Source organism: Lepidochelys kempii, chromosome 4 (assembly GCF_965140265.1).
Source record: "Lepidochelys kempii isolate rLepKem1 chromosome 4, rLepKem1.hap2, whole genome shotgun sequence".
NCBI lineage: Eukaryota > Metazoa > Chordata > Testudines > Cheloniidae > Lepidochelys > Lepidochelys kempii.
The window spans coordinates 90,503,709-90,575,797 of NC_133259.1; the positions used below are offsets into that span (position 1 = coordinate 90,503,709).

The 72,089-nt window shown below is 41.7% G+C and overlaps 1 protein-coding gene across 6 annotated transcripts; it reads right to left on the reverse strand.

The window, feature by feature from the left end:
• Nucleotides 1-11,969: 11,969 nt before the first annotated feature.
• SPATA18 (spermatogenesis associated 18) lies at nucleotides 11,970-55,047 on the reverse strand. Of its 6 annotated transcripts, XM_073342066.1 has the most exons (14): nucleotides 54,681-55,047; nucleotides 46,370-46,475; nucleotides 46,136-46,251; nucleotides 44,258-44,376; nucleotides 35,173-35,268; nucleotides 25,188-25,322; nucleotides 24,198-24,435; nucleotides 22,889-23,047; nucleotides 22,134-22,309; nucleotides 19,606-19,729; nucleotides 19,159-19,248; nucleotides 16,713-16,758; nucleotides 14,351-14,392; nucleotides 11,970-12,521 (listed from the first exon to the last, which is right to left on the reverse strand). In XM_073342066.1, exons 1-14 carry the CDS (start codon nucleotides 54,765-54,767, stop codon nucleotides 12,466-12,468), a joined length of 1,590 nt encoding a protein of 529 aa, XP_073198167.1. In that variant the 5' UTR covers nucleotides 54,768-55,047; the 3' UTR covers nucleotides 11,970-12,465. The 6 variants fall into 6 exon arrangements, with proteins under 6 accessions (XP_073198167.1, XP_073198168.1, XP_073198166.1 ...); XM_073342067.1 differs by lacking the exon at nucleotides 14,351-14,392; XM_073342065.1 differs by having other exon boundaries at nucleotides 11,970-14,392.
• Nucleotides 55,048-72,089: the final 17,042 nt, after the last annotated feature.

Sequence of the window (72,089 nt, forward strand, 5' to 3'; positions counted from 1 at the left end):
CATCACCCTCTGAGGGGTCAACACAAGAGGCATATTCTCCTCAGTGTTAAGACTAGAAACACCACATAACAGATGTGAGGCATCTTCTAGCGAGAACCCTTCTTTACTTGGCCCCCAAACATTTTAACTTTCCTTGTACAATGGAGGGAAGTCAAAAGCAAATTTGCTGATTCTAAATCTGAGCGTGCTAAATAACAGTGACTCTGACTGCTGCTATGCTAGTGGCTCATTGTTTACTACATTAAACCTAGTCCTTTGTAGCTCCATCAATATTTATTCGTCTGCTTCATAGAAGAATACATCTGGTTTTTATTAGACTTGTACTGAACTGTCTGAGAGTCAGACTCTAGCAAACAAGCCCTGTAGGTTCACTTGAAAAAGCCCATAAATTGTCTGCTGTTCATTTAAATTAGGTTCAGAAAGAAATGTAAACCTGAAATCTGCCTGTGTTTATAAATTTGATTAGAGTTTTGTTTTGTTTTGTTTGGGGAGGTTGTCCTGAGATTGTTCTCAATCAGAGAGGGGTATAGGGCCAAATCCTCACTCCTCCACACAAAGCTGAGACAAACAGAATTTGTACAACGGACATAAATCATTGGTTGGGTGGGTTTGTTCCACCCCACCCTGAGCCAGAGTATGGAGTAGCTGCCCAGGCACTCTGCACTCTCCAGGCTGCAGTACCACCTACAACTCCATTCCATGCATGTTTTGACACAATTCACGAGCTCATTTAACTGTGATTTCTCCACTGACTTAAGCAAGTCCTCTGCAGGTGAACAGAGGTGCAGAAACTTTAATAAAGAGAGAATTTACTCACCAAGCAGGGTTTCCTGAATCTCACAGCTTTAGTTACTAAACTTAAAAGGAACTAAAATCTAGGAGGAACTAGTGTATTTAGAGCAGTAGGGGAATGGTTTCCTAGTTGCACAATGGGTGGGCTGAAAGCAGAGCACTGTGATGTAATCAAATTCCAAATATCAATAGGACCTCAGGGTCTATGTGGGTGTGAGAAATCATTTTAAAGAGAGGACTACAGCATTCCCATAAGATATGGAGATAGTTCCATGTGACTGTAATCGTTCTATTTATTTCAGTACCACAGGCTGGTCCCTGATCATTGGTAGTCAGTAGCAAAGCTCCCCTGGACTTCATTGGGCTCAAGATCAGATGTTATTCTTGCAAAACAGTTAGCCAGACTGAAGGGAAATAAAAAGATTGACTCCCTGTGTTAAGTTAATCACTGAATTAATTGAGAAATGATGGAATAAGTGGGAGAAAGTGATTGAAACACAGGTTCCAACTATTATCATCAGAATCCCTTGATCCTTGTTCTTACTGATGGGATCACTGAAATACACTAATGTCCTGAGGTGATTTTTCACACATGACTGGAAATGATACTGAAATATTTGCTTTCACTTGTGTTACAACTTCAGTGTTTCATCCACATGCCAAAATGTACATTTTTCAATATTTTACATTTTTAAAAATGCCTAAGACTCTACTCTGGAAAATGGTGCCTTCCAACTAGACGGCTCCATGTGCTTTACAAATATTCACCAATAGAAGTGTATGTATATAGCGATCATACTAAAAAGTAAAGAGGAGGGATGGTCTTACAGTCAAGGCTCAGGACTGGTAGTCAAGACCTGAGTTCATGTTCCCAGCATCTGGGCACTGGACTTCAATTGGATGTGTATTGAAGGCTCAGATACTTCAGTGATGAAGGCCATACAAATACCTGGCTAGATAGATAGATTCTCCATCCTCTTCAGTTTTCTCCTCTGTAAATTAGTACTAAAATAGGACTACCTATCTGACAGGGATGTTGAGAAGCTAAATTAATGAGACCTGCCAAATGTCTGAGTTTGACTAGGTCAGTCCTGGCATTTTAACCCCTGGTTTAGGTGCTCACAGTCCCAGAAAGCTGAATCATACCATGGTATGTCCTTTATGAAAAACCAATTTGGGCTGCCTGCCAATAAGTGTTATTGTAGAGAGCAGGCAGTGGGTCACATTGTGGTGGCACAGAGTGGAATGATGGAGGAGCACACTGGGACACAGACCTGGAGAGGGGGACACAATGGAGATGGGGAATGCACAGTGAAACAAATAGAAGAACGAGAGAGAGACAAACAAGAGAAACCCAGGGGCCCACCTTTCTCATGCGGAGAGTGAATGGGTGAGATGGCCCTGAATGTATGTGTGGGAGAGGGGGTTGAAACAGACGAGCCATTCTTCCCTGTAGATGTCAAAGAGAGGGTTTCAAAGCAGTGTTGCCAACTCTTGCAATTTTATTGCGAGTCTCACAATATTCAATGGTTTTCTTTAAGCTCCAACTCCTGAATTAAGAGATTTCATTGAAAGCTCAGGTTTTTTTTTAAAGCACGTTTCTAGCCTTCATGCTAGAAGAGAAAAGCTTGAAAACAGACCCAAAAGCACCTTGAAGGTTCAGAAACCAGAAGACAAATAGAAAGAAACTAATATTTATTAGCTTTTTTTTTAAGTCAATGTTGTAAGTCATTCTCCTTATTTTTGATGCATGACTCATGATTTTTGAACACTGGAGGTTGACAATTCTGTAATGAGTGTGGTTTTTAACATTGCTTCACTGAAAAACATAATTATTGACTCTGAGATTGAATGTACGGTAAGGAAAAATTTTCACTATTATCCGCCAACAGACTTGATTGTCTGAAACTTAGTCTGCATAACTTTCCAACCTGGCATCAGTTTTATAGTTCCTCTTATTTATCTGTCTTAACTGAGCAGGATTTGTTTGCTGTGTGAGTGTTTTCATTTTTGCAACTGGGCATGGCTTTGGGTTTTTAATGTTTTATTTACTAATTATTATTATTACTCTAAAGTTTTAAAGAACCAGTCTATTCAATAAGGCAAGCAACAGGTGCTACATTACTTTTAATCCCAAAATCGTCCTTCATACCAGAAAACAGTCAGGCTTAGCTTGGCTGAACCCACATTTCCTAATTGTGAAGAGCAGTTAATGGACACAAAGCATTATCTGTACCTTATCTAGTGCTGGCATTTTGTTCAATATTCCCAAAGACTGAGGCTTTTCAGACATACATTTTAATTAGAAGGAACAGTTGCCAACAGCTATTTCTCTCATGCAACTTTTGCCATTCATTGAAGCCTTCATTTATATAATTGGGTTTGGCTTGTAGGGGGAATAGGTTGTTTTGTTTTTTAAGATGAGAACAACTCATTTATTCAAGCTCCAAAAAGTGTATTAGGCAGCAGCTGGGGGGGAAGCTTGTCCTATGAAGATGCTCATTCAGCTGTCCCAAACAGCTTCATTTGCTAAATGTGTTATATGTTTCACTGATATTGGGGGGGGGGGGCGGGTTGCCTCCAAGACTATTCAAGAATAAAGGCTGATGGGTATGTATATGATTATATGCAAGAATGCTTAAAGGTCACCAAGGCTTAACGGAAATCTTAGTCTCTCAATAGAATGCTTTCCTATCTCTTCAGTGTCGTATATCTCCCTCCTTGTATTTTATTGCTAGGAACACATGTATTGAAACGTTGATTTAACGGCCCATGTTATGATCATTATTATTAATCATAAAATCAGGGGTCACCATGGTACTGTACAAATAAGAGACAGTCCTGCTCTGAACATCTCACAATCTAAATGAAGAAAAGATGCAATGAATGGATGTAAGAAATACACAGAGGGAGAGTGGGCAAGGAGAGAATGAAGGCAACAGTAATAGGAACAAGTGGTTGCACAGAGATATAAATTAACAAGAGATAATAATGACACCAGCTATCCTTTCTGGTCGCTTGACTTGCCATTATCAATTGCATATTTCTCACTTGCAGTCACAGGGTCAAATCATCCCTAATCTGGGAAACCCCACAGAAGGGCTTTGAAACTCCAGAATTTTACCATCAGTTTCCTTTGAATTACTCCATCAGGTGGGATGCGGAGGCATGGTATGTCCTTCACAGAATAGGCAGGGAACATTGCTCTGAAAGTCTAGGGTGTCCTGAGAGCCACAGTGAGGTCCCACAGATCTCTAGACTTACTGAAGGCATTTGCATGGAGGCCTTTTTGTTTGTGACATCAGTCTTATATGTGTGTCGTGGAGATGATTATGATCTCACACAACTGATGAGTTTAAGGCATGAATAAGGAGCAGGAACAGATACTTTTGAGAAAAAACTATCAAGTGCTCATGCAATCAGTCCCAGCGAGAGCTGAAGGTCATACCATAAGTCATACAAAAGGTAAAATTTTTAGATTTGCAATAAGATATTTGATTTGACCTCTGACCCCTGCAACAAAGTATTACCAGCACACAGGTAACATATAGGCAAGCATACTTTTTTTGATGTAGCTTGGCTAGTATTTTTGTTAACTCTAATAGACAAATCATAAAGTAGCCTTATACAAACTCGCTAAAAATGCCGAGTCCACTGTTTTCTGGCCAGAAGTTTGGCCCGTGCTATATGCCATATTTTCAGTGTACCATGGCTTGTATTTCAAGTTTTATGATCATTCTTAGTCAGGCTTACTTCCTTTACTGGCAAAGGCTAGTCTGCATGTAAAATAGAAATGTTGTCAAAGAGAACATTGTTCTGCATGATTTCAAACATCCTGGATTTACTTTTACTGCTACTGAGCTGCCGTTGAGTAGGGTTGTTCTATGCACTTCATACAAGATGCCATCTCATGGTATTTGTTAATACACCAGGACCCTGATAACATGTATTTCTGTGCAGATGGCATTGTCATTTGCTTCTGCAGAAACTGAGGTAATTATTAACAATTAATTATGGTTGCTATGCTTCCATGTACCAGCTCCTCCCCTCTAAACATCGGAGGGAAGAGGGCCATAGGGTTCCCCTGATACCCATGAGATCCATAATAAAAAGAAGTTTAGAGAGGCAACCAATGTTCCCAAACAAACGATCAACCCAGAAAAACAGTTGTAAATGAATGAAGATCCCTATTGTACACAGCAGCAGCAGAAGACATCCTTAGACAAAAAGAAGTTAAATCACTCAAAATGCGTATTTGCCCTGGTCCATGAGGTAGAAATCAGCAGAAGGTGAAAAACAGAGATTGCTCCATAACAGGCTGCACTATTGAGGTTCATGCGGGGTAAAGGCAAGCAAAGAGCCTTGGCATATTTTTTAGGGAAAATACCTCTGTAAATCATAGGAGAAGGAAAAGACATGGCAAACAGATCATCCAGCTCTTAATCACAGTTAGGCAAGCAGCTGAAATAGATCAATACTGCAAGTTGCCACTTTCTTATCCTAGAAACTGACAAAAGACCTGACAGGCATTATAGCAAATCTCGGTGTTTTCCTTAGGCAGCTGTGATAGTATCTTTAATGATGAAAAGGAGAGCTGGTTGAAAATGCAAGTTTTAAAAATTTCCAACAAATTTTTTTTAGATTTTTCAACAAAAACAGTCATCCAAAATCTAAAAAAAGTTCAGTTTTCAGAAAAACATTTTGGTTTTCAAAACTGAACATTTTACCAAAAGCTTAAAAAAAAATGGTGTTTTTTCATTAAACTCCATAAATGATGGCCAAAACTAAATTTTCAACCAATTGCCTTTTGATCATTGGGAAAAAAAGCTTTGACAAAATAATTTTGACCAGCTTTAATGAAAAGGCAATAGGAACATTACTCAGAACCTAATGTCAATGACAACTTGCTATCGATTTTCTCTTTCCAGCTTTTTAATAATCATCTGGTTTGTTGCTGCTGTTGTACCTAAACGTTCCTCAGGTTTTATCTTGTTCCTCATGGTCTATGTTTAACACATCAGTCAGCTGTCTGATTTTATATGTGTTGGTTAAACTCAGATATGAATATACACCTGTTTTTACTGCTTTCGTTTGTAACATTTAAAACTTTATTTGCAAACATTTATTGGTGGGGTTTTTTCCACTGAAGTTTTACTTACATACACACACACACACACACACACACCACAAATTCCATTTATACAGCAACAGTGCCATCTTGTGGGAAACAGTATGTCTATCTCTTGACAAGTTTTTCCAAAGTACAGTTATCTAACCTCACAGCCCCAAACCTTCTACCATGCTCTAGAATTTCCTTTAAAATGTATATTTGTCATGTTGACTGGAGGACAGTGTTCAAACAAAATCCAAGAGGAAAGTTGTGAGGGATTATTGCCTTCAATGCTCCTCTTCTCCCATACTTCCTATCTCTCAAAAAAAAACCTGGTTCCCTCTGGTTAGCACATGAACTACTCACATCTCTACAGACAAATATTGATTTAGCTGCCACATATGCAACATAAATTATGCAGATACAATTTTCCAGGGTGCTGTAGTAAGATTTCTCAGCGGCACTGGGGTATGGGCAGACACCCTTCTCTCCTTCAAACCAACCTACTTGAGTGGGACCCCAGGAAATGCAATCTGCATTCACCTCCCCATCCCTGCAGAAGCCTACACACCTGTGGAAGACCTAGAAAGCAGATGATTTTCTGAAATCTGATAATCAGGTCTTTTCCATCCTCTCCATGTCCACACTTCCCAATATTTCTCTTTGGATTATATCTCTTTGACTCGTTTGCTGCTGCACCCCTAGGTGCCACCTACCTTTTGCCATTTCCTCACTTTCCCCTTTTGGGGGATTTTCATCCTTTTGCCTGTTTTTGCATGTTTTGTATATTTTCCTCTTTTCCCCTGTTTAGTACCTCTTGGCTACCTTTTTCGTGTCTACAGAGGCAGAACAATAATGGCACTTTACACAGAGGAGAGCTCTGGAATCCTTTGCAATCTAAAATGTCATGCATTGTACACAGGGAAATGACTCAAATGAATTTGTTTCCTTCATCGCTGTCTGAAGAACTGAGGTGCCAGGGCTATGAACTGCCAACCATAGAGGTGCTAGGGCTCAGCTCTGGTAAGCCCTGGCAAAAATTAAGCATTTTGACTGTATGTGTAAAGCCCTTGATGTAGAAGGTAACTGATTGTTCTGAGTAAGTTTTCCTTTATGCTATTCAGATATTACACAGGAGCCTGCTGTGTGCATAAAGAGCTGGAGGAGCAATGCTTCTGCTGCTACTACCATGCTGTACAGGCAAGGCCAAAATTAAAGCAGGCCACAATCCAGATTTGGGCTGCAGTCCAGCATATTATACTATAATTCAGTGGAGTCATTCACAGCACAGCTAAGCAGTTTTTCTTCTTGGTCCTCAGATGAAGACTGTGTTTTGAGTTAGCTGTAAATAGAAACTGAATAGGAGCCCATGTTCTTAGCTAGTTTGCTTTTGCTGCCTAAGGACAGCCAAGTTCAGGGAGGAAGCTTAGCCCGATATTTATGTTGTGTTATTGTTTGAGTTACCAGTAAAGCAACAGGTCCATGCCAGGAAAGGGGTCAGACTGGACCTTAATTTGGGGTCTGTGTACTCTTGCATCAGTGAGATCAGCCTATTCACAGCTTCACCAAGAGGAAGCATAGATGTTGTCATCTGCTCTTCATAAACCTCTTTCTTGAGGGGTCACAATCACTTGTCCATTTAAAATAACAATAGATTGAAATGTGTTTTAGATTTGCATTTTAATCTAGATGCATTATTCTTTTACAAAGTTTAATTTAGATCAGACCTTGGTAATGTAAGATAGAAGGACTGTTTTGGGTGGGTGGTCAGTAATTCCATAACAAAATAATCTAGTGTTTTTCATGACAATTTTAGAGGTACTAGTGAAAACATGGAAATCTTGGTGTTTTGCCAAGAACAATTGGAATTGATATGTTATTTAGACTATAGTCAGTCATCTGTAAAATTCCAGTCTGAATGAGACAAACATATGGTCCTAAGTGGTATTAATCAACAAAGACAGATAGCGTTTCATTACAGGCACACACACAGAAAGTGAGCGCAACTGATTTGAAATTTTGAAGAATTTGAAATCAGAGGCTGATTTAAACTGTAAGGTCTTTCGAGCAGTAACTCTGGCTGCACTCAGAACACTGGTCATACTCCTATAATAAGATAGGAGTGGTTACAGCACAACCTTAAAGAAAGAGGATTTAACATGACACAATCTGATGGTTTTGAATTTAGAGAGGTCCATGACTGACCTACATTAGCACAGAGGAAGAATAAACTTTCCTTTCTGACAAAGGCAAGGTATTCTTGCTGGAATTGAAGGCTTTGACAGCGCACCTTTGAGAACTTTATATTATACCTGATAGTATCTCTCATTGCCTGACCTAGTTGCTTCCAAGGCTCAATGGAAGCCATGAATTTATTTTACTTCCGGGGGAATTCTGTCCCAAAAAATTAAAAATTCTGCTCAAAATAATTTAAAATTCTGCAAATTTTATTTGTCAAAATAACATTATATAATCAGGCCAATTTCAATTATTTTGATAATTTATTTCAAAATACCTATCAGCAGGTATGTCTGTAAAAATAGAGAGACACAAAAAATTTCCTCCAGGGTAGAGTCAAAGAAATCCCTATGACATGGGTGGGCAAACTACGGCCTGTGGGCTGGATCCGGCCTATCAGGGCTTTGGATCCAGCCCATGAGACTGCCACCCCCATGGTTCCGTGGATCCCGTGCTGCTGCGGGAAACGGACGGCACTACGTCCCTGTGGCCCCCTGGGGAAGGGGAGGGCAGAGGGCTCCATGTGCTGCCCTTGCCTGCAGGCACCACCTCCCCCCCTCCCCCCCCCCCCGCAGCTCCCATTGGCCGGGAATGGGAAACCGCAGCCAATCAGAGCTTCGGGGGAGGTACCCGCAGGTGAGGGCAGCACACAGAGCCCTCTACCCTCCCTCCCCCAGAGGCCACAGGGACGTGGTGCCAGCCACTTCTGGGAGTGGCACAGGGCCATGGAGGTGGCAGGGAGCCTGCCTTAGCCTGGCTGTGTGCCGCTGCCACCCTGGAGCTGCGCCAGGGAATCAGTGTCGGGCTGGAACCCGCACCCCGAACTTCTCCTGCACCCCACACCCCAACCCCCTTCCCTGAGCCCCTTGTTGCACCCTCCTGCACCCCAACCCTCTGACCTGAGCCCCGCCGCACCCCTCCTGCATGTCAAACCTATGCCGAGCCCCCTCCCGCACTCTGTACCCCCTGCCCTTCCTGCACACTGCACTCCCTCCCACACCCTGCACTCTCTCCTGCACCCCAACCCCTGCCCCAGTCCTACATTCATGGCCCTGCATGCAAATTCCCCACCCAGATGTGGCCTTCAGGCCAAGAAGTTTGCCAACCCCTGCCCTACAACAACCCAATTCTAGTTTCTCTGCCCTCTCCAGCCAGAACCCAGCTAGGGGGCCAGACACTCCTCCTCAGCGCCCCTCCTCCTCAGCCCAGACACTCACATCCCCTACCCTCCTAGATCCTAGGGATCCAGAGGAAAAAACAGCCTGATCATGGGTTCCAGGCTTGCACAGAGTTTCCTGTGAACTGCCTCCTTCCCTCAGGTCATGCTGGGAACTGCAGCTGCTGGGAACCCTCCAGTTCCCTCCCCCTCCCTGCAGCCCTGTCTTCTATTTGTGAGCTGGGTTCTGCCAAGTCTAGCAGCCCCTAGTGGTAGCCAACACCTCTACAGCCCATTTTGGGGGGTGGAAGGAAATTCTGCACACACACAAAGTTAATGTCTGCAAAATTCTGCATTGCGCCATGGTGCAGAATTCCCCCAGAAGTATTATTTATTTGGAAACTGCATTTAAGTTTGGTTTTGTACAATACATGAATCTTGAGAAATTAAATTTATAATTGAAATGTAAAGCCAATAACGAATTACACATAAAACTTAAGGGAAAGGAAACTGTCCACCCCCCAACCCTGCTAAATTGCAACATGTTCATGCCACCATGAGTGATGTCATAAAGCCAAGGCCTAACAAATGCAAATGAATCTGCTACTACTGCAAATCTCTTTGATTGGTAAACATTTTTAGTTTCTGATCATTTGTTGTTACGATCTTACCAAACTACGTGGCAAGTCATTTCTTATGCGTGTTGCAAACTTTTAAAATAAATATTTCCAGAAAGTAAATAAAGTTCCATTCAACATCTCAGTGCTAACTAATTGGATACAGTTGAGTCATTCCCTTTTGTGACAAGTATCAGGGGGCAGCCGTGTTAGTGTGTACCCACAAAAGCAACAAGGAGTCCAGTGGCACCTTACAGACTAACAGATTTAATAGATCAATAGAAACAGACTGAGGAACAAAGAAAATTGAAAACCATAGAAGATAAACACAAATGGGAATAACAAGGAGTCCGGTGGCACCTTAAAGACTAACAGATTTATTTGAGCATAAGCTTTTGTGGGTAAAAACCCCACTTCTTCAGACGCATGGAGTGAAGCTTATGCTCAAATAAATCTGTTAGTCTTTAAGGTGCCACCGGACTCCTTGTTATTCCCATTTGTGTTTATCTTCCATGGTTTTCAATTTTCTTTGTTCCTCAGTCGGTTTCTATTGATAGAAAAAAACCCACAGTGATGCAGACATTTTGCCTTCTTTTCCAGAAAACAGATTTTCAGTAATAAAAGAGAAAATATTCTTCACCTAATATTTTTTTCAGCATCATAGAAATCTCCAGATATTTTGATCATCTAACCTATAATCCTTTACCCAAAGCCTTCAAAGCATTTTACAAAGGTAAATTATCCTCATCTTAGAAGTGTGGAAACTGAATATTTTCCTCTAAGATATAATGCTGTGAAAAGGAAGAACTAGCTGTAGTTTCAAATTAGCTTTAAAATTATCTTTCCTTATAAAGTGTTTATTTTTAAACAAAGAAGTCAGTATATAGGTTATTGGGAATGAGGCCCTGTAAGATGGTCTATTTCACAGAAAGTGACACAAAGTTAAATAACATCTGCAAACTGACTTTTTTATTTAAAATCAGTTCTAATTTTCGTAGAGAATTTTGTTATAGCATTTCTTGCTTGCACAATCAGCTCTCTTAAAAGTCAATAGCCAGTTTTCAGATGTACCTTATTTGTGTTTCTACTTTGACTTCAAAAAGCAGAGTGCCAAGAACTGGTATAACAATGTGCTGAGTAGAATGTGTATTTCCTGAATAAACAACACATGCTGTGTCAGCAAAAAGGTGACAGATTTCCTCACATCATTTTCCAGTATCAGGAAATTTGAGTTCAACTGTGAATGCAGATATTTCTGTTTAAATGTAATTGCTCCATACTGCATGAACAAGAGATACAGTACAATCCAGAAACACAGAAAGCGCATTCAGCCTGAATGTACTGTGACAGGGTCGGGCCAGATGGCTACAGGAGAGTAATAGAAGGCAGATATATTAGCCCCAGGCTAAGTAGGTCCCTTTTCCCTGGGTAAGATAACAGGGAAGGTTCCAGAACAATCAGGAACCTTCTGGAGATAATTAAGACAGGCTGATTAGAATACCTGCAGCCAATCAAGAAGCTGCTAGAATCAATTAAGGCAGGCTAATCAGGACACCTGGGGGTTTTAAAAAGGCGCTCACTTCAGTTTGTGGTGTGCGTGTGAGGAGCTGGGAGCAAGAGGCACTAGGAGCTGAGAGTGAGAATGCAGACTGTTGGAGGACTGAGGTGTACAAGCATTATCAGACACCAGGAGGAAGGTCCTATGGTGAGAATAGAGAAGGTGTTAGGAGGAGGCCACGGGGAAGTAGCCCAGGGAGTTGGAGCTGTTGCACAGCTGTTCCAGGAGGCACTCTAGACAGCTGCATTCCACAGGGCCCTGGGCTGGAACCCGGAGTAGAGGGCGGGCCCGGGTTCCCCCCAAAACCTCCCAACTCCTGGTCAGACACAGGAGGAGTCGACCTGGACTGTGAATTCAGAAAAACGGCCAAGCTGAGGGCTGCTGTGAAGCTCCAAGGCGAGCAAATCTGCCAATAAGCGCAAGACCCACCAAGGCAGAGCAGGAACTTTGTCACAATACCATATGCTAAAACACTTGCACACAAAATAAATTCCTTTTTCAAGTTTCTTTAATGTAAAGCCAGGCTATTTCAAATCAAACTAAGAACATAATTCTCTTGACAACTGCAATCAAAGATGAGTAAGTTATGACAAAGTTATATTATCTAAGGCTAAAGAAGAGAATTAATTGCTGATGGCACTTGTATATAAAGACATTCTTTGCAATACATTTAAAACAGACTGGCAAAAATGCAAAAGAAGGATTAAAGGGCACCAGCTGGTCCAGGAAGATGGAAGGGTGTTTACCACTTTGGGTAATTGGATAGCTTTTGCCTCCTCTGCAAAGTACTTCCTCTCCAGGTCCTCCTAGAGTGATGTATACTACCCTGGCCCAGCATCACCATCGCAAACTCCCACCCCAAGATAGGTGGAAAAGCAGCACAAGATTGCTTCTGAACTTGGATCTCCCACTGCATGATAGTAAACTGAGCCATCCATCTTGGTAATTCTTGATTGTATATAGTGATATTCTGGGATATATTAAAATCATTTGCTCATAGAGAAGAAGGGAAAGTGAAGGAGAATCCATATGTTGATGCCACAGTATCTCCTCAAAAATAGGTAATAAAAAAAGATATCAGATTTAGATTGGACTGTGGGGTGATCTTTTCTTCAGCCATTCAAAATCAGCTTTGACAGCGCTGATATACAGGGGAAACTCTTCAGCTATTACAACGTTTATATAAAACATACATTATGTCCACACAAATGCACTGGTCCATATTAAGTGCTGATTTACATCCCAGGCAATCTCATTTATCTGAGTGGGATTATATAGGGCTTGGATCAGCTCTGAATTTGGCCCAACACTTCAGGATTATCACTGACATCATGAATAACACTGTATTGGAACAATCGTGTAGCATAAACCCCACTGATCACATTCATTTTGCAGCTTACAAAAATCATGTCAGCAAACATTTCTGTATTTATGCCACCTGTATTATTTTGTTACGACTACCGGTGTGGCATTTACACTGATTTGTTATAAGACATTTGCTCTCCTTGGAGGTTTTTAATCCTTTATTAACATGTATGTGTGCTATACAATTCCTGTACGGTGATTCTTCCACTTAGCACTTGAGAGAAATTACAGAGCTCCCTTTTTATAAGGCCACTGTGCTTTATTGCACATGTAAGTCAATCATAGAGGATCATACACAGACATTGATCAGCATGTACAAATTGCACTGTTGTCAGGAGGAGTTGTGCATGTAGATAAAGGGCAGTATATAGCCTGTTAATGTCTGACTCATCACTAAAAAAAAAATCCCTTGTCTGACCTACTCACTAATTTAAATGACTATAAATGACCTGAAATGAAGCCCAATAAAAAAACATCATTCTCTTAATGGCATCATGCACCTTGCTAAATGCTATTGGCTCCACAGATCAATGCGGTAGAGAGTGAGAACTGTTTATCAAGCTTATTTTTTATTTAACTTTTACATTTTGCAAGGTATTTCTGAAGCCACTTTCTCCCTGCAAAACCTAGTGTGCACTCACTTTAATTCTTTTAAACTTTTCTGTTACTTTGAGACAAGTGACCAGAGTGCTCAGTCAGCTCATTTGGTGAATTCTGTATATGATGTGGTCCTCAAGTGTTTTAAATCTTTGTTTCTGAACTTGCATTTTTAGTTCTTTGTGGGATACTTCATCTAAAGGTATTGCTGAGGTGTGTCTCTAGGTCAATCATGGATCCCAGGCCATTAAATATGTTTGTGTCTCTTTTGTATGACATTTAATTTTCTAATACTAGGTTATGAAACTCTGCTTCTCTGTCAGAACAATATGTGTCAAATGACAGAGATTGTGATCTAGTGTGTCTTTGTAGTGAACATGTGGAAGTCAAATAATATATAAAACCTGAACAGTAATAGTACAAAAACCTCTCTCTTTGGCCTGAAACAATTATTAGATTCTGTAATATTGATTACTTAGGCATCCCGTTTTGAACATCTTGCCCTGTTAGGCACCTAAATCCATATTTAGACACCTGAAGAAGGGGTCTGATTATATCAGGCCACAGAAGATGGCTCACTCAATGATTACTTGTTCTGTTCATTCCCTCTGAAGCACCCGGCATTGGCCACTGTCAGAAGACAGAATACTGAGCTAGATGGACCTTTGGTCTGACCCAGTATGGCCATTCTTATGATCACTGACTTCAGTGCTGCAAGTGCTCAAAATCAAGACATTTATGTAGCGATACTAATCAAGGGATTGATGTGTAAGTGTACAGGATAACACTAACCTCAGCTCCCTGGCTGTAACTAACAATATAAGAACCTATAAGAAGGAACAAACTACTTTAAATGTTCATTTCAGAGGCTATATGTGCATTGATTTTAACAGACAACAAGAGAGCCCACCACTTACCTGAGCGCCTTTTCGGTGTGTCTCTCAGTTCATTCTCAGGACCTGTGGAAATGATTTTGCATATACCAGCCCCCATAGAGCTCTCACCCTCGTGTAAATCAGGAATAACTCTTACATTACATATGTATAAAACCAGGGTCAGAGCTAAATCAGGCCCACAGTTTGTGTATCCAGGCACCAACTGTGACATTATAGTTACAGTAGTGTATAGTGAAGTTGGGCTGGGCCGGTCTTAAAGTTTGTAAAGCCTCAAACAGCCCCACAGTTGTGGGGAGGAAGAAGGGAGTGTACGAAGTCTGCACAAGCCCCCCTATGAGAGGTCATGAAATTAATGAATGTAGGTGAATTTTTAAAGAGTTAAATACATTCATGACTAACAGCGTGTACAATTGTGAATTTTGTTACAATGAAAGTAATGAAATCTCATGTTTTGGGGCATAAGCTGATTGCAACAGGGGACAGGAAGGAATTCCTCCTGCCTGCATCCATTTACATTCCACAACAGTGAAGCTGAGTTATGGGAAATTTCCACTTTCCTCTGAAGCATCAGGTATTGGACTGAAACAAGATACTGGACTTGATGAACTAATGGTCAGATCTATTATTACACATCCTAGGTTCCTATGTAAAAGAGCAAGGCCCCAAGCAGTCACTTGTGTTGCTTGTACTTAAGGCTGGCCCTACAGATGAGGTTCAGGAGAGAAAAAAGAAAATCATTTCTCTTAGAAACAAATATTCTGATATTAACATGAAGTTTTTACAAATGGACAAGAAATCCTTTAAAATGGCAGAAGAACCAAGATACTTCTGAGATCAAAATAATCAATTATTTAATTCAGAATGCAGCAAGTGACTGTCTTTAATAGCCACGTTTTTGTGATTGTGTTCAAATGGAGGCTCTAATTGTGTTCTGTATGTATTTGGAAGAGATACTGAATAGTTAATGCATCCCAAGCAAGTATTTCAAACCTCAAAATGTTCAGTGACACACTTTTAAAATATCAATAAGGTCCAAATTGCAACCACTAGTGAGATTCCTTTCTTCAGTAACAGGCTGAATTTAACAAGCATAATGAATTCCATGGCCAAAACCAGCACACTTCATACAAACTATTAGCTATGTGCTTTCATAAATCAATGTAACTGAAGACATGGAGACTGAAATGCCGTAGTCACATGTGCCAGTCATAAACTACTGGTATTTCATCAGTCAGGCAACAGAGACCACCTTCAGTTGATACATCAACGACAAAACAATGCTACCCAAGTAATTAAGAGTTTCCCATCCTGAGATTAGGGCTGCCTTCTCGAAATGTAAATAAGCACCAGCCAGTGACAATGCTACCCAAGTAATTAAGAGTTTCCCATCCTGAGATTAGGGCTGCCTTCTCGAAATGTAAATAAGCACCATCCAGTGACATTGTTTTCAAGTAACAGCTAATCTCAACAAGTTGTAATGTTCATGTGATGTTAAATATGCCATCAAAATAAATGGCATCATATCGTTTCAGGTAAAAATGTTCTAGATGTGATCCTTAGATCTGCTGCTCTATTTTCTGCAAGGATTGCTAAGAGCTGTGTAAACTCTATACCATATGAGTATGATCCTAAATGTCTATGCAATTTTTTTTATCAAATTGGTTCAATTAATTTCTATAATGATAAAAAACCTACTAAACTTATAAAAACATGCTAAGCGAAAACAACATTTAACCCTCCCTTTGGAGTAACACAAAACTGCCATTCACATTATCTTAAGTGAGGTTTGAGGTACTCTTGGAACAGGAGGAGGCACCACTGAAGTTGACTGATCCGGATGTACAGAATCACAGAAACACATCCAGTTAATTTAAAGTCCTATTGGAGAAAAATACACATTTCAGTATGACTAGTTTTCTAAATAACTACACTGAGTGGATTCAAGAAGGGACTTCATTTGAAATTTTGAAAAATTCCTCATTTCATCCTGGTCAGATAGCCAGTCCATTTGGAATTTGTAGGTATAGAGCCAGTAGTCATAGAGTTGCCTGCTTCTCTCATCGAAGAGGGGCCAAATTGTACTTACTATATGACAGTTCTGTAGGAAGCTGTGGGGATACTTGGCTGGCCATAGAATAAAGGCAACTAGCAGTCAGAGACATTGTGATAACAGTTTGGAAGGGATGAGAAAGAAGGTGCTCTACAAAAGTCAGAAACATCGGCCTTTTCACAAAACGAAAAAGTGAAGGGCCACTCATTTTAAAAACAACACAAGTGTGTCAGAGACAAAGACGTGCACAGTGTTATTTGATCTCTTTACTCAATCTTTCAAGCACTTAATGTGAAAACCAGGAGGCATTGTGTACTGAATACGCCCACTTACTTGGGCTTCCGCTCCTTATTGGGGAAGGGCTGCGACTTCGAGGTAACTGCAAGGCAAACAGCAAAGAGCAAGTCAGCAGACCAGGTTCAAAAAAGGCATTACACTCCAGACAAGCATCTCAGGGTCTGTCTACAGTCAGAAAATTTGCACTGATATTACTACACGAATGATGCAAAGTAGAGCTTATACTGGGGTGGATTTCAGAGATTTCATTGAGTCTAAGGCCAGAAAGGAGCACTAAATCATCTAGTCTGATCTCCTGTATGTCACAAGTCATTAAATTTCACCCTGGTACCCTGTACTGAGCCCAGTAACTTGGGTAAGACTAAAGCATTTCAGTCCTCAGAAGACTAGATGGTTGTGTGCTCCAGGCAGAGAACATGGGAGACTGAGGAGCTACCAATGCCTGCAGCCCCTCAATGGTATGGAATTGATTAAGTAGGATAAACCCAGATGATTCTATCACGTGACTTGTGCCTTATGCTGCAGAGGAAGGCAACAAACCACCAAGTCTCTGCCAATCTGGCTTAGGGGAAAATCCCTTCCCCACCAAAATCCGGTGATCAGTGGGACCCTGAGCATGTGGGCAAGACCCAACAGCCAGGCAACTAGGAGAAGGGCTCTCTATACCACCTTCAAGCTTAATTCAGCAAATTACCTCCTCTCATTCTTCTTTCATGACACCCACAAGAAGTGAGTCTACCAAGGCATTGTTAATGATAAGGCATTTATTTCTTATATGCACCCACACATATTTTTATACACACACACACACAGTATGTATATGTATATTTATATATAAAAATAAATCACCTCCCCACACACTCCATCTATATAATATTTATTAAATAAATACCTTAATGATAGATAGATAGACACACAATAAATATGATTCAACAATTTTAAAATTATATATATCTGTAACTAGTCAAATATCATTCAAATATATCAAATATCATTCAAAAATTGCATAAATCTTGCTGCACACTCCCATAATCTTATTTTTGGGAGCTCAGTCCTTTCTTCCCTATCCCCACCTCACTGATTTGTTGCTCCTGCCTTCCATTAGAGGATAAATTTAGACTGCTAGTTCTAAGAAGAAGGGACAATGTGCTGTTTATATGTAGTGTGAGGGCCCTAAAATTCTTCTGGGTGGTTGTACTTGATAATTTAGGAGAGACTGGAAGTCAGAGAAGGTGGAGACTTGTAGAACTGTAGGGTGACCAGATGTCCTGATTTTATAGGGACAGTCCTGATATTCAGGGCTTTGTCTTATATTAGCACCTATTACCCCCCACCCCCGTCCTGATTTTTCACACTTTCTATCTCGTCACCCTAAGAACTGGACAGGGAGGACAGCAAATAATATACATAAGACCAACAATCTATCAATACTTTCATTAGTCTACACTTGATCTGCAATAAGGATAGTTTACCATATAGTTTTTCATTCTCACACACACACACGCTAGCCGTGTACGGTACTGATAAACATAGTAAAGGAAAATGGTTCTACATAATACCATTCTCTGGGAAGTCATCTTGTGCAGCAATTTTACATTCACCTTATGCAGGTGAGCCCCTAATACACACACACACACACACACACACACACACCACACCATATAAGTATGTATTAAGCACCAATAATATTTTGCACAAATATTGTAATAGTGAGGTAGCCTAAACTTGCCTATAGCATAAGTGAACAGGATTATGGTAAGTATCCCATAATTCCTTGCAATTTGCTAAAGTAAGCATTTGGCATAAGCAAATAGGAAATTTGTCAAAATGAAGATACATTTATTGTGTGTCTTAATACAAGCCAGGGAAGTACCTTCATGGACCTGTACCTTAAATGCTAGTATCCAAAACAAAGATAAGGAAGGAACAGAACAAAAAGTGAAGGAACTGGAACATATGGGTTGGATTTCAGTGATATATCAAGAGATGTGTAACTTGTAAAATCATCATAGAAATAATGCCAGCAGAAACATGGAATTTTGGGAGCTCACCTTCTGCATAAGGTGAACGTAACATTGCTGCACAAGACGACTTCACGGAGAATGGTATCACGGAGAACCATTTTCCTTTACTCGGTCATTATTGGCTTAGAGCAATACACCTGACTGACAATTATTTTGGCCACTTGAATATATTTCATAACAAACCAAAGTGTGGTCAAGCAATTGACCACATTATTTATCAACAAATTTTACATATTTGACTAAAATGGTAACACTCAACACCTATTTTGCACCACGCAGAAACAGATGTATGTAAGTACCTATTTGTAAGTATAATGCTTCATCTTACTCCACGCAAGATTGTCAATATGAATGTTTATTTCCCAGGTTCAACATGTGCGTATGACTTGTAATGTTACAGAATGCCTAGATTCTGTTAATTATATTGAGTGTAAAATGATTGATGTGTTATACTGTACCAAGGTGCGGCTGGGGCTTGCAGAATGAGACAGAATAGGACTCATGCTGCGGCTTCTGCTTCTGCTTTTACTCCTGCTCCTGCGAGACCACTACAACAAAACACAGTATGACACAGATCTATATTAAGAAAAGTACATTCATTCAAACTAAATTTGGGAACAGCCTTACTTTGCTGAAGTCAAGGCTTAAGTATATGAATAGAAGAATATTTCCCTAACTAAGGCCCTGATCCTGCAAACATTTCACATGCTAACCTTTAAGCACGTGAGCAGCATGTTGAAGCCAATGAGACTACTCATATGCACAAAATTAAATGCATGGTAAGTGTTGACAAGATCAGGCCCTAAATAAATATCAAGATTTGATACACAATAATTCTGCCTATAGTAGAGTTGCATGAGAATTTAAATAGGATGACTTTCCTTAGCAAGTCCAAGGGTACATACCAGAGCACCTCTCTTTGAGACTGCCTCTCCCTTCACAATAATAGAATCATTTTCCATCAGAGCAGGCCACACATGATAGACCACCAAGGGAGCCGTAAAATCAGAATCATAGCTGCGACGGTATCTGTTCAAACACAGCAAAGAGGATATTACCATGTCAATGCTAAAAGAAACCAGTGATGGCTACGCTTGATAAGGCCAGAATATTTATTATAGCTTGTAAATATGTTTCTTAACAATATTTCAGTGGTACATGTAAAAATAAAGTATAAAAAGGAATGTACTTGTGTGAAACTCATCTAACGTAGGTATATGTGGCCTGCCAGTGCCAACAGAAGTTTTGTTACAATAATCTCTCACATCAGATGCACACCTGCTTAGCCCAGGTGCAAGCCCTTTCATTACTGACAGGCAACATGAAGTGCAGTTTTCGATAATCGAAGTATATTACATCATCCTGGGACTGCTTATCATTAAAGATACAACAATAAAAATGAATTAGGAATAAATATTAAATGGACAATATCAGTTTCCTTCAAAGAAATCAGTTTAACGGATTTTGGGCACACTAGTTAGCAAGGCCAGATTTAGGATTCTGGGGGCCCCAGCAAAGTTACCTTGGGAGACACCAATCCTTTCAATCTCTCCTCCTCCCAGTAATTGCTGCACTTTTGCACACTCCCAACAAATCCCTTCTGTTTATCTTTTTTCTCCCTCCCTGCCCACAGTCAGTTCCCCACAGTTCCATGTTAAACATAGGACTTTCCCTCAATCTGAGGCCTTGTAGACCAAAAGTCTCCCCAACGTCACAGGTTTCAGTAGGTCTATCACGGTAGCATCATAAAGTTACCCTCCATATTTAGTTTTGTCAGAAGCCACAGATGGCAACAATAAGCTGTTCATTCTATGCCACAAGAGAAAATTTATCATTGTGTTAAAACGGTTCTGTCAGCACACTTGTTTATTGATACTTGCATATTATATAAACACATATACACAAAGCTATCTACATCACATGTCTAATGGTGATATCAATGTTATAAATTGCACTTTTCATGTACCTTAAAACCTCTGAGTACTTTCAAACTGCTGCAATGCTTTCTTTTTAAATAATTTAAAATTTAACATTTCCACTCCCAAAGTTACCCTGGTCTTAGGTGCCGGATGGGCAATGGTCAATCCTGACTAAAAACATATTTAAGGTCTGGTATCTAATGATCAATGAGGGCTAGAAACAGGCACTATCTACCCATAGGCACTGGAGAGTTCCACCTTTCCAGTGGGACACATGACTTCTTCCCTGCCCTTAAAGATCCTGAGATAATGACCTATAAACCAGTGACATTTTTAAGTCTAGAAAAACTATTTTTGAAATTGTTAGGGGTTTTTTAAATGTATTGGTTCTATATTCTGTCTCCCTCCCTGGTCTTTTGAAGGCCAAACACATATAGTTGACTGAGAAAGGGTGATAACACTAAAAATAGTTAGGGGCCATTGCCCTTCTAATATAGCCAAAACAGCTGGCTGGTCAGCAGCTGGCTAACCCCATGTCTTCTGATCATGTCTGATTCTGCTTTTGTCCCGTTGAAGCTTCACCTTCTTCTCATTCCTCCTCTCTCTCCCTGACTACTTCACCTGTTCCCCTCTGCCTCCCTCCAGTTCTAAAGTAATTATTTTAAACCTTCTTGCTGTTGTTGCCTTCCTTTTCTCCCCCTTACTTAACTTCTTCCTCCTTGAAAGTAAATTTCCTTTGAGCTGTGGCCTCTGGTGCCTGCTTGGAAGGCCTCAGAAGTGCTCTGGGATTCTCTATCAGTTCACACAGCAGCCAACTGTGAGCCTTGAAAGAGCCCTTAAACCCTAGTTCACAAAATGTTAAAGAAAATCCCATTTCTACAAAGGATTTTCACTTCTCTAAGAAGTGGCTTCTCCTTCCATACTGAGCTGTGGCAGCAAGTAATGATGGGGCACAAGAGAGCTAAGAATCCACAGAACAGCTGCCAGAAAGGATGTGCAGAGAATCCTGAGATTTGTGAGACCCTTGAAGGCAGGCACCATCTGTCAGAGCTCACTGGAAATTTGCTTCTAATTAATTGGCCAAGTAACAATGGAGGAAGTAGCAAGAAAAATATTTTTAAAACACTGGAGGCAGAGGGGAATTTGGCAGTGAGAGAAAGGTAGTTCTTATATTTTTAGTAAAGGTTTTATAATCAAATATACACATGAGACTGGAGTTTATAGATAAAATTGTTGCCCTGTTGGTGGAAAAAGTGACTAATAAGTGAAATATATTGCCCAAAGTTTGCATACTTTGGAAATTATATTCCTCTACAACCCTTGAATTATCTACCAAATTTGCTACATAGTAGGGAAACAGGACTCAAACTAAACAAGTAAAGTTTACCAGCAATCTTAAACCTTAATGTAAATAGGCTGAACTGGCTGAAGGATGGGCTATGTGGCGTGATAGGTCATTTCCATCTCTAATTTCTATGGTAGGAGTCTATTACTGAATATTTCAGAGTTCTTACTTGCTCTCATTAAAAAGTTCTCCATCTGCACCAAATGCAATATCGAGGGGAGGAACCAAGGTCTGCATTGAAAAAGCTACCCGGCACAACTCCCGAACCAAACTGCTGATCATGATGAAGTCAACTTCTGGTGGGAATGAAATCTTAGGATTGATATTCATGGCACGAATTACTTCCTGAAAATAAACATAACATATCTAGTAACTCACTAGTGATGATGAATTTGAGCTTACCAAAGCTTTCTAATTACAGACTGGCCGATACTGAAACACTTGACCCTCCTAACTTTCACTACCACAAAACCCCATTTAATAAAAGGTACACAGAACACCAAAGATGCTGTCTTATGTTATTTCATGGACTATTACCTCTAAAAGATGTATTTCTAAAATGACATCACAGTGTCAGCACTAATGATGACATCAGTCCTATGACTGGTATACTGATTTCGAGTGCAGTACAATGCTCTCTAGACTACCACTGAAAGCATCATACAATTGTTTTATTTACTGTAATTAGATTTTATTTTCCAAATGGCATTACTTTTGCAAAAATAGACACAACAGTCACAGATAAAAATATATCAAACAGATACAAACACTAGCATGTTATATTACTGTATGAGAAAACTTATTGCTATAACAAAATGAAATTAATGCTGTTATCTTCTCCCTAGTAAAACTACTTCAAAGTAAGATGGATTGCAGGTTTGTACAAAATATTAATAGTCAGGCTTCACATTGCCTCTGACTTACATTGACACTGGCTTGAACATCATATAGATCCTCATGGCGAACTATATAATCCAGGACAGTGTCTTCAAGTGATTCAGGCCCTGAGTGAGTCAGAGACAGAGTCTTTCTCACACGCATTTTGAATTGTCTGAAGGCCATCTTCGCTGCATGGAAAGACTCCTGCAAATGTTAGAACAGCCATTTATAGTTAGAACTCTGTGAGAAAGAAAATAGGTTTGATTTTCAAACAATGGCTCAGACATATTCCCAGAGTAACCTCACTGATATCAAGGGATAAATTTGCCAAATGTCTTTATAGTTTCCTGGGGAGAAAAATTCTCATATTAAAATGGTGGTGTTTAGAAACAATACACCTTAGGGAAGGTATTCTCAGATACATCACACTTATTTTTAAATTCCAGATGACAAATCATTTTAGAATGCTTTAGACTTTCCAGCTAGAACTTTATATTTTTCCATAAGATTCCATCACTTGCAAAATCAAGTACTGCAGTTTAACACATTCAAAGATGTCAGTGGACAGGATGTTGTACTTAGAATCTTAAGCTCTATAGCATAACATGTCTACAGCAGTACACATTGTCTGTTAGTAAGAGGATTTGTAGTTTGATTGTGTAATTTGGTTGAAAATTGCTAGTTTGGGGGAAAATAACACTTTGCATTTACACAGCAATGCTTGCCATCAAGGCTTGGTGCTGAGCACTCACAAATCCCAGGGACATCCATGGGAGCTGCAGGTGCTCAATCCCTCTCAGGACCATATCCACTAAGATTCACAATATCTTTCTGCTATGGCTAAATACTACATAAATTTTACAGAGGGAGAAAATGAAGCACAGAAAAGTAAAACAACCTGCCACAGGCCATAAAGTGAGCTGTGGCAAAGCCATGAATAGAATTAAGAACTCCTCTTGACTCCCAGTCTCCTGCTCTATCTACCTACCTGGGTTCTTATATGATACCCAGAACAATCAGAAAACATGCATCTAGCTATCTCACGTGACTTAATGTGAAGCATCCTATGGACAGGTCAGGATAGTCACTCATAAATATTCATTTTTGAAACTAGTTTAAATGAAGTGGTGTGATTCAGAGTAATAACAATGGGTCCGGCAGCCAGGAGATGCCATGTTTTAGGGAAAAGATAAAAAGGATACTAAATTGAGGGAATTGAAATGAAAAATAGCAACAACAACAACAAAAAGTATCAAGTGAAGCAAGTCGTAATCCAGCCAGGTCATATTATTTTTACATAAAGTATTTGTCACGTGCACAAACTGTAATGGAAAAAACTATAAACATTTCATACCACAGCTGCAACATATATTATCCTCTGCACTATCTCCAGATCATCGATATAAGTCCTCAGAAGGGTCTGTGCATCCAAGCGTTCTTGAGCATAAATATCACTAAAGCGAGCCACCAGGTGGGCATGACGTGCAGCATTTGTAAGCCTGGCTCGGCCAGGTGAGCAGCTCCTGAGTGGTAGAGGACTAGGTGATCTACTTCGGCAGGGCCTTGGAGAAGGAGAGCGACTCCGTGCAAGTCTAAAAGAGTGATGAAAAGTAGTTTTAAGGTCACATCATTACCTTTAGAATGTTTTGGTCTGGTCTACACATAGTTTTTATACTAATTTAACTATTTTGCTTAAGGGTGTGGTTTTATACTGATATTGTTAAAGATGTACAAGGCCTAGTATGGATGCTGTTATACCAGATAAAGGTGTGTATCCCAGTATAGCTTATTCCCATAAACTGGTTTCTAAATCAATATAGTTAAAGCAGTTCCAAAAGCGTGTGGAGGTAAGCACTTTGTACCAGAGAAACAGAATTTTAAAAAGTAAAACTTCAGGAATTTGTTCCTCTTCCATTACCAATTTACAGTGACTAAAAGACACAGTTAGCAAACAGTCTTGTACTGGAATGGCATGGTGCTCCAAAAGCCTTATAGCAAGAAATAACGCATTGCTTCTGCCCATAAGAAGTTTCGTGGCTTCTGCAAGGCTGTCCTTTCGGTACATTTCCTGAAGCTCAACATAACAGGCTGAAATGAAAATATTTGTGCATTTCCCCGCTTTCTTCCTTCAAAATACATTTGGTGGAAAAGTTTATGTTGCTTCATTATAGGATGGGGAAATTTAATTTATGTTTTCTTTTCAGTCTAAAACTATGTATTTGCAATTTCTCTTCCTCTTCAGTAGCAGCTCAACTTATGTTATCCTAGCTTGGGAGAGTATAAATTCAGTTTTTGGTTTTCTTCCTGTTTATGTTTTAAAGATTTGTCAAATTAGGGTCCATACCTGCTGTGAAGAACAGATTTTTGGGCACCCAGGATGGTAATCTCATCCTTTAGTATTTGAACCTGTTGCTCATAATCATTCAGACGATCCAGATTCCTCAGAGCGCTCTCCTCCTGTGCTTGGGAAGCCTTCAGACTTAAACAACATAAAACTGGTCACAGGGGGCCCTTCTACCAATCTAAATGCCCTATTTATTAATCCACATTAAATACAAAAAGCTTTGTAAAAATAATAGGGACGTTAACTTCTAGAGAGAAACACAGGGAACCCCATAGTTAGCAATGAACTGCAAAACCAACCCAAAATTGTTTTTTCCCCCTTAACTGCTACTCTGTGTATACAGACTCTTGTCAAGTCCGGTGCCACTTTAAAGACTAACAGATTTATTTGGGCATAAGCTTTCATGGGTAAAAAACCCACCTCTTCAGATGCAGTAGGAGAACACTTCAGTCTTCCTGGACATTCTATAACATTTTATCCATGAAAGCTTATGCCTAAATAAAGCTGTTAGTCTTTAAGGTGCCACCGGACTCCTTGTTGTTTTTGTCATGTGACAGGGGATATTAATTACCTTTATGTATTCTAGGACCATGTCAGGTGAACAAGGTCAGTCTCTTTCCTGTGTGTCACAAATTAATTACAGGTTTCAGAGTAACAGCCGTGTTAGTCTGTATTCGCAAAAAGAAAAGGAGTACTTGTGGCACCTTAGAGACTAACCAATTTATTTGAGCATGAGCTTTCGTGAGCTACAGCTCACTGTCTCAAACTTTTTTAAAAAGGTGTTTGGGTTTTTTGTTTGTTTGTTTGTTTGTTTGTTTACATCAGGTCCTCCTTTTCCTCTCTCTGCAGGAGTACCTTGGCAAGATTTTTGGAGGCCCTGAATAATGATGTCACATGAGACTGTAACTTGAAGCTCTCCCTCACCCCAAAAGAGGGAGAGATAATGATGATTCTTAAACATTGTTATAAGCCCTGCAAAGCAATTTTATACATGTTTATATTGCCCTTTACTATGTATAACAGATGTCTCGAAGTTTTCCCCTTTGCTTCTCCCTACTCCAAAAACCAAACAAAACTCTGAATGTTTTCTATGTCCTTCCTTCCCTTTCTTTACTGGTGAGATCTTTGGAGGACTTGACTAGCGATACCAAATGAGGCTGCCACCTGAACTGCAGATCTTTTTCCCTCTAATGCAGGGAGGGAAGATCTACATGTAATGTAAGAACAGCCACTGTGGCAAGGGCAAGGGAATTTCCTGCCTCACATGAGGGGGACAAGTTGCCCATAGTGTTCGTTTCCTGTGACATCACTAGTCAAGTCCTCCAATTCCTTCAACAAGGAATTCCAGCAAAGAGGGCAAGAGCGGAGCAGATATTTCCAATGAAATAAATAATCAGGAAAGAAAACTAGTGGGTTTTTTTCTAGAGATGGGTGGGGGAAGGAAAACTTTTATGCATCATAATCCCTTGACAAGGGGGAATGACTAACTCAGAGGGAAAAGGGGTTTAAAAAGCTAGCTAATAACTGACCAGAGGAGCGAACTAACAGGAGCAGCAAACCAGGCAGTTTTGCAAGGGAGTTTAGCAAGGGCATGCGAGAGGCAGATATGCCAAACAAACATGCTCCTAACTTAGGCCAATAACACCCCCCCACACACAAACAAAACAGAAACAGAATAAATAAACCTTGGAAGAGTAAAAATAATGCAGGCAGGAGTCCTGCGGCAGAGAGGGGGCTATGCAGTTTATTGCACTAAATGCAGCATGTATGATTACCTGCCTTGTGGGCAGGTGATGTATGTGTGCATTTGGTGCAAGCAACTCATGGGCATCAAAGACCAAAACTGGGCTGTGAAGAGCAAAGCAGCTGAACTGGAGGAGCTAAGGGAGAAGTACATAGATGTGACTTTTAGGAACATAGGAGAGTGCTCATCCCCCCCTCTACCCCGCCTGTCTTAGGGAAGGAGAACATCAAGCTGGAGTGGAGGGAAACAATCTCCTAGTTGGGAAGTTCCTTTCAGATGACATCAGGGTATCCTCTCACATGGAGGATACCCCTCCAGAGGAGGGGACCCCAGTTACTAGGAAAAGACAGATAATAGTGATGGGGGATTCAATTATTAGAAATATATAATGTTGGGTTTGTGATGCCTGGAACAACCACATGGTGAATTGCCTGCTGGGTGCAAAGATACAGACCTCTCAAGACATCTAGATAGACATATGTGCAGTGCCAGGGAGGAGCTGGTGGGTCATGGTTAAGGCTATGTTTTAGTCACAGGTATTTTTAGTAAAAAGTCATGGACATGTCATGGGCCATAAACAAAAATTCACAGCCATGACCTGTCCATGACTTATATTTAGTCACAGGTACTAAAAATACCTGTGACTAAATCTTGGGGGGTGGGGGGGGCCTGCTGCTGGGAGGAGGGCGGTTGCTAGGGGATGACGTCTGGGGACTGCTGCTGGGGGCCGCGGACCATGGCTGCTCTGGATGGCCGTCCAGGACCGTGGACTGCAGCTGCTCTGGATGGCCGCCTGGGGACAGCTACCCAGGGGCAGCGCTGCAGCAGAAGCTAGTGTGGCTGTCCTGAGGGCCACCTAAGCAGCTGTCCCCGGAGCCAGCTGCATGGGCGGCCCTGGGGTCAGCCACACTGACCATTGCAGAAGTCACAAAGGTCACAGAAAGTCACAGAATCCTAGTCATGGTACATGTAGGTCCCAATGACATTGAGAAAGGTAGGAGAGGGGTCCTGGAGGCCAAATTTAGGCTACTAGGTAAGAGACTAAAGTCCAGGACCTTCATGGTAGCATTCTCTGAAATGCATCCAGTTCCACATGTAGGGCCAGTTAGAACTGCAGGGTATCATTGCATGAATGAGACAATGATTCTGGGAGGGAAGATTTAGGTGCATTAGGAACTGGGGTATGGAACAGCTTCCACATGAGGAGAAAGTAAAAAGATTGGGACTATTCAGCTTAGAAAAGAGATGACTAAGGAGAGGTACAGTAGAGGTCTGTAAAATCATGATTGGTGTGGAGAAAGCCAATAGGAAAGTGTTATTTACCCCTTCACGTAACACAAGGACCAGGGGCCAGCCAATGAAATGAATAGGCAGAATGTTTGTTTTAAACATAAGGAAGTATTTCTTCGCACAAAGCACAGTCAACCTGGGGAACTTGTTGCCAGGGGATATTGTGAAGGCCAGAAGTATAACTGGGTTCAAAAAAGACTAGATGACCTTCAGGGATCCCTTCCAACCCTGAGATTCTATGATTCTATGATTCTATGATCACAACAACATTCTGAAAAGCAGCTATGGACATCCATGTGCATTGCTTAAAAACTCATCTGTTGTTTAAAAAAGGTACCAGTTTACCACACATTCATGCTTACTTGCTGATTAATTTGCAGTTTTTAAGAACTTTTCAGTTAAAGGGTAAAAAAATTACAGTAGATTCTTAAACTTTTCTATATGTTATTTAAAAATAAAATGGACAACTTAAACTGCTGGAAGTTAATTTTTAAAAAATTGTACGGCCTAAGAAATTCTGTGTGAAGTGTCTAAAGCTAACGCAAATTACAACACCAGAGCTATAAGACCAAGAAAACTAGTGTTTAATCAGAAGGGCCACAGAATGTCAATTTCAGCAACTCAAACATGCTCCATTGTAGTATCAATAGCCCAAATTCAGCACTGGTGTAACTGGGTGCAACCATCTTTTCTTTATATGTTTATACAGCCCCTAGCACCATCAGGATGAGGCCTCTTGATGCTTCCACATTACAAATAGTTCATCTTCATCATAATCATGGTTTAATCACTCATAATACCTCATCAGTTTTTTGGCCCCTTGGTATTTAGCTTTCTTCAGGCTTTAAGTCTTCACATAAATTAGTTTGTAAAGAATGTTGTGAATTTTCTTTTCTCACACTCCAGAAATACCTCTCATACTGTAATCAGCCAGGCACCATCAATATGAGTCATAAAAACTCCATCACACACCAATGCATTTCTGGAAATGACTGAATTTGAATGGTCAATTGTGGAGAATCGTGGATCAATACAGAAAAAGTTAAAAATCTTACCAATTAACTATTTAAATAAGTTATTAATTATTATATAAAAATACAGAATATTATAAAAGCTGGCACTTTGTTCCTTCATTCTGTTTTATTCAAGCCTGTTAAGGTAAACTCATTAATCTTTTAACCAACATTGATTCCCCTCTATTTAGATGGAGCAGACTAAGTAGCCTCTACCTTGAACTAATGGATGCACGTCCTCTGCTCCTTTGTTTGTTCTGCTTATTGTACATTGTTCTAGCTGACCATTTCATCTTCATTTGTAAGATTTTTACTTTTTCTGTATTGATGTTCCACTCTCCTCAAATGACCCATTCAAATTCTGTCATTTCCAGAAGCGCATCAGTGAGTGAGAGAGTTTTTAACCCTCATACTAATGGTGCCTGGCTGATTACAGTATGAGAGGTAATTCTAGAGTGTGAGAATGAGTGGTCATTAAAAACTAAAAGTTGCACTATGAAATAATCAGATTTTTTTAAAATAAAAAAGGAATACAATTAGAAAGGAAGCCAAATTAAACAGTCAGTAGCCTTCCTTAACTATGATCAATTGAACAAAATAATAAATAACCCAGCAATAAAATTTCAAGAAAAGAATAACAGACTGAATAGGATTAAAATACAGTTTTAGACGCCCCCAAAAAACAGACACACAATGCCAGAATCCAGATTAATTATTGCTCTACTGACATAGAAGCACAGTGATAATAAGAGCGTCTTTGGAGAAAAATGTTGATGAAAGCATGCTGAGATCAGAGCAGTTTCAGTTCTTTCATAGGGTTAAAATATACATTAAAAATTAAGTCCTTTCAGAAATACTCTGGCATTTTTCATTTAAAGAAAAAACCAGACACGTAGAGTAATATACCATACATGAATTATTATAAAATGTTCAGTTGCTGAATGTGTTCAGCTGTTCTGGGCCATGAAACCAAAGAACAAATTTCTCTTGTTCATTTATGCATAATTTCTCAGTATCATTGGAAAACAAAAACAGAACAAAAACAAAACAAACAAACAAAAACCACAGTGCAGTGAAGGCAGGAAAGAAAGGAGGAAATCATGTATTTGTCTCAGGGCCTGATACAGCTCCCACTGAAGTCAGTGGAAAAACTCCCATTGATTTCAGTTGGGGTTCTATCCTGTTTAAGTTCCACTATACCAAACCAGATACATAGATATAGCTACTTCCTTCCAGCAGATAGAGAAAGAAAAAAGGCAAAGTTTTATGACATCACTCTCTCTAAAAGTGGGCTGCCTGGCTCTGATCAGTTTGGATCTTCTTCAGCTTAAAAAAATCTACAAGGAAAATTTAGAAAAAATCCAGGACAACTATCTGACATCCAGACACAACAACAACAGCAAATGGATGTCTGGGTTTCTATGTACAGGATTTGGAGAAATCAAATTAACAGATCAGAAATTACCAGTCTCCAAGATCCTTCTATGTCCTCCTAGGCAAATGGGAACTTCAGGTACCCAGTATCAGAACAGCGGGTATAGCTAAGAAAAACGGAGAAAATGGATGAACTACAGCATACAGGACCTGTCTTTCAAAGGAGGAATGCTCAAATCTGTAATGATCTGAAAGGTATACAAGTATCACCTGTTAGAGATCATGAGGTTAATTTTTTGTGTGGAGTAAGCCTTGATCAAAGAGCCACAGAACCTAAGATGTGGAACATATGACCTGCTTACACACAGGAAGAGCAAGATAACCATTCTAAAAAACTTCATGTGCACCTGCTCAAGAACCGGGCTGATAATCAATGGTGACCAGGAGCCTCCTGACCATCAGGTCTATGAATCAGAGGATCTGCCTCATAGTGTATACATGTAACCAACCGAGATGACTGCTGAATAGGCTATCCTTTCATAGGTGAGGGAAGTATCTACAGATGGAAGTATTCAGCCTCAGAGGCAATGATTCTCAGAATATGAAAAACAGAACTCTCGCTACTTTGCACTTTATTTAGGAACCTATAAGGTAATTTAAAACATATTAAGAATAAGGACTCATGCAGTTTCAATTCCTCTAGCTAGATCTGACTCACTGGGCCAGACTGCCATGAAATTCAGGGCTACTATACCCATGAATGACTGAGAATGGTAGAAAATTTCTCTCTTGCTGCAAGAAGATTTGGTGGGCTGGGGCCTCACGCATTTATCTTTATGCTTTCTGTCCCCAAACCTCAATTTATGCTGGTATGTTTATCTGGATCCCTACTACCTGGCCTTTAAGCTCCAGGTTGAAGCAATGAGTTGCATGATCTCATCTCTACCCAATAGATGAAGGGAGCCCATCTTTAGGAAAGGCCATAAGCATGGGTCCCTTTGTGCCCCAAGTTGGCACTCCATTCAAAAGGCTAGTATCTGAGAATCTATTCCCAGCACCTATTTGGGAATCATCGCTGAGTTCTGCCAATTACTGTTATCCTTCAAGCATCAGGTGAGATTATGTATTAGATCCAGGGACAAGAACAGCCAGACAGAGCTGAAACTGAGGTGATCAATGACTAAGCAACCATAGTTAGAGAGACACTTAGGAAAATGCATTCAGAACACAATATCCAGACATGTTGTCATGGATTCCAGACTGGCAGGCACACCTAAGGTGTAACCAGAGCCAACTGGATTAAGGCTGAAACATGATTCTCAGCCTCACAATCCATTGATTAGGAAAGAACACCTTAGTCCATCTTGGTACTTACATACCATGCTGATAGGTGTCTTATAAAGATATATGGCAAACCTTACCTACCCAAGCATGGAAATTTTGGAATGTTCCTAAAATCAAGAACTCTCCTTTTCTTTCCAGTACATCAGTTGTACAACAACCAGCTAACTGAAAGAATGGACTTCTTAATCAACCTGAAATACTGGGGTCAATTCTTTGGGCTGCAAGAAACCCCACCAGGCTTTTCTTCTGAGGGAGCAGGACGTGATTTAAAAGTTTTTATGGTCTGGTTTCTTGTCAGGAACAGTCCACTCTCTATCTTAAATGTCCTGAATGAAAAGGTGAACTGAAGAAAAGTTACACTATTTCCTACAATGTTATTAGGCATATAAGGTCCCCATTATTTTCAAGCAGTGGAGCACTGCCATTTACATTTAGAGTGCAGGCATCTTGCTTAACAAGCATGACTAAATCACCTCTTTTGAAAAGCCAAATATCAGAAGAATCTTACATCCTGTTAGATCAAAACTTCTTTTCTGCTAGTTAAAAGATAGCATTGACCTGGAGATAAGAAGGATGAATTAACTAGTCAACTAAGCTGTCACCGCTAAGGAAATGTGATCTGGATGAAATTACTATAGGTGCACAACTGGTTGAAAAACCAAACTCAGAGTAATTATCAGTGCTCTGCTGTCAAACTAGGATGAGGTATCTAGTGGGATCCCACAGGTGTCTGTTCTGGGTCTAGTACATTTCAACATTTTTGTTAATGACTAGAGCAGGGGCGGGCAAACTTTTTGGCCTGAGGGCTGCATCAGGTTTCTGAAATAATATGGAGGGTCAGTTAGTGGAGGCTGTGCCTCCCCAAACAGCCAGGCATGGTCCTCCCCCGCCTGAGACCCCCCAGGTCTCGCCCCCTGACGGCCCCTTGGGGACCCCTGCCCCATCTACCCACCCTGCTCTTGGTCCCCTGACCGCCCCCCTAACTGCCCCGAGCCACCCCATCCAACCCCTCCTCTCCTTCCTGACTGCCCCCCCCGGAACTCCTGCCCGCATTCAACCCCCCTGTTCCCCACCCTCTAACCGCCTTGACCCCATCCACACCCCTGACCACCCCCCAAACTCCCCTGCCCTCTATCCAACCCCCCGCACACTCCCTGCCTCCTTACCGCACTGCCTGGAGCACCAGTGGCTGCCAGCGCGGCTGCATCAGGACAGGCAGCCATGCCGCGCAGCACAGAGCACCGGGTGAGACCAGACTCTGCAGCCCCGCTGCCCAGAGCATTGCACCGGCGGCGCGGCAAGGTGAGGCTGCAAGGGAGGGTGGACAGTAGGGGAGGGGCTGGGAGCTAGCCTCCTGGGCCAGGAGCTCAGGGGCTGGGCAGGACAGTCCCGCGGGCCATAGTTTGCCCACCTCTGGACTAGAGTATGCCTATAAAATCTGTGGACGACAGCAAGCTGGGAGGGGTTACAAGCACTTTGGTGGACAGGATTGGAATTCAAAATTACCTTAACAAATTGGGGAACTGATCTGAAATCAAAACAGTATGAAATTCAGTAAAGGCAAGTGCAAAGTTACTATGCCTATGAAGGAAAAAATCAAATACAAAAAGGGGAAATATTGGCTAGGCAGTAGTATTGCAGAAAAGTATCTGGGGGTTATAGTGGATCACAAATTGAATATAAGTCAACAATGTGATGCAATTGTGAAAAAGGCTAATATCATTCTGGAGTGTATTAACAAGAGTGTCATATGGAAGATGTGGAAGGTAATTGTTCTGCTCTGCTTGGCACTACTGAGGCCTCATCTGGAGTCTGTGTCTACTTTTGGGAGCCACACTTTAAGAAAGATGTGGACAAATTGGAGAGAGTCCAGAGGAGAGCAATAAAAATGATAAAAGGTTTAGAAAACCTGACCTATGAGGAAAAGTTTTTTAAAAAAACCCTGTGAATGTTTAGTCTTAAGAAAAGAAAACCAAGGGGGGACCTGTTAATGGTCTTCAAATATGTTAAGGACTGTTATAAAGAGGATGGTGATCAATTGTTCTCTGTGTTCACAAGCCAAGAAGTAATTGGCTTAATCCATATCCAGGGAGACTTAGGTCAGACATTAGAAAAATCTTTCTAACTATTAGGATAGATGAGTATAAGAATAGGTTACCAAGGGAGGCTGTGAAATCCCCTTCATTGTAGGTTTTTAGGAACAAGTTAGATAAACACCTGTCAGGATGGTCTAAATATACTTGGCCTGCCTCAGTGCACAGGAATAGATATGAGCTCTGAAGCTTCCCTTCCATATATTCTGTGATTCTATGTCCCTTCTTTTCTCTAAAGAGGTCCTATTTTTTCAACCTTCTCTCAGAGGTCATGCTTTCTAAACATCTTATAATTTTTACTGCTCTCCTCTGGACGCTCTCTCCAATTTGTTCACATATTTCTTAGTTTGTGATGCCCAGAACTGCACACAGTATTCCAACTGAGACCTCACCCATGGCAAGTAGAGGGGGACAATTATCTACCAAGTCTTACATACAACACTCCTGGTAATACACCTCAGGTTTTGCATATGACACTCCTGGGAACTCTGACACATGATTTACTCACACTGGACATACAACCAACATGGGACCTCACACCATGGATCTACTTCCACTAAGTTACAGGGCCTCTCTATACACAGAGCCAAAGCTCTAACCAACTGGCTGTTAAGAGAAAGCCAGATGTGTCCAAACCATGCTTATTGTTGGGTATTCTCTGGCCAAGAGAGATAATGAAACCTACTGCAACTAATGGGCTATATCTCTAAATGCTCCAAAGAAAAGTGAGGTGAAAAATAAAAAAGAGATTATTAGTGAAGTACCCGTGCATAAATAACTGTAACTAAACCCAGACAACTGGAGAGAGGAACACAGAGGGAAAAATAACCCTCAAAGCCTATCCAGCCAAAAGAGCTGTATCCAACTGCTAGAGTCTAGAAGACAACTGATCAGGATCAGCCAGTCAACTTTATAAAGGGGAAAGACACATCATAAAAGCTTTGCCTTTTCCTGGTCTCATGTGTTAGTAGGAGGAATTATTCCCCTTTTTTTGAAGTAGCATAGGACAATGGGGAATTGAGCATTATAAAAATGTAAACAAAACACAAACAAATCACAAACTGTGTCTTTGCTTGCTGCCTTACTGCCACCACAAATAGCCCTACAGTACATCACATTTTTCTTACGCTGCTTTTAGATGAACAATTTCATCCTCTGCGGCCAAAAGGGTAGTGGCTGATTTGGTCTTTGTGTCTTCAAGAGCCATCTGGGCTTCTGCCAGACTGCAAGAGAAATTAATAACCAGAAATATACCTTTAAATTAAAGGTACAGATTCTCACATTGAATTTTGCATGACAAAGCAAATATTTTAGGGGTTTTTTTGGGTTTTTTTTGCAGGTCACCTGCATGCATAATCTGCAAAAGTCATATCTGACTAAACTATACCAGCAGAATTACTGCTCTGTAACCCATTACTATTCATCTTATACAGCTCCAGTTCCTCTATCTCCCTCCCTAATTTAGATGCCCCAATTTGTCTCCATTAACCATAATCTGGCATAATCTCTGAACACGAGCGCTCCATCTGCAAACCTGCCTATCTCCAGCTCCACAACACTGCCTGTTTTCTACTGCCTTCATAGCATCACCACCGAAATCTTCCTTAATTTTTCTTCTTGACTTAACTAGCACGTCTGTCCCCAAGTCCCCGCTCTCTAGACTCCTACATGTTCAAAATATTGCTGCCCACTTTCATACATGTATTGTACAAAGAAATGCAACTACGCCACCATCATCCTGTATCATTACCAATGATTCGCCATTCATTACAGGATCCAGCTCAAAATTGCCTTATTTTGTGTTAAAATCTTCTGCAGATTTGCTCCTGCCTACATAATAGACCTTTCTTTGTACTTCACTCCCTTCTCATCTAGCACTTCCTCCTCTCAGTCCCATTAAATAATCTCTTCCTGTTCATACAGAAGCCTTTGCTGAAATGCCTGTTATGTGGCCTTCCTATGTCTATGCCTCACTGTCTATCAGAATTGAAAATTGGTTGAAAAGTAGTTTGTTTCAACATTTCCAACTTTTTTTCTTTGTTTGTTTTGACTAAAACAATTCTCCAAAATCTCCACAATTTCTCTAAATGGTTTGGTTGATTCAAATCTGCCTTTTTGGGGGAGAAAAAGTTCTGGATGAAAAATTTTGACCATCTCTAATCACTGTGCTCATTAGTGTGATATGGGTGGGCATATGAGCTTGAGGATTGATGGCGCAAAAATGCAGAATAACTACTCTACTTGGCATCATCCCCCTGCAAACCCACAAGAATCAATGCTGACAGTTTCAGCATTAATTCCCTGTGTTATTCAGTGCTGGGGTCAGCCCACAGGCAGTCAGCACAACTCTTTAGTGAGCTGTACTGCCGGAAGTGAAAGGGGGCATTAGGTATAACACAAAGGGGTCTCACAACCACATAATTCTAAGAAAATATGTATAGTTTCATCTCCTCCTGCCACTTGGTCTTGGCAGGCCTATGAAACATTTCTGATATACTGTAGGGGCGATGAGAAAGGAACTCTATGAGGTAAACTCTGAAGGTTCATATTCTTGGGGTTTTCCTGTACCTGGGGATGATACACCCTATGATGTTTAGAAGACTTCTAAATATTCAGTACTCTCTTGACAGGTTTCAGAGTAGCAGCAGTGTTATTCTGTATCCGCAAAAAGAACAGGAGTACTTGTGGCACCTTACAGACTAACAAATTTATTAGAGCATAAGCTTTCATGAGCTACAGCTCACTTCATCGGATGCACTGAATGGAACATATAGTAAGATATATATATATATATATATATATATATATACACAGATAAGTTAGAAGTTACCATACAAACTGTGAGAGGCTAATTAGTTAAGATGAGCTATTATCAGCACGAGAAAAAAACTTTTGTAGTGATAATCAAGATGGCCCATTTAGAGAGTTGACAAGAAGGTGTGAGGATACTTAACTTAAGGAAATAGATTCAGTATGTATAATGACCCAGCCACTCCCAGTCTCTTTCAAACCCAAGTTAATGGTATCTAGTTTGCATATTAATTCAAGCTCAGCAGTTTCTCCTTGGAGTCTGTTTTTGAAGCTTTTCTGTTGCAAAATTACAGGTTTCAGAGTAACAGCCGTGTTAGTTTGTATTCGCAAAAAGAAAAGGAGTACTTGTGGCACCTTAGACTTCATCGGATGCATACTGTGGAAAATACAGAAGATGTTCTTATACATACAAACCATGAAAAAATGGGTGTTTACCACTACAAAAGGTTTTCTCTCCCCCCACCCCACTCTCCTGCTGGTAACAGCTTATCATACACTGTCCTTACAATGTGTATGATAATCAAGTTGGGCCATTTCCAGCACAAATCCAGGTTTTCTCCCCCCACCGCCCCAACAAATCCACTCTCCTGTTGGTAATAGCTTATCTAAAGTGATCACTCTCCTTACAATGTGTATGATAATCAAGATGGGCCATTTCCAGCACAAATCCAGGGTTTAACAAGAATTGCCACCCTTAGATCTTTTACTGAGTGGCCACAGAGGTTGAAGTGTTCTCCTACTCATTTTTGAATGTTATGTTTCCTGATGTCAGATTTGTGTCCATTTATTCTTTTGCTTAGAGACTGTCCAGTCTGGCCAATGTACATGGCAGTACTCGCTTGGTGTTGCTTAGAAGACAAACCCCCGAAGTCCTGACTGAGGAGAACACTGTTTTGTCTTTCACATATTATTTTACTTTGCTCCAGTAATGAGATACTCATGAGTCATGAAATGTCATAAGCAACTTGAAAAGCTGAACATGTAACTTTCAAGAGAAGTTATGAAGTTATGAAAAAAAGAACAAAAAACATACATGATTTACTTCTCTTCATTTGGTCTGCTGAGTACAGCCTTAACAACTTTATCTTTAACCCCACTCTGGCAGACCACCCTTCCAGATGAGGAAGACCAGTTATAGATAGTCCCAGAAGCCCTCAGTGCCACAAATGAATTGGAAGGCATCATCACTGGAAAGCAATGCAAGCCACTCTTTCCCTCCCTTGCATGCCCAAACACTCTTCATATTTAACTAATATCAGCTGTATGATGTAGATTTAGCACTGATTAAATACAAGTCCCCCAGCCACTACTGTGAAGATTCATTTTCATTTCAGGAGAGTTTATGTTTGCATTATGCAAGCAAACTACAGTCAACAATTTTACTAAGGCTATGTCTACACTAGCAGTTTTGTTGGTATAACTTATGTTACTATGGGGTGTGAAAAAAACATCCCCCAAGTGACATAAGTTACACCAACAGAAGTGCCGGTGTGGACAGCACTATGTCTGCAGAAGATGCTCTCCCATTGGTATGGATTGGCTACACGGGAGATCTTACTGTGGCACAGCTGCATTGGTACAGCTGTGCCACCGTAAGGTCTCTAGTGTGGACATGGTCTAAGTGAGATCTTAGGGGAGATGTATTCCAGCATCAACAAGGAGCTTGAAAACCCATTATTAGTGACACTTGCTAATGCCTCCTTTCAAGATTAAAGGTTGCCAGCCACCTTTAACATCCAGTACTAAGTGCCTCACACTCAAGAGACTGTTTTGATGTTAACAGCTTTAGTGGTTACCATAAATCAATAATCTCCCTCTTTCTTCAGTCCCTATAACTCTAGTTTTTGATAGTCACCCAAGGATAACAATACCATCTATCTCCTTCAAACAATGAAGAGGGGTGATTTAGTTAGGCTTTTCATCAACCTTTGATTGTATTGACCAAAGGTTTAGATAGATCTGTACAGACAATTTGTTCTTTCCTCTGAAAGATCCCAAAAGGTAGCAAAGACACATTTTCTTTCCCAAGGGGCTCTCATATGGAGTCCTCCAGCATTCCATCTTATCTCCTCTCAGGTTCAATGTAGCTATTTGGCAGCACGAGGAGATTGTGAGATGTTTTGTCCTATAGTGTCATCAACATGCAGAAGACACTCAGATCTACATCTTTTTTCATCCAACATGGATACCATAGTCTTTGCTTACTCAGAGTTTGATAGAGGAGATGCAGACAGGATAAAACTAGTTTATGTTCAACCAAGATGAGACAGAATGATGCTGATATGAAGATAGAAAACATTCAGTGGTATGGGCCATAATTGTGACTATGCCATTTATTGAAGCTATGTCATGTCTGATTTTCACCAATATGGCTTACCATCTTGAGTTTATTCCCATTCTTGGAATTCCAGATGAAAGCAATTATATATAATGCTTTGGCTCAAAGACTGAGACCATTTCTTGCTATTATGATCCTTGCCACAGTTAGCAATATCTTTCTAAACAGTCCAGAACAGTGCAACATACTTTCACTGGGGCTACCATTGAAAAGCACGTGGAAGTTTCAACAAGTGCAGTGTGCTGTGATTTGCTTATCGAACAGTGTAAGTCATTTTGATCTGATAACACCGGCGCTCCATGCTCCACACAGGCTATTGTATGCAGTTCAAAGTGTTGGTTGCCAGCTCTTCAGTCCTAACTAGTTATTTGAGAGACTGTATCTCTTCCTCTGTCCTGTTACAGTGACTATGATCTGCTGAGATGCTCATATTATTGGTTCCTATCAGTGTCAGATTATCCAATGAGCCGATGGGGCCTGTCCCCAGGGGCCCGGCCAATTGGGGGCCCTGGAAAAATAGGCGCCCTGCCCCCAGCAGAAATCTGCCACAGAAGTGCCCAGGTGGGTGGAGTGCGGGAAGCCCCCATACCCGACCCCACTCCCTGGCAGAAGCACAGGGAAAGCCCCAGCATCTGGACCACTCCTGCAACCCCGGGACTGAAGGAGCTCTCACTCCCTGCCACAGCTTCAGGGCAGGAGTACTCTCACTCTCTGCTGTGGCCCCAGGTCCATGGCAGGGGGAACAGAGCTTCTCTGGTCGTGCCACGGTAGGGGGGGCAAAAAGGAGCAAACAGGTAGTGGGGCTGTAGTGGGGGGCCGAAATGGGGCAGGACTGTGGGTGGAACAGGCGTGGGGTCGTGGAGGAAGGGACAGAATGGGGTTGGGCTGTGGGCATGGCTGCAAACAGAAGAGGAAGAAGGGGGGGCGGGACCACAGGTGGAAGGGATCCCCCATTTGCTCTGGCCCAGAGCCCCATGAAACCTTAATCCGCCACTGGTTCCTGGCAGCAGGGCACTCTCAATAGTGGCTATATATCTTTGGACTTTGCTCCATCTAGTGATCCATGAGACTCTGGCACACTCCTGGAATAAATATAAAAGATTTACCTGATAGGCCTTGGTCACCAAGCCTCTAATTGATAATGGGACCACATCGAGCACAGCAAGAAAGATTTTATATAGTGGTTTGGAAAGACCTATTTTTGTAAGTGTTGTGTTTTTTTAAATTAATGAAATATATGCAAACAGAGCTGGTCCATTATGTCCCAACAGAACATTTTTCCAGAAAATCCCAATTTGTCAAAATTGAAATGTTCAACAGGAAGGTGTCGATTTTGATGAAATTTAGATGGAAAACTTCCTTATTTCCTTCCAGCTTACTAGCCTCCCAGGATCCTTGGCAGCATGCTAAACTGGGGTTCTCTGGGCTTCCAGGCTTACAGCTCCTGGGCAGCCCATCTGCTGAGCTAATGGGGAGCCACGACCAGAAATTTTCAAAAAATTCCCTTTCAGTTCTCCCAAAACAGGTTTTTGGGTTTTTTGTTTGTTTGTTTTTTTGTAAATGACCCTTTCATGGAAAGTTTCTCATATCTGACCTTTTGTTTCAAATTAAACTTGTCCATGGGAGCTCCATATCCAAGTGCAGGGATGATGTACACCTTCATAAATAATCTCTAAGATAATTAGCTGAATAATTGCTGACTTCACAGGCCCCTCAAGCAATAAACTATGCATATCTGTCTTGAAAGCAAACTAAGTTTTAAGCAAAATCTAAAAAAAAAGTTATTTTACTTTAACACAAAGAACCATTATATTTTCATCAACTCTAGAGCAGAGAAACATTTTGCATACATTTTCTATAAACAACATTTTTGTTATTAAAATGTGGTTTCCATGTGGTGTCCTTAAAATGCATAAAACACAAAGCAAACTATGAATAAGATTTTATACATACATAACCTCAGTAGTTTGATGACATCACAAACCAGACAAGCTTAAATTTTGTGGTTTACCATGATGACCTAAGGAAGAACCCTGCTAAGATATAAGCTGAGTGTCTAAAACGCAGGTGTCTAAAGCCTAATTGGTAACTGTGCAAAATTGCACCTGCACTAGGGACATCTTCTAAACAGCTCTGTGGGTCAGAGATCACACCTCTTCACACTCCGAACTCACAAATCTATGCCAGCAGAAGACTGTAAGGTAGACCTGACCTTACACATGAAGGAATACTTACATTTCTGATGATGTATTGACTTCAGACTTTTTATAAAGCTGACAGAAAGCAACAGTTGTGGCCAGATACATAGCTTGAATTGAGGAAAAACATGATGATATCCCTGAATTTTTTCCCCAAAGTCCCTCTTCCTTTTTTCCCAACAAGCAGTGGCAAGAAATTGGGGTTAGTATAACCAACTATCTACACCCCTCCCACCAATTCAAGAACCAGCTGCTTTTAATATTGAGGGTTTTCTTCTTGAAAATGGCTATTTGAGCACAGCTTATGGTGAAATACAGACTTTCAAGTTAAAGGGAGCAATTTAAGCAGTTAAAACATAAATGTGCAGAGAGTTTCACTCCTAGCAGCCATTTCAAAAGTTTTAGTTGCCTATGACAACAATGAAAACATTACAGGAAATATCTCGCTGTTCCTGCACACATCTCATTGCTGTTTTATTTTTAAATAATATGTTGCTATATTTAGCAAATATAATAGCTTAATTTTAGCTAACACTAAGGTATTAATCTTCATTTACTACCTTTATTTATTTGCTTAATTTAAATATCCAAAGATGTTACTGTTATGACTGTCCCCCACTCACACTTAAAAGGCAGGAGACAACTGGAGGTAATAGACTGTTACATGTCATTACTAAGGGAACTAAAATATGGTGTCCCCTAAGCACCTATTTTGCTACCCATATGTTGCTTGATATATACAAGAAGGCCCTGGGTGAGACGGGGCCATATCCTGGTCCCATTGAAATCAATGGAAGTTTTGGAACTAACTTCAATGGGAGCAGGATTGCAGTCATAATTTCTGAACACTAGAGTATTAGTGTGCTGATGATATGTAACTATACATCTCTTGCCCTGCAGAACCTGTGATCTCAGCATCTACCCTAGAAGAGTGCTTGCATGCTATGGATCACTGGATGCACAGGAGCAGCCTCATTCTCTACTTAAGAAAGACAGAAATCTTTTTAATAGATAAGGATCACAATTATGCAAGGTTTTTCTCTCTTTCTTTGGGAGACACGGCATTCAGAGGTGTGATTACAGCATGTGTAGATGTACCTGAGCTAGCTTTGATCTGGATACCTCTAATAATGATAGCAATGAAGTTGTAGCACCATGAGCAGAAGCACAAGCTAGCTGCTCACTCTAGTAGAGATCCAGGGTTCCAGACAGGTTTGTATAAACTGTGCTTCACTACAGTTGTTATTCAAGCTAGCTAGATCAAAACTAGCTCTGGTACATCTACACATGCTGCAATCATACCTCTGATTGCTAGGTAGACCTACCTGTTCCTAGCTGATGAGAAGCATATTTGGCCAGGATAAGAATATTGAGCATTCTTTTCAACCATACCTTTTCTATGAAATGTCATATTTTGGATATGAGAGAGACAAGGTAGGTAAGATGATATCTTTTATTGGACCAACTTCTGTTAGAACATAAGCACGGCCATACTGGATCAGGCCAATGGTCCATCTAGCCAAGTATCTTCTCTTTTGACGGTGGCCAATGTCAGATGCTTCAGAGAGAATGAACAGAACAGGCAATCAGCGAGTGATCCGTCGCCTGTCATCCACTCCCAGCTTCTGGCAAACAGAGGCTAGGAACACTCAGAGCATGGGGTTGCATCCCTGACCATCTTAGCTAATAGTCACTGATGGATCTATCCTCCATGAACTTATCTAGTTCTTTTTTAACCCCGTTATAATTGGTGGACGGTACAAGCTTTCAAACTATACCAAGTTCTTCAGGTCTGGGGAAAGAAATCAGAATGTCTGAACTAAATACAAGTGGGTACAGATACCTAAGCTCTCTTAAGGAGTCAGAAAGAAACAGACCCTAAGATGAATCCACTACAGTTTGGCTAGTGGTTTACTCTGGCTTGACCAGAATGGACTATGCTTGAACCTTTATTTCACTATGCTAGCCTAAGGACTTCCAATGCTGTGTAATAAATCCTACTGCACTTTGAAGTCACTGCAAATACTTGCTGAGGTGCATTAGTCCCTGAAGAGTGTACAGGTCTCTACTATCTTCACTGGACTCACTAGACAGATCTCACAATATGAAGCAGGAGTGCTGGAGCCCAGAGGTTCAGATAAGAAGGAGGTGAGGCTGGGTGGCCTCCCCTGAAGCTAAAAAGAAGGGTTCCCTGGAGGCCTGTCACACCAGAGTGGCTCCTCCAGAAGACTATTTAAAAGCTGGGACACAGCAGAGATCTTGTGGATCTGCTTAATTATCTGTCCCAACTTATATTTAGCTCAGGCTTCTCCAGATCTGGAGAACTCTGTGTAGTTCAAAAGTTTACTTCCACCAACAGAAGTTGGTCCAATAAAAGATATTACCATACTTACCTTGTGTCTCGCATATCCTGGGACCAACACAACTACAACAACAGTGCAAATAAAAAAAAATACATATATCTGGCTATATCCAAAATGTGTCATATGTGGCATGAAAATTTCCTTCTGTGCAACTTGCAGTACAGAATCTGTATTAAATAAGCTACCGGTATTATGACCAAAAGTTTTCAGGGCAAAATGTTTAATTTCTGCCAGGCCTGTTGTCTTTCAGGCAGCCAATACAATTTTTTAAATTATTTTAATTACAAACAAACCAACCAATGTTTAACTTACTTACTAGAAGACTTTTAATGCCTTGGGTATACAGTCCCACATCATTCAAATTCAGAAAATCCAGAGTCTAGATAGATTTTAAATTCTTATTTCAAAGCAGAAATGAAACATTTTGCAGATCTCTATTAGAAGTGAGGTGTGAGAAGAAAAATAAATTTGTTGTTGAAAAATACACAGTTAATTCTCCTACTCTTGTTGCACTAAGTTGAGTTGTAAATGAGTTGAGTTCAGTTCTTTCTCCAACTGTTGTATTTCGTGTTTCCGAGTGCTGGCAAATTCCCTCAGCTGTCTTTCTTTCTCAATTGACTCCTACAGTGAAATACAAATAGCACACTGTTTGAATGTTATGCCCAAAAGTTATACAGCATTTCTTTAGAACAGTGGTTTTCAACCCATGGTCTGCAAACCCCTGGGCATGCACAGACTATTTCTAAGGAGCCTGCGCAAGGTTGTCGTTACCATAAAATGGTAGTTTTCAACTTGGGGTCCACAGACTAAGTCTAAGATTTCCAAAGGGGTCTGCACCGCCATTCAAAATTTTTAGGGGTCCACAAATGAAAAAAGGTTGAAAACCACTGCCTTAGAATGTCTCATGACAAGCTGTGCATTTCTGAACTGATGCAGGAAAGAATAAATCTAAATTGATCTTAAACAAAGAAAACATTGTACTTGTTCAAATAGAGAGATAGCATAAAACAGCCAGAGAGAGATTAAATCACACTGGGGGAAAAGTTACATATAGTAGTGGTTTACTATTTCATTGTAAGATAGATAGATATACATATGGATATGCACACAAATACACACACTACTAGAAAGAAAAAATATGGACAAAAAGTAAACTCTTAGAACTAAATATGCCAACAATTCTTTCTATGCCTGCATTAATTAACTTTTTACACATTACTGGGAATGCAAAATAATGGGGAAAAATCATAAGAGCAAATTAAGCAACTAATATAACTGATAAGGCTACACCCTTGCACATGCAACTCTGCTTTTAATACCACATTGCATACCCTAATAAAACTGTAAATAAACTAGTAATTGTGCACTGGGTTTCAATTCTGTTTTGAAAGGCTTTCCTTTCATTTGCACATGCAGTTGAAAACCCATAAATTATCACATAGATTATTTCTTTCACTACAGCTTTTTAAATGTTGTCATTTGTAAAAACAAATTAAGAGAAAACTGCTCTATTCTCTGTACCAAGTACAGACCCTAGCCAGATTAATCCTAGTCCATACGGTTGGATGTCACTTTACCCAGGGGAAACAGCTTATTCAAACTGTAAACAGTGATTTTTGTTTGGAAAAAAAATTAAAATGAGAAATCAGGGAGAGCATGAAGACATTTGCTCTCATCTCCCCACTAGCTAACACTACTGTTTTCTTCCAAAACACACAAGAGTGCCACAGAAGGTCTGCATCTCCAGCTGAAATATTGTAAACAGCACCTTCTGCAAATCTTATGAATCATGCAGGGGAAGAGAAAGGGAACACACACCCCTGCTATCCTAGTCCTCAAAGCTAGGTGCATGGTGGTATCATGATTTATATTTATGATTTATATTTCTTTCCTTTAAAAAAATTTCTCACAACACATGTAATAGAGCCCAAGCTTCAGAAGAACAAAAACTAACAGTTCAGAGGGCATGGGACCTTATGCGCGCCCCTCAGTTCTCATGAAGAGTTTCACAAAACACTAAGTTGCTTCCAATACAGGTCTGGTGTAAAGTCTTAGGGTGATGTCACAGCAAACTTATAATTAGCATATTTCTTTACCTTGATATATAAGAAACTAGTTTCTTGGACAAGACAAAAGAGCTTAAGGCTTGCTAAGCTAATTTAGTCAAATTAACTTCAATGACTTATTTTATTACGCTTTTAAAGCTTTTTTTTTTTTAATGACATAATTCTCACAGTTAACAATGATGGCAATAGTTCAGAAGGCAAACTGTGTGAAAACACTGTTTTAGTTAGTAAAACAAGCCCAACATTGATTTTTAATTGCAGAAAGTCTTTGATTTATATATTTTTATCATCTTAAAAATAAACATTCAGCATACCTGAATGAGAGAAAGACTGGTTTCAAAGGGCCTTCCCGAAGTAGTACTGGAAAAACAAGTCCCCAGCCATGGCAGGAGACGAGATTTTATTGTCTCTACACCTGCATAATGCCCACCTAAGAGAACACATAAACCAGGTATATGTGAGAAAATGCAGAGCTAAATCCTTAGTCTGAACTTAAAAAGAAAATGGAGGTGATACGTACAAACCATAGAGACATGGAAAATTCTCACCTTCTCGAGCTGTTTGATTGAGGATTGTGAAGAGTTGCCCCTGAATCATGGAGTTCATTTCTATGATTTCACAACATCTGTTCAGATTCTGATCACATGAGTTAATCTGTAAATCAGAAGAATTAAAACATATGTTTGGGGGTTTTGTTTTATTTCGTTTTGACTTTTCTAAATAATTATGTTTATGATATACATTGAACATGATATAAGAGCTTTTTCTATAACTTTGTCTATGACTTCTCTACAGCTTCCTAAACCACCATTAGAGCATTCAGATATTTCCAGGGGCCGGAAAAATAACACATGATGTTAATAGTTACAGCAAAGTGCTGGGAGTCAGGAATTCAAGGTCTGATTTTCAACTCTATCAATGACTTACTAGGTTAAAGAAACCATTCACCCTCTCTATGCCTCAGCTTTCCCCATTACTAAAATAGATACAATAACACTTACCTACCTCATGGAAGTGTCATGAAACTTCATTAATGTTTAAAAGGTGATATAAAATCATTGGATGAAAAGTCCTATATAAATGCAAAATATATTTCTACAGACTAAAATAAACCACGCTTATAAGGTTACTTTGTTGCACCGTCAATAGGCACACATAGCTTTCATGTGATTTTATCTGTTTTTAATACATATTGAAACAAAGAGTGTTCAAGAACAGGAGGAAACTAGCATTATGTCCTTGATACAAAAAGCAGGAAAAAAAATTATGGAAAGCTATAAACTATCTCATGGAATTACTGGAGCTGGAATTGGTCCAGGATATTACTGCTAATGCTACATCTGTCAGGAAGAGCTCTAAAGCTGCCAGCAATGACAAGTGGTCAGAATTTCTGTTTACATATCACATCTAAAATAACTTTACCTCCAGGAGTACAGTGCCCCTAACACTATACTGGTGTAGTGGTACAGTACTGCCTCAGCAAGGCGACCACAATGTACTAGCAAAAATGGTTACTTACCTATGTATTAACTGTTGTTCTTTGAGATGTATTGCACATATATAATTCCTCTGCAGGTGTATGCATGCCCTAATGCATGCAAGCTGCAACCTACACCTGCAGTAGAATGTATGTGAGCACAATCATTCAAAGGAGAATCATCACTTTTTATAGTGCAAGGGCTTTCTCCAGAGGTTTCCCCAACCAATTAATTACCTTGACTGATCCAACCTATATTTTCAGATCTGATAAGATGTTGCCTTGGGGTGGTATGACTGTAGATATGAATGTTGCCTAAAATTCTCCATGTTCATATCCCCATCTCCATGGCAATTAGCATGGAGGTAGGAGATTGGGGTATGGGCCTGTGAACCAAAATGAAAAGTTGGACACCAATCAGCTGAATTAATTACCAAAATTGATTATATGGATTTTTATGATAACGGAAATGTTCTTGATTTTAATTAACCTTTCAAATCCTTCAATTTTTGGTGTTTGCTGAAAGGGAGCTTAGGACCATTAGTTCTTAGGGTGCTGAGGCCAAACACCAAGTGCATGGTGGATACTGAGCTCCCTTAAAGCTAGCTCTTGACATGAAAGCCAGCCTTTGAAATGGAGCCTTTCTGTTGCCTCCCTCGAAAGAGGGCCCAAGGAACAAGACAAAGGCCCAAGATAATGCAGTGTGGCTTTTGTCTCCTTTGCCTTCTGTATAGAAGCCACTATCTGCTCCCAAACAAGTTGTCTATAAAGTAAGACAGGTCCTTAAGTTCTCTGGATTTCCAGGCATCCACTATTGAAGGCAGTGGCCCCCACCATTGTATCATCTGCATCAAAAGTTACCCATACCTGATGTTCTTATTACCAGCTTCTTAAGCTTCTGGCATTTCTACTGAGGAAGAAAATCAACCAAAATAGAGGCTTCTTCCATTATTCCACCTGACTCTTGGTCACGAAGGACTGGTGGTAAATGACTTAGAGGATTGCAGTCACACAGTGATAAACCTTCTCTCTAAATGAATCCCAGCACTGCAGCTGAGGATTTTGGGTACAGTACCATAAGTGTGTCCAGCCTCTATCACCAAGCTCCAAGAGGCGTGGGGGTGGGAGTGGGGAAGACATAGCATGGGGCAGTCTGAGGAAAGGGTGTACTGTTTACTGAACTTTGTTCAAGCCTGGGACAGCTCTGTAAGGGGTCTGCCATAGCTTTATCACCAACTTGTCAAAAATAGGGTGCAAGGGTACAGCAACGCTATTGGATGGATGTGGTTTCCGGTCCAGTTACCTCCTAACTGTGATCTTTGTATATTTCTGACCTGGTTTTAACGGAAAAAAATAATCAGTGGTCATGGAAAACTTCTGTAAAAATTGAGGAGAAGTAGGATCCTCTGCCACAAAGTCACTGTCTTGGTATTCTCATAGTGGAGATGTATTTGGCATCAGGAGAGTCCTCTGGCTAATCTAAATGCAAAGACCATCCCCCATCACCGTGATCCTCAGCTTGATTCTGCTCCAATAGCTGGAACTGTACAGGTAATCGGGGAGCCTGGAGTATCATCAGGGTTCTGGGAAGCATGGACACTGGTGGCCAATGCAAGAGGTGTCAGTGTAAAGGCCAGAGCTACTTGCCCAAGGAGTACTGACTCTTGGGATGCAAGAGTAGATTTTGGTTCAAACAGAGTTCCAACTGCACTGAGATTTCTTGCACCCAATAACCAAGAAAAGGAATGCTTTGAAGCCAGAAGTGATCAGACCAGATTTCCAAGCATACATGGATACCTGGACTCACCACCTCCTTCTCCTCTTCAAGCATCTGAATGCAGAAGTGAAAAAATACAGAGGCCTTGATATAGAGCAACCAGGAGTCAGAGGCTTTGGCAAAGGCATGTCAGGGAACTGCTAACTGTTGTGGTGCCCCCGTCTCAGACTCCTGCATAGAGGTTCTGCCCCATTCCATTAGCCTGAACTCAGGACCACCTCATCCTTGGGCTACACTGGTGATGATGCTGCAGGAGACTTTTGAGTTGAAACAGTCTGACTGGGATTACTGGAGTGAGGAGCAGGTCTGAGCAAACCCGGCTGCCCCTGGCATGGTGTTCCAGTGTTGAGCAGTTGTAGAAAAACTCAGCTTTAGCTTCAAGGATTCACCCTTTGAATCACTCCGTCCTAGCCAGTGTCATGCCAGACTTATAGGAGTCTCTATTGCAGGGGTGGGCAAACTTTTTGGCCTGAGGGCCACATCAGGGTTCCAAAACTATATGGAGGGCAGGTGCAGTCATGGAACAGGGGGCAGTTGGATAGGCATGGGAGTCCCAGGGGGCCTGTCAGGGGATGGGGGTGTGGATAGGGGTCGGGGCAGTCAGGGGACAGGGAGCGGGGCAGGGGGGTTGGATAGGGGCTGAGGGTCCCGGGGGGGGGCAGTTAGGGGTGGAGTGTCCCAGGAGGGAGCAGTCAGAGGACAAGGAGCAGTGGGGGTTGGATGGGTCAGGGATTCTGAGAGGGGCAGCCAGGGGATGGGAAGTGGGAGGGGGCAGATAGGGAGTGGGGGCCAGGCTGTTTGGGGAGGCACAGCCTTCCCTACCCCTGTGTAGTGTGTTAAATTGTTCCCCATAGGAATGTGCTACTTACCGCTGCCAGTCCTGGTGCTCCATAAGTAGCACATTTCTATGGGGAGCAATTTAATACACTATACCCAGCGGCTCTCGCAGCCCTGCTGCCCTGCAGGAGCTCACAGCCCCGCTGCCCAGAGCGCTGGTGGCACGGCAAGGTGAGGCTGTGGGGGACGATCCAGGGGTTAGCCTCCCCAGCCAGGAGCTCAAGGGCTAGGCAGGACGGTCCCATGGGCCGGATGTGGCCCGCGGGCCATAGTTTGCCCACCTCTGCTCTATTGGGTACCTCCAGGAAGACTTAGAGACACTCTCCACATCAGGTCATGTAGTGACACATGTAGGCAGTCTGGTACCCCTGCACATCATTGTCAACATCACAGATATACAAATTGTCAGTCTTTGACACTGTTGTGCTGACAAGAGTTTGAAATCACCAACAGTTTCCTCCCATTTTAGATGCCACAGTTGCCAGCATGGGTGTGTGTTGAAGGAAGTGCCAGAACAAGTGGAAAAACAAGCACTATGAAAGTTGCTAGGTACCCTAATAAAAAACTGTGGCACCCTAACTGAAGCGTTGGTGCGCAAAGAACAGTGCTGACACTGAGGTACCAAGGAAAAAGGAACCCAGGTGTTGTTTAGAAAGTGCTGAGGCACTGAGAACATCAAAGCAAAAAAATGGCGAGCATCAAAACCTTCTCTGCACCTATGCACAGAGGCAAGTGCCAAAAGCTGAGAAAAAACAGACACAAAAAGTGGGAGCAGACGATCAACAGATGTGTGTTGAGGTGGTCAAGGCAAGAGCCTCAGTACATAGCACTGATGAACAAGACCTGACTGGAAGTCAGAGAAGGGATGGTAAAAGATCCCTGGAGACTGTTGGGATTTCAAAGGAGCTGGAGCAATGGCTAATGAGGTGTAATCTTCTGTAGGGAGCTCCTTCAGTGACCAAGGTCAAAAAGGAACTGGCTAGTGTTCAAAGGGCTGCATTTCTTCTCAGCTCAGATGGTACTTAATCATTATCTACCCCACTATCACTCCCCTCAAGGGCTAAAAATCCTTAGATGCCTGGGAGCTCTGCAAGTCCCATGTTAAGAAGCTAAGGCCCAGGAATAAGAATCTTGCAATGACAGCATCTTTAGGGAAAGTTCAAACACATTGTCCTCACTTTTAAGGCTCTTCATAGCTCTGCCTTTTATTTAAATCTCATCTCCCCTTTGCTCCCCACCTTGACTGTTCTTTACCCACTCCTCTCTCCCTATCCATTCTCTCTTCCTCCTCCCATTATCTCCTCTATCTGTCTTCTCACACTGCCCCCCTCCACTCTTCTCCTGCTCCATTTCTAAAGAACTCTCTGTTCTTATTGAAACCTGGATCTCTCCTTCTAAACTTCCCTCCAAAACTGCACTCTCTCATGGTGGTCTCTCTTTCTCTAAAACATCCCACTCAAAGATGACCTAGAAAGATTGTTTGGCATACCATTTAGAGAAGTTCTAATGCACTGTCATCCTATTTTCATATTCCTCCTACTTCCAGCCGTCCCTCCCTGCCTTCCAACTTCACTGCCTTCTTAACAGACTCTATTCACCCCTCTTCCTCTGTGTGGATGTTATTGTCCCCTACCCAAATCCTCCCTCCTCCTTCTTTGATTTTGATTCCCTCAGCAGCCTTCCTCTTCCTCAGTGTCCTCAACTTGTCCACCACCTTAAGTTTGAATTTCTCATTCTTCCCTTCAAATCTATTGCAATATACATCTCAGCCTTGTCTCTTAAAACATGCCCACTCGTCCTGTCTGTTCTGCCAACCACACCAGCCTCCATGCCTCATTTGTCTCCTGCCACTATTTCCATGCCTTTTTTCACACAGCCCCCTATGCATTGAATGTCTTCCCAATCACAATTCACCAATCTACTACCCTGTAGCATTTCCCCAAACTCCTAAAAACTCACTTCCTTCAATGATGCCCACAAAAAGCAAGTTATTAATTAAATGGGGGAAGGGGGGGAAATCCACCCTCTTCTTTGGGTTTCCCAAAGCAACATTACTTCTCTGCATCTGTCTTAGATTTGCACATTCTTGGGGCAGGGGTTGTCTTCATTTTTATGTTGTGTATCGAGCACATTGTCTGGGCTCAGTCATAATAAACAATTTCCAGCACCTGGAATGTCATCCTACTCAATGTGCACCAAGTAGCCTCACTCTCCTTCTTCAAATCTCTCTCTTTGACCTTGCTTTCTCACTGTTAACTCATGAGCTATCTGCTTCTTCCCTCTTTTCTCAGTCTATATTTTAAAATATCAGACCTTACAAAAAGTCTATATAATTCATGTTATTTGTATTTGTTTTAGCTCTCAGCCCTACTTTCTCTGTCCACTTCCTTTGTCTTACTTTCATGTTCTATGTTTGTCTAATTTGCCTTTTTAATATCTGTTTTAAGCTCCTATATATCACTTTGGTACGTAAGCACTAAATTATGGTATGTATAAATATTACCTCCCCCAAACAAATTATAAATAAATCATTTTCAAACAAACAGACCAGAGATTAGACTATAGAACATTAGCAGCAAGGAGAATGTATTTTACCCTATATTTGGCTATTTCCTTGAAAATGCATTTTTATCTCAAATGTGCTACAAACAGCAGTTACCATCTGCTCAGGTTTCTGGAGTTTATATCACAGTTATAATTGCCCCATCTCTGCCAATGACAAGCCAGCCAGCCAGTCAATAGTCTGGGATTTAAGCCAGTTAAGAGAGCAATTGTATAAATCTACTATGTCACACCACCCTTACTCAGCCAAGAATCACACATATTCCTCTTAGTTTGGGTAATATATGTAACTTTACAATTAGAGCATCTGGTAATGTTGCAAGATCAGATATTGCAGTACATTTAGGGCAAAAACTTCTGTATTTAAATATCTGAGATTGATTAGTGGTTTCTTTGCTCTTCTGCTGTGAAACGCATTTTAGGTTAATTGTTTCTATTTGATAAAAGAAATTGCACACATTTTACATGACCGGAGACCAAGTCAAATCCTTTCTCCCCCTCAATAAGCTACTTCAGGTCAGCTGTGTTTATTTTACAGAGTCAGCTTTCAAACACTATGGAGTAATAACAATTCTGTACTAATAAAAAATAAAATAAAATAAAGGAACTCTGTAAGTCACTCCATTCTCAGACAGACAAGGCAGGCAGAGCACTGAACAGACAGTACTATAATAAAATAGAATGCACAATACTGAAATAAAATAAAACACATATATTATGGCTTCATTCAAGACAAAAATAAAAAGAAGTTTTAGGAAGAAAAGAGAAAAAGCCATCCAAGTCAACAAAACAACTGTTTCTTGTGGTTTGTCTTATTTACCCACACACAAAACTTGGCACAGTACCACAGGTAACATTTAATAGAACAGCTACAAAGAACATTCAGTACCATGTTCAACAGTTATGTTATCTGCAAGGTATAACTTCATTTTGGTACTCGGTTATAATTGCAGTATCTTTTCAGTTATACAACAAAAGCAGTTTAACAAAAATGTTTCAAACATGAAATAGCTGTAAACTGAATTTGCTCTCAGAAAACAAGTCATTTGTTCTGGTTTTGAATTTCTAACCATTATTAATGGGTCTGATTTTTTTTAATGGGAATTCATAGTTCTCACACTGATATGCCTCAAATGTGTGACACTGTCACCAGGTACAGTTAAAAATATCTAGAAATTTTAAAAACTAACAAAAAAAATCATATTCCATTTCCACAGCAGCAACTGGAGATGGGGAGATTCTTACCAGAGGCCTTTGAGAACCTTAGCAGAACAAGCTATATTATCTTGATGCACAGTATGGTTGCAAGCAATAAAATATTTCTTGTTTAACTTTTCTCTGTATTTAAAGGTCTTCTTATATTCCTTGATGTTTATGATATTCAACAGTTTCCAGTGCAGCTATTGTGCTTGGATATCTAACACAAAGTGTTTTCAAAAATATTTGCACATACAAGAAGTTATAAAATCAAATGGAGGCCACTGTTATCCTTTCTGGGAAAATATATTTTTGATAGAGTATTATTCACTGTGAAAGAGTGTAAGTGGTCCTGATGAGTTTGCAAAGAGATGTAAATTTGCATTTTGGCAACTGATTTTTACTTTAATCTGATCAGATGTGTGTATCAGAGCACCAAGAGGAGATGAGGGGGAAATCAGCAGTCTCTGCTGCAAGTTGTTTCTGGCCTGATACGATGCATTTATAGTGTCAATGGGTGTCAGTAACTATAGCAACCACAACAATGTCTGAAAATCAGCGTCCTTGGTTACTGCTTTCCCGGGAAATCACTCGAGGTATCCAACACTTAGCGGAGCCGCTTCACACAGATTAGTCCCGCATGATAGCCTTTCTCCAGTAGCCTAAATTTACAATCTGAAACAGTCACCATTATACTGTGTATTCTTCCCCCATTAATTTAACAAAGTAGAAATGTTAATTCCTGATCTGGCTCACTCTACAAAATCCCTTTGAAAACACAAAAGTAGAGACAAGAAGCAGCACGTTTTCACCCCACTGTATGGGGTGGGTGGAAGATTTTTTTTTTCATGGCAAAACACCTTTGGTAGAACATTAGGCGAGTAAATGATCTAAGGCTAGAGCAGCATCTTCAGACTCCCAAAACAAACCCCAGTGAATCGAATCGCTTTACAGGCTCGCGGCGGCGAACGAAGAGGAGACGTTTGCGATGAACCACACACATACTCACGTGGTAATCTTTATACCAGTTCTCCAGCTTCTCCTGCAAAATCCTGCAGCTCTCGTTGTTGATTAATCTCCGCAAGCTGTCGGCCATGGTCACGCACCGACCGAGAGCCGAGGTTGACCGAGGCTGGGGCTGGGTTAGCGAGGGGAAGGGGAAGCTGTTGTTTCTTTTCCTACGGGACTAACAGCATAGATGGATCCTCCCCCTGGGTACTCTACATCAGCAGCCCCAGGGCACTGACCGGGAGAGGTCAGCGAGGGGTTCGCCGCGGCTGCTGGTGCCACCGCCTCCGGCCGAGGCTCAGCGCTGCTTCCTCCTGCAGCCGCCCCGCTAATTTGAGCATTTATACTCCACGATTGTTAAACAAACTGACGTTTGCTGTGCTCACGACTGCGCGAAGGGGGCACTTTTTAGTTGTAGCAACGCGGTAAACCCGCCTCCCTCTGCCCAGCCCTCGCCCCTCCCACGGAGAAGCTTTAACTCGGGAGGCGGGAGGGCTCCAGCTAATCCCTGACTCCGCGCCGGGAGGAGGAGGATGTTTTCAACTGGGGAAGGGGCAGGTCAAAGACGTGTAGGTGAGGAGTTTCCTCAGGACCCATCCGATACCGCCATTCCCTCCCCAGCCTGTCTCCTCGCCTCTTTTCCCCCGTAGAGACACTCTCGCTTGGTTCAGTTCAAGGCGCCTTTAAGGCACAGCAAGACAACAAAGTAGCCTTTATTACGCATAAGAGATGCAATTTAATTTGGATAAACAAACACCTATTGGGACTTTTGTTTTTTTAAGGGAGTATTCTCCCCTTGTTCCGCTAGCAGATCTCCCATTCACACCCAGCCTGGATGATCCGGCAAGAACATTTCCCAAAGGATGAATTCTGGTCAATTATGTGTAGGTCCGCGGGACCGAATAAGCGAGCGGCAGCTGCTGCCTTTGCTCCAGCTGCCTGGCACTTCAAATGCCCTGAAGTCGCTCTAATTTGGCCAAAGGATTTCAGGATTTCTCTCCCTAACCTAAAGTGTGATCTCCTGAGACTGAGAGTAAAGGGATCAGCTCATTCAAAAAGTGTTCCAGACAGGACTTGACTGATTTGCTGTCTGAAAAGTATCGGAACTCCTTGCTGTTGGCTTTCTGAACACTGTGAAATTGCCTCTCATAGCAAAGAAAAAATTCTGCAAAGCTTTCCTCCCTTGTGCCTTTGATGCTTAAAGCTGAGTTCAGACCCACAGGAAATGGATCGCAGATTAAGCAGACAAGATATAATAGAACCCCACCCCACAAAAAACTAGTCACTGGGCCACTAGTGGTCTACAAAGCACTTCTGGTCACAGTGTTAATGGCTCTCCTCCCTATTTCCACCAGAAAAAAACAGAGCAGATGGGATGGGGAAATGAAATGAAGAGCAAAAGTAAACCTGTGATTAACTTTCTTCAGAAAGGACAAGATCCTACTGCACTTAAAGACAGCTAAAATAGCTAATTATTTTCTTAAAATTACTTCCCTATATAAATAATTATTGTAGTTGCCATTGGAAAGTCACAGGAGCCTGAATGAGACAGAAGATGATCCTCAATTGCAAATGTATATGGATATCCTCCATGTAACAATCTCTCTAAATTGTGGTCCACAATGTGAAAAAGTTTGAAAGCCCATAGTCTTTGAGTCAGCACTCGTAAATGAAAGACTTCTGTTATGAACGGGCTAGAGAACAAGGGCTCATGTAAATTTCCATCTTCTCCATTCATTTTATACATGTACAGGTTTAAATGAAACAAAATAATAAGTCTATTTCAAGAACCAAATTAATCCCTGAGAACCACACTGAAATCTTCAACATTTGGAAGAATCAAATGTGTTTTATGGCCTTACATCAGACAGCATTTTCCGGTTCACGAACGATAAAGAGTAGATTTTCACTTAGGATGGCAGAGTTCCACAATCGGTGTGCCTTCACCAAAGAACGAGTGCGTGTGTGTGTTTGGGAGAGCACAGTAACAAAAGAAACAAATCAATTGTCCATTTGAATCAAGTTGAATGCTAGTCTATTGAGCCAGATTCTGTTTTGAGATCTTCACATTAAAGACCCAAGAAATGGAAGAATGTGTGCTTTACTAATTATATTTATATTTATTATTAATTATTATTATAACTGAGAGAAGCCTCTGCATTAAAGGATTGTTCTGCCAGAATCCTGTTATCCTTCAAAAAGTGTGCTAACACAGAACTATGTGTTCTGCCCTTGCAATGGAATAGCTTAAAAACAGGGTGTGGGAGATTTTGGCACTGCATTTACAAAAACTTATATCTATTTTTTCACCTGCAAAATATCTAGAGCACACTATTTAAGCGTAATTTATCCCACACTGTAGAGGTAATTACTAGCATTCTCAGGTCTCTATAGATGTGTAGTCAATTGGCAGGTGATTTTACTTATCTTTCAACTAATTCAGCTATTCAAATGCAAATGGTAACAGAGATAGGACAGATATACTGTATCATACAGATTTGGGACATTTACTGGAGAATTTGGATACAAACAGCAATGAATGGGATTAAAAATAGAGATAAATATTACTTGGTTTTAATCTGTGACACACAATGTTGTTCCACTAGATTTCATATTACTTAAAACACTATATCCATTTTTCTCAGCCCCAAGAAAGTTAAAAAAGGTAAGCACTTATGAGCAGTAGTAAAATGTAATGTATATTAAAATAAAGAGCCATATGATTCTTGCTGTTACGGGATGTGGAAGGGAGTAAAAAGGGAGAGAAAAGCCTTCATGGTGTAAAAAGAGTGTAATCTGTCTATCCAAAACATGTGCCCCCTGCGTCCTAAACTGGTTTGCACAAGATCTATGAGGTCTAAAAGGGAATGGACATAACGTGCTGCCTTTTGTAGGACATGGATTTTCCAGCAGAAATGTACATAGGAATTGTCTCTGTGTGATTCTCTTCTTTGTCCGAAACCACTCTCTAAGAAGAGAGTAGAGTGCAGGAGTCAGCCAACCAGAACACAGTTTAACAGGTGTCAGAGTAACAGCCGTGTTAGTTTGTATTCGCAAAAAGAAAAGGAGGACTTGTGGCACCTTAGAGACTAACCAATTTATTTGAGCATAAGCTTTCCTGAGCTACAGCTCACTTCATCGGAAGTAAGCTGTAGCTCACGAAAGCTTATGCTCAAATAAATTGGTTAGTCTCTAAGGTGCCACAAGTACTCCTTTTCTTTTTACAGTTTAACAGCTATTTACTGCTAGAGGGAAGGGAATTCTGGCCCTACGTGGCCTACTACAGGGATGGGCTAAGATCCTGGTGGGTCTGCATAGATTTCTCAGTAGTTCTAATATGGCTTATGCTCAGATAAATTTGTTAGTCTCTAAGGTGCCAAAAGTACTCCTTTTCTTTTTGCGGATACAGACTAACATGGCTGCTACTCTGAAACCTGTCAGATCTCAGTGGTTCAGAAGCCAAATTAGCAATCAACCAAAAGAGTCATAGTGGAGTGAATTCATTGTTTCATTTACTATTTATATATACAATTCTCACAGCAAAATGACTGACCAAGTATTATTATTTTATCAACTACAATTGGTTAAAACATAGTAAAAGCATCCTGATTTAATTATTAGCCAATCACACAGTGTTTTAATATCATGTGCTGCAAGGAGCAAAGAGACACACAAAAGATCCACTTGCAGCTCTGGAGCCTCAGTCTGAGTATCACCATTCTAATGGATCTATTGATTTTACAGGCACCCATTTTCCCTTGCCCTGACCCAAATCCTTCCCCAAAGGCTAAATTGTCCCTTTAATTCTGTGGGTGCTAAATCAGAGTTTGGGGCATGTTTTACGCTCCCATGGACTTATTCCAAGAGGACAGCATGTGAAGTTCTGGAACAGCCTTCCAAGGGAAGCAGTGGGGGCAAAATACATATCTGGCTTCAAGACTAAGCTTGATAAGTTTATGGAAGGGATGATATGATGGGATAGCCTAATTTTGGCAATTAATTGATCTTCAACTATTAGCGGTAGATATGCCCAATGGCCTGTGATGGGATGTTAGATGGGGTGGGATCTGAGTTATTACAGAGAATTCTTTCCTGGGTGTCTGGCTGGTGAGTCTTGCCCACGTGTTCAGGGTCTAGCTGATTGCCATATTTGGGATCGGGAAGGAATTTTCCTCTAGGGCAGACTGGAAGAGGCCCTGGGTTTTTTTCACCTTCCTCTGCAGCATGGGACACTGGTCACTTGTTGGAGGATTCTCTGCACCTCAAAGTCTTTAAACCATGATTTGAGGACTTCAATAGCTCAGACATAGGTTAGGGGTTTGTTACAGGAGTGGATGGGTGAGATTCTCTGGCTTGCATTGTACAGGAGGTCAGACTAGATGATCATAATGGTTCCTTCTGACCTTAAAGTCTATGATTCTATGACCCAAAGTTTCTGAACCCAACTGCCAGCAGAGCACATGCAGACAGACAACAGTTTAACCTTATACACTTCTTTTTTCAAAAAGGGCAGAATGGCATCTCTAGGCAACTATTTAAAATCAGATCCAAGTTGGTAAAGACCAAAACTTAATATTTACTCTTTGGTGACCATTATGCACTGACTTGGTGATTGGGGACATCATCAGTATGATTATGCAGTTGCTCAGTAAAACTATTGCACAGCATGCTGGAACAATTTTTTTTTTTTCTGACAGAATGAGGAAGACTAGATCTAAATTAGGAAAAGTGGCTTGGCTTAACCTCAGGAAGGGAAATCCATGCCAAGAGAGGTCTATGGAAGAAAGCCCTGAGATGGTTGTGGAAGAAGCAGGCAAATGAGGCAGGCTGGACATCACAGTGCAACTGTATTAAGGGAAGAGCTAGAGAAGGATAAAGAATATGGAAAAGAGAAGAGAAAGGAAGATGTTGTCTTGTTATCTCTGATATCACAATCTCACTGGGGAGAGTTAGACAAAAGGAGAGAAGAGTGATGGTTTGCTGACTTACCTCTGATGTCACAATCCCACTGTCCAATGAGATATTCATGGAATTGAAGCAGAAGATATACCTCTGATGTCCCAAGTCATCCATCCATCAGTGAGCTGTTAGAAGGGTTGACTAATTTTCATTCTTCAAAGTGAAGTACAAAAACTGAGCGACCAGTATTGACTGGGAATAGCAATTTAGATTGTTTAAAATTATTTCACTTTTAATCATCCAAAATATTAGTTACATGGAAAAGGGCATTTGATTTTTTTTTAAATATATGATTTTTAACCTATGCCCCTTTTCAATATAAATCATTTATAACATAACATTACTTCGATGTTAGATATTTTCTAGCAGTTAATGATTAGCTGGGTTAAAAGACCAAGACATAAGAGATCTCCAGCAAGTTATGAAATTGTAGATGTAAGCAGTGTCAGGATGAGCTCCACCCTGACATCTGGTGGTGAGGTGTGGCAAGTTGTGGAAAAGAACTTCAGGGGCCAATCTCATTTGCATAGGCACACCCACCCCGCCTAGAATGAGACCATAGCTGCCCAAATGGTCACTTTGGCTGCTGTGGGATCCCCAATGTCTCTGTTATTGGGACAGGAAGAATAAATTGTTATTACCCTGATTATGGGAACTGTGCTTGGAACTGTACGTGGCCTTTTGTTATGATGGAGGGATTCACCATCAACTAAGTAGCACTCGCTAGGCAAGGGTCATGGGTTCCAAAACTCTGTGAAGAGAGAGGGGCTGGGGACAAGTATTAATACTTGGTGGCATGGGCCCCTTGGTGAGGGCCTTACATGCTAATTGCACTTCCTTCTCTCTCCACTGTAGAATATCAGAGCTAATTTTGATTTCATTAGAAGTCTAGTTATAGGCTGCTGAGCTCACTTTGGGTTAACAGTGCACCAGCACTGGGGCTCCCCCACTACAAGCTGAAATCACTGAGTGTTGTGTTAAGTAGTGGGGGAGCCTGAAGATATATTGTGGAGCAGTTTGTGGGACGGCTGGAGCGCCTTGTGGACCGGCTGGTGAAGCAGTTCGACGCGGAGCAGTTTGTGGATGGCAGGAGCTGCTTGTGGGCCGTGGAGCTGAGCGAAGGAGTTCGTTGGGCGTCTGGCGGAGCGGAGTGCAGCTAAGCGAAGGAGTTCATGGGGCGGCTGGCGGAGCGGAGCACAGCTATGGAGCGGTCAGCTTCACATCACGTAAGGTGCCTCTTACCCCCATCCCATCTCCACCCAGGTTGGGAGGTAAAGCTCCGCAGATAAACTTTTGAACTCTGAGGCTGCCCTGACCAGGGATAGAGACTTTTGGGTCATTGGACTTTTGGGACTTTGGGGTTGCTGGACTCAAGAACCAAAGGGAAAAGGGCATGCCCCAATTTGCTTGGGGTGGGTTTTTTTTTGCTTATGGGTTGTGTTATGAATCCTGTTGGTGGTGTTTCCCCAACATAATGCCACATTGTTTCTCTCTGTTATTAAAAGGCTTTTGCTACACTCAGACTCTGTGCTTGGGAGAGGGGAAGTATTGCCTCTTGGAGGCGCCCAGCGGGGGTGGTATATATTTGTCCCAGGTCACTGGGTGGGGGCTCGAGCCGGTTTGCATTGTGTTATTGGAATGGATCCCCTAGATATTGAACCCGGCCCTTGTTGCTGCCAACTCTGACGGGCAGAAGGGTTACATTTTTGGGGGCTCGTCCGGGATCGCCTGGGTCAGTACCCCTCGCAAGCACCTGTTGAGTGATCCACTACATTGGGAAACAATTTATATATTTTTTTGTTTGTGCTTATATTTTGAGGAAATTACTGTTTGTATAATGGCTAATATGTCAGGTTTGTTGGGCCCTGGCTCAGCAGCTTCTAGCTCAGAGGCTGCAGCCTCGGCTGATGATTGGACAAAAGCTCTGGGGCAAACATTGGAAAAGGTTGTGCAGCCCCATACTGAGTCAGACTCTTGTTGTAAGTTAAGATTATTTGCTGGGGAGGAGGAGTTTGAACCCTGGTTAGAGCATACCACTGAAATGCTGCAAGAGTGGGCCGTACCAGATGCAGAAAAGCGAAGATGCCTTATAGAGAGCCTTGGCGGCCCAGCATTAGATGTGATTCGCACCCTGAAGCTCATTGACCCTGGGGTCAGTGTGAAGGACTGCCTAGAGGCCCTTGAACACAACTTTTGGAGCGTAGAGGGCCCTGAAGACAGCTACTGTAAGTTCCTTAATTCCCGACAACAAAAGGGCGAGAAGGCTTCAGCCTACATACGGAGACTGGAGAGACTGCTTCAGAGAGCTGTCATGAGGGGAGCAGTGACTGCTGAGCAGATGGATCAGACCAGACTGGCTCAAATTGTAAGAGGAACTCAGTATCAGAACCCGATTCTACTTCATCTCCAGCTAAGAGAACGACGGGAACATCCCCCAAGTTACTCCCAGCTGATAAAAGAGGTCAGAGAGGAGGAAGAAAGGCAGGCTGCCAGTGAGTTTTGGGAAGTCCAAACATCGGAGCCAGCCAGCACAACACCACTGCAAATGGCCAGTGTACTGATGGTGAGCACCAGAGAGGAACTTGCCCAACAAATGCAGGTCCTGACGGAACGGATAGCTGAGCTGCAAAGTACTGTTGACCGAGTTAAGACTTCCAGGAATAAGAAGCCTCAAACTGTGGCGATTGAGAAGCCCGCACTTAGAGCCACCATCCCCCCAGGCGAAGGGGGAAAGGTCAATTCTTCTGCTACCGATGTGGTCAGGATGGACACAGTGCTGCCAAGTGCCGTAATGAAGAAAACCCCTCCTTAGTGTATGGAAAGCTGAGGATCAGTTGGGAGAGATCCGGTAGCTGCCAGAGGGTCTGGGGACGGGGACCCCCCAGGTCTGTAGGATTTGAAGATTCCCCCAGAAAAGACTGTCCAGCTGGGATCCCCGCAGGACTGATAGGGCCTCGAGCAGAGGTCACGGTGAGGATCGAAGGGGTGGAGTGTAAAGAGTGCTTGACACTGGATCTCAAGTGACTATTATATTTCAGTCATTCTACCAACAGATGCTTAGTCACCTGCCTATACAGCCACTGACTGGCCTTGGCCTGTGTGGCCTCAGCATGGATGAATACCCCTACCAAGGGTATGTCATAGTGCACCTGGAATTCCCAGAGGAGGTTGCTGGGGTAAGAGAAGAGGTAGACACAGCTGCCTTAATAGGCCCTGACCCTAAAAGGACTTCTGATGTGTCTGTGCTGATAGGGACCAACTCCAGTCTCTTCAAGGTACTCGCGGATTACTGCAGAAGGCGGGCTGGGGACCAATACCTGAATACCCTGATGATCCATACGCTTTGTGCTGAAGCCTATAGGAAAATTGAGAGCGCTAAAAGGGACACATCTGAGCTACCGCTTGGGGCACTGAAGTACGCAGGCACGACCCCCTTAGTAGTGCCTGCAAGGACGGAGCAAGAAGTGCTTGTCATGAGTACCTGTCTGAAAGGCAGTAAACAGACGTTAGCAATGATAGAGCAGCCGATGGGAGGAGAGCTCCCTGAAGGAGTGCTGGTCCCTAGTGGAGTCATAACCCTACCTGCTGAAGCCCAGGAAAGGGTGACTATACTGATTGCTAATGAAACGAGTCGTGATGTTGTTGTGAAGCAAGGACAAAAGATAGCAGACCTCTTTGAGCCTGAGTCGATTGTAAAACCCCAGTGTGAAACTCAAGTTCCGACAATAGACCCAGCAAAGTTTGACTTTGGAGATTCACCAGTGTCCGAGGACTGGAAAGATCGCCTGAGGAAGAAACTTTGTGAAAGATCCAAGGTGTTCTCACTGCATGAGTGGGATGTGGGATGTGCAAAAGGAGTAAAGCACAATATTAGACTACATGACTCTCGACCTTTCAGGGAGAGATCTAGGAAGATTGCTCTCTCTGAGATGGAAGATGTGTGACATCATCTTCAGGAGCTGGCTGTGAATGGCATCATTACAGAGTCCCGCAGCCCATACGCATCACCCATTGTGGTAGTCCGTAAAAAGAATGGGAAAATCCGGATGTGTATTGACTACCGCACCCTAAACAGCCGTACTGTGGTCGACCAGTACACTATGCCTCGAGTGCAAGATGCCTTAGACTGTTTGCTGGGAAGCCAGTGGTTCTCTGTGTTGGATCTTCGAAGTGGATACTACCAGATCCCTCTGGGAGAAGAAGATAAGGAGAAGACAGCCTTCATCTGCCCATTAGGGTTTTATCAGTTCGAACGCATGCCCCAAGGGATTTCTGGAGCACCTGCCACCTTTCAACGTCTCATGGAGAAAGTTGTGGGAGACATGAATTTACTGCAAGTGTTAGTTTATTTGGACGACCTGATTGTGTTTGGAAGAACCTTAGAGGAGCATGAAGAAAGACTTCTTAAAGTGCTTGATAGGTTGGAGGATCATGGTCTGAAGCTTTCAATTGACAAATGCCAGTTCTGCAGAACCTCAGTGAAGTATGTGGGTCACATTGTGTCCCAAGAGGGTGTGAGTACTGATCCTGATAAAATAGAAGCACTCACTACATGGCCACGTCCAAGTAACTACAGAGAACTCAAGACCTTTCTTGGATTTAGTGGCTACTACCGCAGATTTGTGAAAAACTATGCTACGATTGTAAAGCCTCTGAACGATCTTACCAGGGGACATCAGTCCAGCAAGAACAAATCTAAGTCCAAGAATAAGGGGAGGTCCCCAAAGCCTCCTGTGCAGAGACACTATGGCCCCTTTGCACCATTTGGGCCACGGTGGGATGAGAGATGTGAAAGGGCTTTTCGAGAAATCATTACTTGCCTAACTCATGCTCCAGTCCTAGTTTTTGCTGACCCAAGCAAACCATTTATCCTGCATACTGATGCCAGTTTGGAGGGTCTGGGAGCAGTCCTGTACTAGGAAGTGGAAGGCAAATGTAAACCTGTAGCCTTTGCCAGCCGAGGATTGTCTGATAGTGAAACTCGCTATCCCACCCACAAGCTGGAATTTTTGGCCTTGAAATGGGCCATCACTGAGAAATTTCGAGACTACTTGTACGGTGCTCAGTTCCAGGTGTGGACAGACAACAATCCACTGACGTATGTGTTAACAAGTGCTAAGCTGGATGCTACAGGGCAGAGATGGGTGGCCGCCTTGGCTAGCTATGAGTTCAGCATTCAGTACCGATCAGGGAGAAGCAATGCAGATGCATTGTCCAGGCGTCCGCAGGCTCCAGAAGTTGCTGTGATACCCACAGATGGAGTGAGAGCTATTTGCAGTGTGAGTTGCCGAGAGCCAGAGGCCCGTGAGAGCCTTCAGGGATGTGTTGCAGAAGCTTTGGGCCTGCCCCCTGAATGCATGCCTTCTGCTTCAGTGAACTATATTGCATTGGACGAATCTCCTTTGCCCATGCTCAATGCGGCTGACTGGCAAGAAGCCCAGCGGCAAGATATTGACATTCGTGATACACTACTTGCCAAAAGGGAGGGGCGAAGCCCAGCTGCGGTTGTCCCACCTAACCCGGAGGGTAAACTACTATTGAGAGAATGGACCAAACTAAAACTGATTCAGGGAGTGCTACACCGAATGACCACTGACCCTTTACAAAAACAACGAGCACAACTAGTACTGCCAAAAAAGTACAGAGCCCTGGCCATGAGGGCCCTGCATGATGACTTTGGGCATTTAGGGACGGAGAGGACCCTGGAACTTATTCGTAGTAGGTTCTATTGGCCCTGAATGGCTGAAGATGTTCGCAGGAAATGTGAGACTTGCGCTCGATGTGTTCAAAGGAAAACTCTGCCCACGAGGGCTGCATATCTCAAGAACATCACCAGCAACAAACCTTTGGAGTTGGTATGCATTGATTTCTTGTCTGTAGAAGTAGACAAGAGGAATGTTGGGAACATTCTAGTAGTGACTGACCATTTTACACGGTATTATTTAATTTTACTGGTATGCTAGATGTCTTCAAATCAGACAGAACGTATGATCCCTGCTTCAAGGTGCTTATCAGCTAAGGCTCTGATCCTGCAAACACTTATATACATGCTTAACTTTACTCATATGAGTAGCCTCAGTAAAGTGAATGGGACTACTCACATTTTTAAAATGAAAACATATGCATACATGTTTGCAAGACTGGAACATAAATTAAACATGAAGTAACAAAAGGAAAGCAATATAGCAGAGAGGAGTGGGGATGAGAGCAGGAGGGGGTAACATCAATATGATTATTATGGTTGCTCAGTTCACTGAGAGCTAATGCACAGCCTAATGTAGTAATGAAGCTTTTAAAATTTATTTTATTTTCCTAATGAGTGGTTCAGTTGGCTAATTTCATATAGACTTCACAGCGGAAGTGCTAGAAAATTTCTTGTCAAGTACTATTGTTTAAATGGAATTATGTCTGTGCCCAGAGGTAAAAAACCATACATGCCCATAACAATGCCCTAAAGATACCCTTAATTTTCCCTGTCAGTTGCAGTGTGATTAAAGTACCGTAATGACTTCCTAGCAGGACATATGTCATATCACAAAATCATCATCATAACTGACAACTTGTGGACCATCTGAGCAGAGAAATGTGGGTCTGACTTGATGTTGAGTGTTGTATTGAATCTCTCACTATTAAGAACTACACTATCCTTCTTGTCTCTCTGGCTTGCCATTTTAATGTCAATGTTTACTTTACTTGTTCCTTCACTACCCATCTCTAGTTTTGCCCTAAAACTATCTGCTTCTTTCACTTAAATAAAACAAAACTTATTCTGGAATAAGAGTGCCTTTTTCTGGTTTATCTTATACTGCTTGCAAAGCAACATTAGCAAAACCAGGGAATGGCACTTTTATTCTAGAATAAAAGCATCTACATAGGGAGGTATACAGGTATAATTATGTCAATACATTTCCTCATATAGACAAGCTTAGTCTTCTTGCACATTGATTACTGTAAACGTCTAGTCCTCATACACCTTTCAGGATTCTACCACTACTTAGTGTACAGCTGTGATCTAAAAAGATGTTAGGATACATAAAGAACAGGATGGAGAATAATATGGGAAAAATATAACGTTATATAAATCATTGGTATCCCTTCATTTGGAATACTGTGCAGTACTGGTCACTCCATCTGAAAAAAAGAGATTGTAGTATTAGAGGGAGTTAAGAGTGGTAACAAGAATGGTTAGAGGCAAGGAAAAACTCTCATATGAAAAAGGTTGAGATTATTTACTTTAGAAAGGAGACAAGTAAATGGAGACATTGTAAAAGTATATAAAGTGATGAATGATATAAAGAAGGTAGATGGGAGCTTATATTCCCCTTATCTCACAATACAGGAATAAGGGGACATTCAATGAAACTGAAAAGTTGAAAATTCAAACCTTTTTTACGCAACACATAATTAGACTGTGGTCCTTGCTGCCAAAGATTTAGCAAAGTTCAAAAATGGATTGGACATTTAGATGAACAACAAGAATAACCAGTTTTATAATAGTTAATTAACATTAAAAGAGAGTATTGAAAGGGATATAAACCCTCATGCTTCACGGTTTAAGACAATTTCTACCTATTAGGGATTAGGATGAGACTTTCATGGGAAGCAGATTATCCCACAACTGCCTATTATGGGCTTCTTTGACCTTCCTCTCAAGCATCCGGTGCCATTGTCGGAAAGAGGATACTGGATTAGACGGACCACAGGTTGGACACAGCATGGTAATTCCTATGTTCCTCACTTCTCCTCCTTTCAGTCTATGCAAAATACTATTGTCAAAGAGAACTTCCTTTCCTGGTACTCCAACCACATTGTACCCTTCCTTGAACCTCTTCACTGGTTTCCCATCTTGTAGGATTTGTCTAGATGGGGAAATTGACCAACATAGTGTAGCCAGACAGCCAGCCCCCCCTCTCAGACCAGCATTGCTGGGAACACAAGGGAGCCAAAACAACAGGGCACTTAACATCAATTCCAGCACAGCCTTTGAAGCTGTGAGAAGCACAGGTGTGCTGCTACAATGTGCCTCTGGGAACATATACAAGGATTAGGCTCACAGCAGACAGAGAAGCTGTGACAGACATGGCTCTTAGCCCCTACTAAATAGCGTGATGCACACACCCCAACATCCTAGGTGGGAAAATATTTACCCTAATAAAAGGAATGTCCAGTAGTCAAAACTTATTGTTTCTCTCCCTTGCAAGTGTAAACTACTGACAGACCAGCCCCAATTTGGCATAAGAAAGGAGAAAGAGAATAAAGGAGTACAGAGGTATAAGTATGGGACCTACAGCACCATGATTTTTGAGTGCTTTTCACTATCTATCTGCTGGTCAGATAAGTGACAGCCTCCCAAGGCTTCTGCAGCTAAGAGGGTCCCTAAGCCTTGTCCCTTATTCGTCTTTCCGCAGAATTGAGTGACCGATCCTGGCTTGGCACCGCTGGAATCGAGAGATGCAAGGAGGGTAAGAAGCACCCACACCTGATCTCCTATCTTTAGTGTACACATATTTTGAAATAGAGCTCTATACTTTGTTTTCTTTCTTTGGGATTGTGGCTTCAGTTTTGTAACTTGTTTGTGTGTGTAACATCTCTACATTTAAATAAGTAGGCACTAGCAATTTTGTAACCACATGATTAGAATCTAGTTTAATAAATTTTTGTGCATAAGCCTGACTTGTTTCTCTGGTTTACTGTAAAGCAGCCGACACAATTAAAGAACCTCAGCCGTTTTGGCTATAAAGCCTGGCCATTAGGTGAGAGTACTAAGAGCCTAGCGTTGAGTTGTGCCGCCTCCACGGGGCAAACTCTTGGGGCGCCTGTCAGTCAATCCTGACTGCCCACTGCGAAGGAGCTCTGAGCTCTAGCAGTTAAAGTCACGGGTGTTTAGGACCTTGGGGCATCCGTCAGCCTAGCCCGGGCTGCCCGCCACAAAGGGACAGTGCATCCTAGCGGTTAAAGTCACAGATGGTATAAACGGGCATAGCTGGCACCTCACCAAACATCCTTGGCCATCGGCTAACACATAGTTACAGTGGAAAAATTATATGCCCCGTTTCGAGAGAGGAGTAATTATTCCAGAATAAAGTGTCCATATAGAAATCTTGCACTGTGGTTATGCAAGTCAATTCCCCATATAAACAAGCCCTTACAAATCAAATCCAAGCTCCCTTTCTTGTTCTTCAAAGTACTACAGAAACTTGCCTCCAAGTTGCAAAGTTAGTTAGAGTTATCACTTGAGTGTTGTCCCTATCTTGAATCGCATTCACACACAAGAATCCTTAACTCCAGCGTGGTGGTGTTTTTAACTAAAGCTGGCTGGTTTAAGGGGGTATGGACTAAATCTCAGTGAGTGCAACTTGTCAGCCGCTAACACAACCTCTTGAGTGCTACTAATCCTCCAACCCTTTCCCAAAATTCCCCTGTATGCCCATAAAACAGAAAAGTTCTCACACAATTCACAGGGAAAGAATTCATGGTGCTGCTCATTTCAGTGCCATGCTAAGAATCATGGGATGTGCGCACCAAAGTCTTAATGCCACACACAACTGAATGCAGCAACTCATGTGTTATTCCTCAGCATGACCATTCTCACTCAAGCTAGGCTAACTCAGGACAAGAAAAGTAACTCTGACTGGAACTTTAAGTTGATCTGAGATCTTCTACAAAAAAAAAAAACCCAAAAACCTACACCTATGTTATTTTCTGGACCCCAAAACTGAGCCCTGGGTGGGCTGAGGTATCTGTGAATTTTAGGAAGGATAAATTATAAATTTTCAGCCCTCATGATTGGCTTCCATTGGTTTATGATTTTCAAAACTAGTTTCACCAGGAAAAGGGCTAAAATTTACAAAGAAAGAAAGGCAGCTGAGATTCCCCCTTACATTCCTCAAATCCATAGATGCAGTCTTTTGTGAAATGGCAAAGGTTCTCTCCATAGGAATTCATAATTTACTTTTTATTGTGGTATATAACTATCAATCCCAGTAATTTTAATGAGCAGTAATTTAACTTTTAAAATACAGAAAACCTTTTACAATTTATAAAAGTGATGATACCCTTGTCTGCACAGAATTACAGGTCAAACTCAGCAGGGTGGAGTGTTGTGCAGAATTTAGACTCAGCTGGGTGTTGTGGGGTCTGTGGAATTTGTGCATTGGCCCCATTCAGGTGAAAATCACACCTACCTCTGGCAGATGCCTGAAGCGTTTGTCTCTTCTGCACGTTAGCAACACCTGTATAGTTTGTCAAGACAGTAAAGAGGGTTGAAGGGGAATCTGTGTGTCAGATTCACCTGGGAGCAGAGCACTGAGATAGGAAGATTTGTGTCAGACCCCTCATGCCAGTAGAGATTCACATGGAAGACTCACCACAGGAGCCAGTGCAGAATTTTAAGTAAATTTACATGTCAGACTCATTAGGGGTGCAGGTTTGAAATGGATGGTGTCAAACTCATTTGTTGTGTGTCATAGAGGCGGACTAGTTGAGTGTCCCACTCACCATGGGGAGATGACTGGGGAAGAAAGGTAGTTTGCATGTCATACTCACCATGGCTGCTGCAGGTGGGAGCTATGGCTCAGCCTCACCCTCGTATGTATGCACTCTCTCTGGGAGCTATCTAAGAACTTCACAAACATTAATGATGAATTTATCCTCAGAACAGCCCTGAGATGTAGGGAAAAGGAAGTTACTCATCTTGTGCAGTAACGAGGGTTCTTCAAGATGTGTGTCCCTGTGCCGCAGATCAGAGATTTTCGGTAGCACTGATCAGTAGGGGCGTGCATGCACAGTAGTGGTCTCATGATGCCGTTGGCACCTCATATAGCATGTGCACGACCTGACCTGTTCATTTCCTTCTTTACAGCAAAGCTTGAGGCACAAACTCCGAAGTAGAGGTGAGGAGGGTGGGTAGTGGAGCATCCACAGGGACACACATCTCAAAGAACCGTTGTTACTGAACTAGGTGAGGAGTAACTTTCTCTTCTTCTTCAAGTAGTGTCCCTGTGTGTGCCCCACTGTGGACAGTAGGGGCTTTGGAGTTGTGTGTGTTGTTAGAAAGAGCTCGGTAAGACTTAATATAGCGTCTGACATAGAGCTTTGGGTGATGGCGTAGTGTTTTGCAAAGGTGTGCTCTAAGGCCCTTGTGGCAGTCCTACATATGTTTAGAGGGACATTGTTCAGGAAGGCTATAGACATAGCCATGGCACACGTAGAGTGGGATCGGATCCCTTGTGGAGGTTCCTTGTTATGCAGTCGGTAGCAAAGTTGGATACATGTCGAAATCCATTTAGATAGTCTCTGGGTTGATATTACACATCCCTTAGAGACTCACCTGTGGAAATAAACAGTCTTGGGGACTTCTGGAAGGGTTTGGTTCTGTTTAAATAAAATGTTATGGCTAGTTTGACAATGAGTGCATGTAGAATGGCCTTTTGTAGGTTCCCAGGCAGTTTTGGGTAAAACATGGGAAGGTGTATAGGTTGGTTTATATGGAAGGATGTCGACACTTTAGGGAAAAATTTTGGGTGTGGCAGCAATGTGACCTTGTCTTTAGTGAACACAGTGAAAGGGGGCTCGACCATGAATGCCCCGATTTCGCTGACTCGACTAGCAGAGGTGATCGCGACCAAGAATGCTACTTTCATAGACAGATGAAGGGGTGAGTAGGTCGCTAAAGGTTCAAAGGACATTCTGGTGAGGCATTTAAGTACAAGGTTCAAGTCCCATGGAGGTGTAGGTTGATGGATTCCTGGGTACATATTCTGTATACCCCCTCCCCCGACCCGCAACATGCTATAAAACTCCATGACTCTCCTATGCCACAACAACTAGGTTTCTGCATATAAAAGCCAGAGCCGGTGTTAGGGGGTAGCAAGCAGGGCAATGGCATGGGGCCACACACCACAGGAGGCCCCATTAAACTAAGCTGCTCAGGCTTCGCCTTCAGCCCCAGGTGGCATGGCTCAGGGCCCTGGGCTTCAGCCCCATGCGGTGGGATTTCAGCTTCCTGCCCTGGGCTCCAGCAAGTCTTGGCAGCCCCACTGAAACCTACTCTGGATCCCTGGTTGAGAACCACTGCCCTAAGGCATGGGTGCTAGACCCGCCCTGAAGCAAAAGAGTGGGCATATGTGGTTTGTTGCTGATGCAAACAGATCCACTGATGGAAAGCCCCATTCCTGGAATATTGATAGGAAATACACAACAGTGTTTTCCAATTCATGCTCCTGGGAAAAATGTCTGCTTAGTGTGTCTGCCATCATGTTCTGGCACCCCAGGAGGTAAGATACTGAGATGGTTATGTTCTGGATGCACCAGTTCCATAGTTTCATGGCCTCAGTGCAGAGTGAATGGGAGCGAGCTCTTCCTTGGCAATTGATATAGAACATGCATGCTATGTTGTCAGTCAGTATGCAGATTGACTTGTTTCATATGATTGGAAGGAAGTGTCTGCACA

Bases quoted from the DNA above. Each gene is read 5' to 3' on its own strand.
- SPATA18 (XM_073342065.1), bottom strand. From the start codon at position 54,767: ATGGCCGACAGCTTGCGGAGATTAATCAACAACGAGAGCTGCAGGATT. The intron at 44,377-46,135 runs GTATGCTGAATG...ATTTCACTGTAG, and splicing joins CCAGTCTTTCTCTCATTCAG to GAGTCAATTGAGAAAGAAAG. The intron at 35,269-44,257 runs GTAGGAGAATTA...TTTCTCTTGCAG, and splicing joins CTCAACTTAGTGCAACAAGA to TCTGGCAGAAGCCCAGATGG.